The sequence below is a fragment of the Dreissena polymorpha genome, chromosome 1 (genome assembly GCF_020536995.1).
Source record: "Dreissena polymorpha isolate Duluth1 chromosome 1, UMN_Dpol_1.0, whole genome shotgun sequence".
NCBI classification, from domain to species: domain Eukaryota; kingdom Metazoa; phylum Mollusca; class Bivalvia; order Myida; family Dreissenidae; genus Dreissena; species Dreissena polymorpha.
The window spans coordinates 84,931,349-85,003,437 of record NC_068355.1 but is presented as its reverse complement, the minus strand read 5'-3'; the positions used below and the strand labels follow the sequence as shown (position 1 = coordinate 85,003,437).

Sequence of the window (72,089 nt, the reverse complement as noted above, 5' to 3'; positions counted from 1 at the left end):
TAAACGAAACGTTCCCGTTTAAACGGTATCAGGGGTTTTTCTGCCTATTTTGGGAAAAGGAGTCTGACCAAATTGGGAATTTTTTATTGACAAAATTGGTCATTTTGGGAATTTTTGCTTCGATGAAACGGCTCATTTGGGAAAAAAATGTGAATTAATCATGCTTAAAAAATTCAGTTTATTTCGGTTTAACAAATAAATTTGTTTTTATTTGGTTATTTTGTCTTCTTTTTGTAAACAGATGCAATATTGGGCATGTTCAACGTTAATTGAATTACTGCAGTTTTGTTTTTCAGTTACAGTTACACTCTGTGATAAGAACTAAACAGTTAAAACCTTATAGCAAATATTTTGACCAAAACAAACACTGGTTAGTCACACAAGTTATAAGACACTTCATTTTTAAAAAAAAATTTTTGGAAATTGTTTTTTTTTTATAATTTCAGTTTGGGATCGGGTCCGTTTGCTTTGGGAGTGCCTCCGTTGTCCGGAGGCGCAGACAGTGCTGAAAAACCCCTGGGTATCCCTATGTCCGTTTTAAAATCATCACGCATCAGTGCCATCACTTCTTCAAACTGAAAGAAGTACTTATTTCCCGATATTATATTTAGTGCATATCCCATTCGCACATGATGTCATACTAAAACCAACTGTTCTCATCGTTGTCTAACCAATGGGTTACAATTTGTCTACTTACATGCCGTAATATTTTGACACGAATGTGAATTATTTACCAACATTCCTTAAACAAGAGTAAACCAGTTTTCAATTATTTAACGTTCTACTTATAGCACGATGTATATCAAAAGATGCATACTTAAATTTTAGTAAAATGTTCCTACACGAGATTGTTCGCCATATCTCGAGAAATGAATGGCGATGAATAAACGTTGTGAATATTTCCTTGGGCAAACGCGCGTTGAATGTTCAAGAGGATTCGGGGCATTCTCATGCAGCAAAAGCCGGGAATTTCATGATGATGCGCGTTAAATATTCAAGAGGTCTAGTCCGTACATGGTGTATTGTTATGCTTACGGTATTATGAATAAGGGCCATCTGGAGCACAGGATACAAATAGTTTTTAATACGAGTCTTTTTCAGCAACGAGGGCCCTCTCTACACTTTGGGGGATTGGGGCCAGGGCCCTTAGAGGGGGGAATTTTGCGTCGTTTTGGGCGAAAATGGGAATTTTAGAAGATCTTTTCACCAACCATTGAGCACTTAAAATTGCGATATTTTCATATGATTTATATAAATAAACAACTAATCAAAGTTAGTAGCACCATACCAGCAGGCAACATAGGTATAACATTAAATAAAAAAAAGGGAGGGGGGATTTATAGCTGAAATAGGGGAAAAAAGTATACTTTTTTCATGTTGGAAAGCCGCCGATATTCGGCAGTAAAAAATGCCAAACGAGGGCCCTGGCAGCTGTTAAAAAGCTTTGAAACGTCACAACGTAATTAACTAAAACGAATTTTATTGATATAGACTGGCGTTTAAAGGTTAACTGTTTTTGTAAAGGTTTTTGAGCAAAACACGAAACGTGGCCGTTCAAACGTTTAAACGTGACACCCTTAGTTAAGAGTAGTAATGTTTTGAGTAAATAAATAAGTGGCGATAACAAAAAAAGTAAACGATATATATGTTTCTTCAAACTCTTGTCATTTTTAATATGAATATATAAAGCATATTGAAGGCTGGTGACCTAAAATACAAATAAAGCATGTGTTTATTCTTACTCTTGTCATTTTGCATGCGAATAAATGAAGTATATTGACTTTCCCCGGACCCAACCTGCCACCCCCATTTATCCCAGGGTTCCAGATTGTTAAATGTACACATATTGGGATTGGTTTGACTTTTCAACAAGGAATATTGACGAAAATACACAGTTTGAAAAAAGAACCTGTGTTAATGTATTATATAAAAACAAAGTATAAAACGCACTATGTGCCTATTGACAAAAGATTGAGGAACACTGGACAAGACCATTTTCATCGAGAACACTCGAGTTGCCATGCCTGTTTATAATACCTATACGCATATTTTTGTCATTATTTGTTGTTGAAAAGTCAAACCAAACACAATAGGTGTACATTTAACAATCTGGAAACCAAGGGGTAAGCTGGGGTGGGGGGTAGGGTCCTGGGGAAGGTTGGTAGGGGGAATTAATTATACTGCTGCTTTTTCAGTGAATTATGCAATATTCTATCTTAATATCCGCAGTATTTTGATAAATTATTAATATTAATAGGATTTCGGTATATCTACACACCGATTTAAACGCACTTAACGCACATGGTTAAACAAACCCTAGTCATTTTTCATTTTAATAATGTATTTTGACTGCTGGTGACCTACCGGTACTTCTTTAGCCAAAGCCTTTGCTGCTGAAGAAAACAGCATACCTCGTATTTGTTTGTATTTCGTGGTCACGAAGGCTTTTTATGCATTCTTCAAGTGATCCAAAAAGCACGGTCACATCCTTGGCCATTTTGTAGTGGAACAGTTTTCGGTAACTCGCAAGACAGAGAACGATTTGTGGTACACACATAACTCTTGTCATCTACCGTTCTAACTCTTTACAAATAGGGTCTACGCCGTTGTTTACATGGATACGGTGACGGTTAGCAAAGCATGTCAACAAATTGAACAGTGATTAAATAAATAAGTGATCTTACAACCAACCTAAGTACGATAGATCCTAAAATGACCGAATTTAAAGAAGTTAAATATCAACCCAGGCAGGACTGGAATCAGACGTCAACAGGAGTTGGACATCAGTATCGCCCTGGCTACTACTTTCCTAGTTCCCATTTCCACGTAAATAGTTTTATTATCTATTTTAAATTGTAAATGAATTTCTCATTTTTTACTGTATTAAAACATTTCAAATCACAACTAAATTTAGATCTGGTTCATATTTTCATAAAAGATCAGAGCATTCACAAAGAACTGTAAAGCTGTGGTAATGTTCTTGGATTCCCACTCCATTCATAAATTTCTGGCCAAGTTTACTCTTTATGTCTGTTTAGCCTGTAGTTTTCATCAGTTTGTGTATTATTCAGCATATATTGTTTTATTATTCAGCAATCTATAGGTGAACCAGTTCCACCGCCGCTTGCACACCAAGACCAGATAACAATGGATCAGCATTTTGAAACAACCACAGGGAAGGCCCATGATAAAAAATATCCAGGTTTACTGTACTCAAATCCCGTACACAAGAAAGCACCAGGCCACTGGAAAGTTGACTATGTTAAGGATTTGGCAGAGAAGGTAAATCACAACAATAAACCAACCAAACATAAATGTAAGCCTGATCTTGATGATGATTTTGTTGTGTTATTTTTGCCTTTGTACATGTCCATTTTAACTAATAATGTAATAGGTACCAGTTTTAATCTTATTCAAGATTTGGCCTAATTCCAAATTCTATTTTTATGTCACATTGTGTGTAGCGGTTTTCTTGTGTAGATTCAAATTTAAACATTAAAGTTTTGATTCTTTATTTCAGCTATCAAATGGTGGCTGGCGTCGACCTCTAACAATGGGGAACCAGACTTCAGAGACACATGATAAGTTCAACAGTGCTCCTGGGGTGCGACAGAAGTATCATTTTGATGATGCAGCTGGTCTTGGTCTGCCCAAGAACTTTAACCTTCATGATCACCACGTGGAAGGACCTAGCAAGGTTTGCATTGTATATATTGTTTTGTAAACTGTTATCATGAAATTTTTGTAAAGGGTCTGAATAAAATACTGTGGTAGTGGTAAGGCAAGCAATTTAGCAATACCTTTAAATGTGTCAATTTAAATGAAAAAGTTCTTATTTATTGCATTTTCAAAATAAAAATATTACACACTGCTCTCAGATATTTTTGTTTAATAATCCATCATTATTAGATGGAATGCACAGTTATTAACCTGATCAATCAATCTTGTCATTCAATTCGTGGTGTTTTTTCAGTATGGACAAGCTACTACCCAGAATCCAAAGCTGCAGGGGAAACCATTCTTTGTCAGAGACCGAGGTGTTCTGGCACTTCTCGACCCATATCTATCAACAACACACAAGGACCACAGGGCATACAAACCTGAGGAGCTGAAGAAATACCCCAAAAAGGATGCTGCTACATATTGGCAATGTGAAGATTATCCCAAGGCCTGGGGCCATGGTTTAAAAGACAAGTGAGTATTTTATCACTAAAACATTTTGCTCTAGCAACTTATTATAATGTTTTTATGTCTCCCACCACTATAGTGGGGGACATCTTGTTTTTGCCCTGTCTGTTGGTTTGTTTGTCGGTTTCTTTGTTTGTTTGCCCCAACTTTAACATTTTCCATAACTTGTGATATATTGAAGATAGCAACTTCATATTTGGCATGTATGTGTATCTCATGGAGCTGCACATTTTGAGTGGTGAAAGGTCAAGGTCATCCTTCAAGGTCAAAGGTCAAATATATGGGTCAAAATCGCTTTAATGTACACTTTTGCAATATTGAAGTTAGCAACTTGATATTTGGCATGCATGTGTATCTCATGGAGCTGCACATTTTGAGTGGTGAAAGGTCAAGGTCAAGGTCATCCTTCAAGGTCAAAGGTCGCTTGTTCTTGTTAATGTATCAATGTTGATTTTCTGTTGCTATTTATCTATAGTGTACAAGAGATTTGTAAATGATTATATTTCATATCAATGTGTGTCATAAATCTTTTTACATTTCTTATCTTTTTTTATCTTTTATTTTTATGAAATGATCATTATCTTAGAAAAAGTAATTCAGAAACTATCTTAAAACCTGCATTAATTTATAAGAAGATACAAATCAATAATTGAATTTTGTGTAGAAAAAAAGGCTCCAAGTCTTACAAAAGTTTGTTAATGGTGTGTCTGTAAGTGAATAATTTTTATTAATAACAATAAATAGTATGACTTATTATCTTTAGGAATTAAAAATTCGATTTACATTTTCTGTTTAGTCCATTGCCAAAAACATCTGTGCCAAGGGAGCAATTGCCCATGCGTGACACAACATTCTTCAAGACAGCCACCAAAGTTCCCCGGCCTCCAAAAGCTATGGTCCCTGTTCCCCACTCTGGTCTCAAATCTGAATTCACTGAAAACTTCACTCGCCCATCTGATGTGAAGATGAAGGAAGCCATGTACTGCCCTGTTGATACTCCATTTACATTGCCAGGTAAAATTATGACTTATTTTATGTTAACAAATAGTTGTGTCAGACATGTATTTTTTTTCTTTCCAGAATTTACAAAAACTTAAATTTACATCAATGCAATTGACTATGGATAGGTTTTATTGACCTTTTTTAATGCTAACCTGTGTAACTTTCTTGTTTCAGTCCCAGGTACTAAGTCAGTCATGACAGCACCCAAAATGTACAACACAGAATACCAATTCATAGGAAGTGAAAAACCTATCATGGTTTGAGCACCTAATAGAAAATTCTTTTGCTGAATATTGTAACAAAAAAATTGATTATTTAGAAAACTGCTTCTTGTTTATTCATTCAAATACATTTAATTTGCAACTTAATCATGTTTTCAAAAATATTTTTCAAACAATGTTAAATGTTAGTAACTTTTCACATACATATTTTAAGAAAAAATATTAATTTTTAAACTGTTATATATTGAAAACTTAACAATTTTGATGATCTTTTACTTGTTTTATCTGTTGTTGTTTTTCAAACAATAACTATTTTCATGTTTCTAAAAAATGTGTTATTACATTTATACTTACATTTATACTTATCATTGTTATTTAAAAGTGTTTTTAAACACATAACTTTCTGAAGGATTGTTTTCACCATTCAGTCTGTTTTGTATTGCATATTTATAAAATAATATAAACACATCTTTTATGCGTTATGTTTTTATTTTCTTATATATTTTTTCTAAACAAAAATGTACATATGGACAAACAATAATCAGTAAACCCTAGGAAATGTAACACATATAGTCTGTATAGGATGATCAATTTCTTCTTACATAGACATGTATACAATTATTATTTTAGGCAGTATATTGGTTTGTTATAATTTAGAAAAGTATTAAGAAAAAGTTTAAGTTTTTAATATTTGTTTATATGACGGTACTTGAAAAAAGTCATCTTTTAACATGAGTATTTTGTACTGAACAAAAGTGACCTAAAAAGATAATTTAAAATGACATGATTATTATTTAACTTAAAAAACCATCAGCCCTTCAGTACAATTGCGCACTTTTAAGCTGATATTTACTGCTAATTGTTTTTAGTTTTGGTCACAGACACTTTTAGGCTTATAGAGTATAAGTTATATTGATTATATGGGTAGCATTATAAACATGTCTTGTGCTAGAGGCACACTGTGTTTTAATATACTTTTCCCTAGTGTGATATCCGTTAAACCAGTATTTGTATGTGTAATATTTTTGTTTTAATCGTTAGTTTTTGTTGCTGTTTGTTTAAAGAATATGCGATATCTATATATTGGTTGTTTATAACACCTATAATACATTCATAAAGATCGTTTGTCATTGATCTGTATCGTTTTATTTGTCTTTCCATATAACGAATAGAAACATGAGATGTTAGAAATGTCGTAAGGCAGTACTTTGTTTGTCAGTACGCTTGTTGTTGGGAATGACATTAGTTTTATTGGATATATTGTATTCATCTGCAATTTCAGTAATACGAGAAACACTATTTTGCGCACGTATTTGCTGCTTTTGAATAGATGTTATTTCCTCTTGGTTTGAACCTTTTATGTATTGATGACAAACTACCCTACTGCAGTAGCTCAATGTCAATGTGACTTAAGGTTTTTATATGATTGATGCTGAACATTGCTTTATTGATGCTCATATGTTTTGTTGTTGTTTCGTATCTATTTTCATCGGTTTTAAGCAATAAAACATAATTATGATAACACTTATAATATACCCACAGGGAAGATAAGATATTATGTCTGCAACGTCCTTCCGTTGACACAAACGTGCCCTGACGAGGTACTCATTTGTCCACCATTTAAACTTGTATGCAAATTTCTTTGTGATACTTTGTTGTGCATGTGCCGATTTCATTTTGCTACGTTAACATTTCAAACGTTATGCCTTTAGGCCCAGCTTAGAATTTATATTTTATGATTATTCATCTTGCTATGTATTCCGGCTTGGTGTGTATTACTACGCTTCTGTGACGAGCTAAATTTGTATTTCTTACCCACCAACAGGTTTTGACGAAGCGTCGACTGTAAGTTTGATCTCATTGCAAACTTCTCGCAAGATATTATTTGCGTAATACATTTTTTGTCACACAGGGAATGAACAGGGAACACTTTTAACCTTCAACAACTGGTTCAAGATTAACGTAAATAATCCATACATGACCAATATAAAGAAGTGAAACTCCAGCTGCTGGAGCAGTATTGAATTTTCATTAAAACAATTAGTTGGTCCTTTATTTAAGGCAAGTGACCGATTGCCCAAACAGTACAAAACAGCACAATACAGCACAATACGAACCAACATAAACACAAAATATGAATAAAGCTGGGGTCACCGCCTTGGAACGGTCAATGCAAAGCTTTGGGGGTTTAAACCTGGTTATAGAGCGCTCAACCTCATACTTGGCCCAGCAATATTCATAATACATTTAAGTGTAAATAAAATTTAACGTCAAAGCATTGTAACTCAAATTAAACAATAATAAAAGGGAATTAAAACGCATTCAATTTAATTACTATTTAATTACTCAATTGCATTGAAGATACAAGAGTAACAGAATTACAACTTTTTGACGAACGATCAAATAAAACTATTAACAATTGTCAACTACATTCCTTCTTTATAGAAAAGATTTGAGAATATAGAATCATGGAGTTAATGTCTCAGATAATCATCGCGCAAATACAGGAAGAAGCAGCAATAATGGGTGTAAAAATTCCATATTACATAGCTTGGTTGTTTATGTGACTGCTAAAAAAATTAAAAATAATTAAATCAAACAAAAAACGCCTATCAGAGAGAAAATATAAATAAAATGGAACGTTATAAACCCAATGACCTATGCATGTAGATTACAACTGGGAAAGTCGGTCGTATGACGTCACAAAAATCCATAATGACATAATGACGTGAACAAATTTCAAGGGCAGTACTAAATAAAAATATTAATGGGGCTGTGCTACTAATAAAACAAGTTTAGGTGATTTAATAATAAGAAGCAAACGAATAAAAATGGTAATTCCATTAAAGCGACATTATTGGAATCAAACAGTATATAGGTGTTTTGACAACTGAAGACAGAAATGATTTGATGTACGATTTGAGTCCAAATGTAGTTTACATGCAGATTTGTTCATAAGACACAATGACACAATTTTATTCAACAGTGAAAAATGCCTATAATGTAGTATTCATGCAGATTTGTTCATACGACACAATGACACAATTTTATTCAACAGTGAAAAATGCCTATAATATCACTAATGATTTTAAATTTTAAGGGAAGAAAGGTATAGTGAATCGAAAACCATCAAACACGTGTTTTTAAGTATATAAGTATCGTATCCTTTTGATAAAAACAAGTTAATTAAATTGAAAAGTTTAATATGAACATTTGGTTTAACATATGTTAATTTGCGGACACGCTTCAAAACATCTCCGTAAAATGATGGATGGGGGAACCATTATTTAAATGCCATTTTAAAGAAACATTATATTTTGAAATTAAATCACCATACTTAGAGTCAAATCTAGCAAATTTATTTCTTAGGTTATGATACAAAAAGCCTTGTTTTAGCAATTTTTTAGTTAATATTAGATTACGATCATTAAAATCTTTAATACACGAACATGCTCTGGCATAACGTACCAACTGCGAAATGTAAATACCATAAGAAGGTCCTTTAGGGATGTTGCCATCTAGAAACGGAAAATTCACAATTTCAAAGTTAAAATCGTCCCGTTTGTCGTATAAACTAGTTTTGATCAAATTATTATTAATAGTTGAATGTAAGTCTAAATACGCAGCGTCTGTATTGGATATACACGATCTATTTAAGACTAGTTCTTTTGGGTAGATTTTGTGAATATATTGTTCAAATAATGGATTATCTAAATTAAGTATGTCATCAATGTACCTACTAGTTAGGTTAAAACAATTAATCAAATCTACTTGCTTAGTTTTAGATAATTCTAACATAAATTCGCTTTCATAACAATATAAAAAAAGGTCAGCTATAAGTGGCGCACAATTAGTACCTGTAGGAACGCCAATAATTTGTTTAAATATTTTACCATTAAATTCAACAAACAAGTTATCCAAAAGAAAAGTAAGTGCTGCATAAAAGTCAAGACCAGTCCAAATGATGTAATTATCTAATACTTGATTAGTAAAAAAAGCTGTTTTAGTGTTTAAAGCTAGATACAAACACTTCTCTCTAGCAAAAGTTTTTTCAATCAAAGAAACAAGTTTGGATTTTATTAAAGCGTGAGGAAGCGTTGTATATAGTGTCGAAAAATCATAAGTACTTACCTGTGACACCTTATATATATATATATATTTTTTTTTTCTTTCAATTTTATCAATAACTTCTAAGGTGTTTTTTATTGACCAAAATAGGTTAATATAACTATTTTCATAAACTTTATTACAAAATTTAGCTATATGATATCTAATAGCACTCAATGCAGATGTAAGATACACTGATAATTGTTTGGTGGTACAAGACACTGAATTAGCGATAAAACGACTTTTATATGGCGTCTTATGTAATTTAGGTATCCAGTAAAGTGATGGCAATTTTTTACATTTAACTTTATGCATTGGGCAATATGGTCGGTAATAATTTCATTAGGTTGCTTATTGTACTCACAATATGATGTAGTTTGTGAAAGTTCTTGTGAAATAGTTTGAACATAAAACACTCGTCATATTATGATAACATTATTAGCAGCCTTATCAGCAGGAACTAAGACGAATTTAGATTTTAAGTCTTCAAGCAATTTACAGAGATTTTGTTTATTAAATTTAGGTGAATGTGGTAGGGCCAAAGGATGTGTATCATAAAAACATATTTTATTCATGGCCATACTAAATATTTTTGTTTTCCAATCATTGAGTGCAGAAATTTCAGCATTTTCCTTCCTGCACCATTTAGTGCAATACTCATGTAAGGATGTTACGATATTCTTAATGCAGTCATCAAAATCAACAGGAATAGGCAGTCTGTACTTAGGGCCTCTGCGTAACAAATTTCTAAGGTTTTTATTTTGAATGAAATTAAGGTCCCCAGTAATAACATGTCAAACTGGACCATATATATATTTAGAACTAGTACAGTCACAGAATGTAGGACAATTTCTTATTACATTTATATCTGTGGAAATAGAATTATAATTAAAAACGATACTTCTTACAGGTTTACTATATTTGTAGCAAATAAATGGTGATTCAGTATTGCGGAAATAAGGGGGAATCAACCGACGTACATTTTTATCATTGAATATTTTAGGAAGGTCAATTAAATCAAGACCTTTGTTACAAAACTCAATTTTGATACGATTTCTAGTTTTGTTAAGTACATTTTCAATAAAAGGTTTAAGATAGTAGTCAGTGAAAGATTCAATAATACAAGCACATTCATATAGAGGGTCAGATTGAAGTAAAATAAGTTTACATTCCTTATCAATATGCGCCAACGTAGAAACAGAAAGAGAGCAAAGTGCACTTAGTAATTTATGTTTACCCCCATTTTGTAATACTGTGTAGCAATCATTTAAAGAAAGCAGACGTTTAAATTTACGCCTTAAGTTACCATTTTTCCTAATGCCATGTGAACGTTTATTTCTTAGACGTTTACTAAACAGAGAAAATGAATTAATCGATTTATTTTTAGAAATTGTTCCAACATTAAGAATATTATCATTTAATCCAAGTGGGTAAGCTGATTGCAAACGTTTAATCCATTCAAATTCTGACATGCACCTTGCTTTTAATTGGCACTGACTTGAAGTACTATTATTAAAAATAAGTTGCTCTACAGGTTGAATTGAAATATTTTTTACGCTATGACCTGTTTTATTAAAGTGCTGGTAAATGAAGTTATAAAATTTATTGTTATTTTTAATTTAAAAAAAAATGTTCCCTAAAACGTGTTTTAAGTGATCTACCCGTCTGCCCAACGTATTGCGCACCACAACAGGGTACATTTCAAGTAATAACATAAACCACATGCATAGAATTTCATGAGACATCGGATTTAATATTAACTGAAAATTTGCGGTTATTAACCGATGAAAGAATAAAAGAGGACATATTTAAAAACTTGCAACATAAACACTTCCTGGAGTTGCACTTATTTATTGTAGGATACCGATTACACGGAGCTAAATTACGCTGCGAACTAGAACCCAGCCGCATTGTACCTCCAATGAAAGATGTACGAAGTAAACTTAATTTGACTGTAGGTTTAGAAAAAAGTAATTGTCTATAATTTAACGGCAAATGAGTACTACGTGTAATCGGAATTCTCAATGGTGAGAGAACAACTTTCGTTTTTTTTTGTAATCAATCTGTCCATAGGTTATTTATTTGGCGAAACCACCAATCTTATAATCACATTAATACACATTGCCAAGTCAACATACATAAAAGAGTAAGAGGCAGCTTGTCAGATAATGGTCTGTCAAAATTCAGTATAACCTGCAGAACTCTCAATTGATGAACATACACGTTTACTTTATAAGTACAGAGAATGTATAAGAATCTAAGTATAAGAAAGGTCTTAAACAAGGTTTCTTAAAAAATAATAAAAACACAATAAGCCCGATATTGAAGGGATTTCATAAAGTTAATACATTTCCCGTTAGATTTTTTGTGGGAATTTATCGTATATGCATATCAAACCGGTTTTACATAAAAACACGCACGTGACCTTGACATCTTAATCTCGTAAAGTCAAAAAGACAATAGCACCAAAAGAAACATAAATATGGTTTATCAGTTTAGTCATGTAAATTTGTACTTGATATAGTTATTCGATACATGTATACCATTATTTCGCACATAATTACATAAGGTTATATTTAAAAACAAGAAATATCTTTCAAAAAGATATACGGCGTTGATGGTGTAATGTTTTCGACCAGTGAAAGGAGATGGAATGAAACGACCATGTATTTTAATAAAGGTAGTGAGTGATAATAAGATAATATATTTTGATGTATTAACAAATAAAAATGAAGAACAAGAAGAGGTGAAATTGTATGTTTTATTGTCAATAAGTATTGTAATGACTAGGTTTTCATAATGGAAAGAGTAATACATTAGTTTCAATAGGAAAAGAAAACATATGCGCCACTGAAATACTATGAACATAATGTTGGAATGAAATAAAAGATAATGTGTTATAATGTGTACAGTTGTTAGTAGAATGTAAACATAAAAGACTCAATATTGCAAGCATCATAGTGATATGATTTTTTGCAGAAAAACAGAACTTTATATAAAAAATGAACACAACAAAGTACAAAGAAACATATTTACACTAATAAACGCAAATATGGATTATAATAAATCAAAGACAAATATATTTCCAACACCTATATATTTCCTTAGTATCGCGGGCTACCGCCCCCAAACCCCCGCTTTGTCGATAGTGGTAAACAACTGAGTACCGGTAAAGTGCAATCTAGCCTGTTTTTGTAGTGTTTAGTGTGGCCGCTACGGCATGTAAACAATAGATTCTTTTAATTGTAGAGACATGTGATTAATGCTATACTGCTTCGTAAACTAAGGAAAAACGTTTCGATGTAATGTTTAGAGGATGTTTTGTATCATGACAGTTTTTAATTTATTGTAATATACATGTAATTTACAATATATTCATATTTCAGTTCAAGAACAAATTATATGCATCCAATGTTTTAGTCTGGGAACCAGACTACCAATGTTTACGGTGATTTTTGTATTATTAGCCAATGCACTATTCAGGTCTATTCATTTCGGACCTATCGTGCATGAAGGTTATCTAAGGTCAAAAGTGACGTTAAACCGCTATGCCGAATAAGTTAAATTATCTTTAAAACCATGGCTTTGCTTGCCTTATTGTTTGCCTGTCAAATGAAGTACCATAATGCTAATACCTTCTGATTCGATAAATATGCCGTTAGGGACATCTGCGTTGATGAAGATTGGCACGATTAAATCGCATGTACTGCATTAATTTTGTCATCTACTGATTCAATGCTCGGGAAACCTTCTTGTATGCGTGGGTTGTAAAGTTTACGCACGATTAAATCGCATGAACTGCATTTGTCATCTACTGATTCAATGCTCGGGAAACCTTCTTGTATGCGTGGGTTGTAAAGTTTTCACAACTTGATGCCGAGTCGAAATGTAGAAATCAAATACTAATATTTACACAGCTTGATGCTGAGTCGAAATGTAGAAATCAAATACTAATATTTACACAGCTTGATGCTGAGTCGAAATGTAGAAATCAAATACTAGTATTTAGCATTTTTACGATGCAATTCTGTAGGTTTTTTTGTTCTGTTTATCGGCGCTTATCATTTGTACAGTATTGGGTTTAATAGTATCAGACACGAAATTACAACCGTAACCGTTTGTGATATACATGCTTAAGGTCCTACTTCGCTGACGACAGCAAAACATGATTTCCGTATATTGATGAATTGTATATAGTCCAATGAAATATCCGAGTACTCTAATACAACTCGGATTCCTTCTCTGTGCAGGCAGCAAATAGTGTTTCAAATGGAAAGCTTAACGATCAAACAACTTATCGAACTCGGTCTAGAAAACATACTTTTTGGTTGTAAGCTTTCTATACTTTATGAACGCGAGGCCTTTGCATTTCTAAAAAACGTATTGTTTCTCAACACTTATGTCAACTGCCGGTAAAACGGAATTGTATGGAAAGCCCTTCGGACTGCGGTCTTACTCAAAGACTACTTGACGTTATGATTTACAAATAGCACGGCTTGACATAACTTTTTAACCAAAAGTATTGTTTCTATAATTTTACATGTACGTGTAGTTATAAAACTTATGTTTCGCTCAAATGCAAATGTTTGTTTCAATACATCTTCAGATTGTATTGCGTTTCAATCTGGAATTTTAAGTAATCTTTTATGTCACATGTAGCACTTTAAAACTAAGTTCACGCAAAGGTTACTTAAACATGTTTCGTTTAAAACATAAGCACAAACAAACGTCAAGCATTTTCAGCTGAACCAGCGCGACAGAAACCTTATAGTAGGATGTGGTGCTTGGTTCATGGCAAGGAACCAATTCACCAAAAGTGTGACATAAAACAAATGCAATCGACGCAACACACAAATACGCACGCACACACACACACACACACACACACGCACGCACGCACGCACGCACGCACGCACGCACGCACGCACGCACGCACGCACGCACGCACGCACGCACGCACGCACGCACGCACGCACGCACGCACGCACGCACGCACGCACGCACGCACGCACGCACGCACGCACGCACGCACGCACGCACGCACGCACGCACGCACGCACGCACGCACGCACGCACGCACGCACGCACACACACACACACACACACACACACACACACACACACACACACACACACACACACACACACACACACACACACACACAAACGCACGCACGCACGCACGCACGCACGCACGCACGCACGCACGCACCACGCACGCACGCACGCACGCACACACACACACACATACACACACACAATGCATAAAATTAGGGTTGGAAAAGGCTTGGAATCTTAAAATCGGTAACTATAAAGCATTCGGAGTTTGAAGGCTGAAAATTATTCACAAACTATTTACGTTTCATTTAAAGAGTGTTCTCTTATTATTACACAAAATACCATTTACGCATGCAACCTCCGTTGACGAACGTTTGCTACTGTGAAAGTTAACGTTTGTTTTAAATGCCCATAAATAAAAACAAAATGCGTAGCACGAACTTCGAGTCACAGGATGATAAATGTAGTTAAGGGAAATGAATGCTGCCAACTTTCATCAATGCAAATGACCACGACAAACATTTATTGGAACCAGCCGACAGAATCGAATAACACGATTAACATTACATTTGCCAAGTTAATGGGACCAGTAGATGAAAGTTACTGTATGTCATAATAGATTCATATTATTTCGTGTCTTCATTTTTTTATAATTTAACAAAACATTAACGTTGTACCATAAAACTATTTTAACTCGTTTTGCACGTTAAAGCTTATAACGTAATTTGTATTTGTTTCTTCGTTATTAAAACATGCAGCAGTATTTTGACTGGAGTTGTCTTTTAGTCTGTCTTTATGTCTTTAACATATCGCCATTTAGAGATAATCATGAAATATCAATGTAGTCATTTAATATGGCTGGTCATGGTTCGTGCTTTATCTTACTTATTTTTTCCAGATATGCCCAATGCTTTAAAACGAGCATCTTGAGATAGACATGCATTATTATATTTGAAAATATAATGTTCATGCTCCTTTGAGATTTTCTATTTTGTCAAGTTGCGCATACAGCATAGGAAATTGTATCTGATATGAAAGTTTTTAAAATGTACAGTGTATATTAAGATTACGATCAGAGATAGTTCAACCCGCATAAATCAAAATCATAACAAATTTAATTATACAAAACGAATGTGAATTGCCAAAAGTTATGATCCATAAAATGCTCAAATTGTGATGTTACGCCATAATAGTATTAGCAAAACATGGACACTATAACGTTGCATTCCAGTTCCGAAATGTTTCATTGCATGAGTTGAGGGTGTCCTGTTGATGTTTCATTGCATGAGTTCAGGGTGTCACGTTGGAATACGATGCCACAGAATAAGAGAGTGTTTCACAACAAACCGTAACTCCTTAATGTTATTTTTCAATTATAAAAAAACTTCTTATGCTAAAAAATATCGGAAATATTATTGAAAACATGCGTGTCTTATGATGAAATGGTTTTCTCCAGTCGCTGGGGAACAAACGGATATTAACGAAAACGAACACATAAACGAAATTCGCTTCGCAAGCGACGGATTTTCCAATGTGACATACAGAATTCCTTATCATTTGAGGCAGATTAGCTTAATGTACAAAATAAATAAATCAAACACTCTTATTGTTATTGTATATTTCCTAATATGCGTTAAAACTAATGACGCTCTGAATGAATTAGTCTTTTCCATATCTCAATTCCATAAGAAACAAACACACATGGATCAAAATAAAAAAAAAAACAAAAAAAATACCATCACAAAAATGGCCAAAAGCAAAAACAATAGCAGTATGCTAATGTTTACGACTTTGACTTTTTACTGTTCAAGAAAATTATAATGCTAAATATATGTTAAGTCGCAGCCAGAAAATGTCAATCCATACAATATATATTCTGCCAATCTTCATTAATGCCCATGTCCCGGAGGAACATTCATTGGAAGCAGACGTCCACACGGATTACCAAATCGGTATTTCAGTTGAAACGCGCCAGAGAATTATGCAAGATAAGAGCTGTTTAAATAAACCTTTTCTCCATGTACATTGTTTTCTTTGCCTAGATGTGCTGGAAGTTTTTGTGTATTTGGTAAGTTGGTGTGTGCTTTGTCTATTGCATGTGTCATAATGTTGGTCATTTGGGTCCTTGTCTTAAATAAAGGGACACATGCTAAATTATTATAGGATCTCTCTCTGGCTCCTGCAGCTGAAGTTACACTTCATATGAGAGTAATACATGATTGAGCTAACAACTTTCCATGCGTGTATTGCTATTGTTTTTTTATTGAATTTCTTATTTGTTGTGCCAGATCTGCCTGAAAAATAATGGGATTTTATTCAAAGTTCAAATCTCGTGTGCGTAAAATAGTTTTCATTGTTGTTTGATTCTCGTCTCAATATAAACTACTAAGTCAATATACCGGTACTTAATACGGTACCGGTACTAGTAATATATTTTTTTTCAAATGATGGGCGCCGAGGTTTATATGATTTAAAAAATAAAAAAATCATATCATGAACAAAACCGTACCAACAATGTACTTGAATTAACACAATCTTATCATTACACTACTGTAATATCAGTTGCAAAGTATTATTGGTATAGAATATACACCACTATTTTCTGAGCATTGATCCACAGCAAAATAATTCATAAATTGATAAAGTGGTTTGAAGTAAAACCAAATTAGGAAAATAATGAAAAAATCCATGCGTCCGTTGAATTCATCATTGGATTACAGCCAATTATATGAAACAACATAATTCAGGAAATGAATTGCTATAATGTTATGTAAAGCATCTGAAGAGCGAACACGTCTACAACGTTTATGTCACTATAAAATACAAATGGTCTGACGAACAAAGTGGCATTCCTATAAAAATTGATTGGCGAATTTGTTCTCATATTGTATAATATAAAGTGTGATCGAAGCCACACTCTTTATGCCTGACGATTCCCAAACGCAATTTGTTCACCCGTACCTGACGGTAATATGCTGATCGTCGTAATGAATAGTACGTGGCATTTAAGAGCCATACTAGGATAAATAGTCAGTTAATGGTGTAATCGAAGTAATAATAGTAGGCCATAGTTTGTTTCTGCAATCTTAAATTAAAAAGATGCATCTTCATTTCCGACTGTAATTGACAATTAACTGTGCCCTGCAATATTATTAAAAAAAAGAACGGTTAGGTTTTGGCATATGTATTTCAAATTCAACTATTTAAGTCGGATTTAGGCACACATCTGCGTCCATATTGCAATTCATGACTTATCAAGAACTAGTACAAAATAGTTTAATAAATATATTATCGTCAATATGTGCCGTAGAAATAAAAGAGTGGTTCAAAAAGAACAAAACAGCTTAAATTTACGTTTGATATTAACATGCTATATTGTTATGCAATCACATATGGCTGCAGCGACATCACAATATCAATGAACTACAGAATTAATTGTTGACTTATATTATATTTTCTATGTATAATGTGTCCGATGAATATTAGACATTAACTAGCTTCGTCAGCACACACTGATATATTAGTATTCTGTGTATACATCAAAATGCTGAAATATTTGCTGGCTAGGGAATTGCACACTTTATGCTATTTGCATGTGTCTGAGAACACTTATGAATAACACAAAAGCCTTGATTTGCATATGTCATTGTAAAATGCGGTATTCTAAAATTCCTGCACACATTTATGCTTATATCAGATAATTAAGTACCGGTACATTGACTTAGAAGTTTATATTGAGACGAGAATCAAACAACAATGAAAACTATTTTACGCCCACACGATTTAAACTTTGAATAAAATACCCATTATTAAAGAAGAAGATCAATGAAAAAATCCGTAACGATAAAAACAATACACACATGGAAAGTTGTAAGCACAACCATGTATAACTCTCATACGAAGTGTAACTTCAGCATGTGTACTTTAGCATGTGTCCCTTTATTTAAGGCAAAGACCCAAATGACCAACATTATGACACATGAAATAGACATAGCACACACAAACTTAACAAACGCACAAAAACTTCAGAAGATCTAGGAAACAATGTACATGGAGAAAACATTGATTTAAACAGCTCTTATCGTGCGATTCTCTGCCGCGTTTCAAATTAAATACCGATCTAGTAATCCGTGTGGACGTCTGGTTCCAATAAATGTTCCTCCGGGACATGTTTATTAATGAAGATTGGCAGAATACATATGGTATGGATTGGCATTATCTGGCTGCGACAAGTCTGTTTGTATTTGTATTGTTTGTGCAAAAGTAAACATATATTTTGCATTATAATTTTCTTGAACAGTAAAAAGTCAAAGTCCTAAACAAAAGCATGCTGCCATTGTCTTTGCTTTTCGCCATTTTTGTGTTGTTAATTTTTTTTTGTTTTTGTTATTTTAATCCATGTGTGTTTGTTCATTTTGGAAGTGAGATGTGAACAAGACTAATTGATTCGGAGCGTCATTAGTTTTAATGCATACTAGTATTAGGAACTATACAATAACAATAAGTGTGTTTAATTTATTTACATTTGTATGTTGTACCTTAAGCTAATCTGACTCAAATGATTAGGTATTCCTATTTTAAAATACAATATACAGGATAGGAATTCTGAATGTCACATTGGAAAATCCGTCGGTTGCTAAGCGGATTTCGTTTATGTGTTATGTATCGATAATATCTGTTTTTCCCAGCGACTGGAGAAAACCATTTCATTGTAAGACACGCACTTACTTCTGTTAACGTCATATCAAATATATTTTAAGCGTCTCCCAACAACATGTGATTTGTTTTTCTTTTGAGTTTATATATAAATTCGAAATAAATCGTTGTTTTCAATAAGATTTTTTTAATCATAAGGAGGGTTTTTAAACTAAACAAATACAACATTGTTGAGTCCCGGTGTGTTGTGACACACTCTTTGATTCTGTGGTATCGTGACACCCTCGACTCATGCAATAAAACATTTCGGAACTGGACTGCCACGTAATACTGTCAATGTATTGCTATTACTATTATAGCGTGACATCACAATTTTAGCTTTTTATGTATCATACATTTTGCCATTCACATGCGTTCTGTAAAATTAAATTTGATATGATTTTGATTTATGCGAGTTGAAATATACACTGTAAATTTGTTAAACTTTCATATCAGATACAATTTAATTTCAAATGTTGTATGAACAACTTGACTAAATAGAAAATCTCAAAGGAATATGAACATTATGTTTTCAAATATAATAATGCATGTTTATCTTAAGATGCTCGTTTATAAAGTAGTTGGCAGATCTGAAAAAAACAACTAAGTAAGATAATGTACGAACCATGATGAGTCATATTATATGACAATAATGGTATCTCATGTTTTTCTCTAAATGGCGATATGTTAACGACATAAAGACAGAGACTTAAAGACAACTCCAGACAAAATACTACTGCTTGTTTTTATTACGAAGAAACAAAGAGATATATACACATGGCGTTATAAGCTTGTTCATGCAAAAGGATTTAAAATAGTTTTATGGTACAACTACAACGTCAATGTGCTGTTAAAAAAATAATAATAAGGACAAGCAATAATTCGAAGCTATAATGACATACAGTAACTCTCTTCTACTGTTCCCATTAACTTGGCAAATGAAATGTTAATCGTGTAATTCGATTCTGTCGGCTGGTTCCAATAAATGTTTGTCGTGGTCATTTGCATTGATGAAAATTGGCAGCATTCATTTTCCTAAACTACATTAATATTTCTGTGACTCGAAGCTCGTGCAACGTATTTCGTTTTTATTTATGGGCATTCCAAAAATAACGTTAACTTACACAGTAGCAAACATTCGTCCACGGAGATTGCATGCGTATATGGTATTTTGTGTGATAATACGAGAACACTCTTTAAAAGACACTTAAATGTTTTGTGAAAAATGGTCAGCCTTTAAACTGATTTTAACTCCGAATGCTTTATATTGACCGATTCTAAGATTCCGACCCCTATTTTATGCATTTTTTTGTACGTATTTGTGTATTGCGTCGATTGCATTTGTTTTATGTCACACTGTTGGGCATTTAATTCTTTGTCATGAACCAAGCAACACATCCCCCGATAAGGTGTCTGTCCCGCTGGTTCAGCTGAAAATGCATTATATTTGTGTGTGCTTTTGTTTTAAACGAAACATGTTTTATTTTATATAACTTTTTTTCTGCACTTCGTTTTAAAGTGCTCCATGTGACATAAAATATTAAAAGTTAAAATTAAAGGTGAAACGCAACACAATCTGAAAATGTATTGAAACAAACGTTTGCATTTGAGCGAAACATAAGTTATATAACTACACGTACATGAGCAATTATAGAAACACTACTATTGGTTAAAAAGTTATGTCAAGCCGTGCTATTTGTAAATCATAACCTAAAACAGTCTTGGAGTATGACCGCAGTCCGAAAGGTTATCCATACATTTCCATTTTAGTTGAAATGCATTAAAAACTCCAAGTCTTCGCGTTCAGAAAGTATAACTAAGGCCACAACAAATTGATTAAATGTTCGATGAAAATAAAATCTACTCAGAATGTGACGGGGAATGTTATATTAGTTTTGGGAAATCAAACTCTAGAGGAATATGTGTCATGTTTAGAAAAAACCTACCAATCGCAGTAAATAAAATTGAAAATGATTCTTCAGGTAACTACATTTTACTGGACCTAATAAAGACACGCCCATCTTTTTTACAGATCTCTTTAAAAAGTTAACAGAATTTCAAAATGATGAATTCATTATATGCGGAGACTTTAACTGTGTATTAGATGTAAACTTGGACTATCAAAATTATTCATCGATTAATAATAATGAAAATGCAAGGAAACCATGACAAGATATTATTAGAGATAACAATATAATTGATACTTTTAGATATATAAACGGCACTACCCAACAATATACATGGAGAGTATTAACACCGTTACAGCAGGCTAGACTTGATTTTTTCCTTACCTCAAATTGTCTGTGATCTAAAATAAGAAAATCTACGATTGATTCATGTTATAAATCGGATCACTCCATTATTGACCTAGAAATAAGTTTTGAAGATGTAGCACATGGAAAAGGGCTTTGGAAATTCAACAATACATTGTTAAAGGATATAGACTATTTAAACTGCATTAATACTTTGATTGAAAATGTTAAACAGCAATATTGTATTCCCATTTACAACTTTGAAAACATTGAACATATTGACAATAATAATATACAATTTGTCATCAACGACTAGTTATTCATAGAAACATTACTGATGGAAATCAGAGGAAAAACTATTTCATTCTCGTCATATAAAAGTAAACTAAACAAAAACCGCGAATCTAATTTTATACAAGAAATTGACAGACTGCAAAAATGACTCAATGCAACAAATAAAGACCAACTAATAGAACTACGACACGACTTAGAAAATATAAGGGAAAATAAACTAAAAGGGTATTTTATTCGTTCTAGAGCTAAATGGATAGAAGATGGGGAAAAACCGTCAAAATACTTTTTCTCTCTGGAATCAAGCTATATTGTAAACAAGTGATACCTTTTATGGAACTTGAAAATGGTGTTAAATTGCAGGATCAAAATGAAATGTTAAATGAAGCTGTCTCATTCTATAAAACATTGTACAAAAAGAAAGACAACGAAAATAATTATGACATAAACGCTGATTTATCTAGTGTTGATGTACCAAAGTTAAATAAAGTTCAATCTGACTCATTAGAAGGAATGCTTAACATTGAGGAAGTATCCATAACTCTTAGGAACATGAAATCTGACAAAAGTCCAGGCTCTGATGGATTCACTGCTGAATTCTTTAAAGTATTTTGGAAAAAGTTACGTATTTTTGTTGTAAGAAGTCTTAATTATGCTTTTATTACAAACTCCTTATCCATAACACAAAACATGGAATTATAACTTGCAAACCAAAAGAAAACAAGCCCAAGTGTCATCTGAAAAATTTAAGACCATTAACTTTATTTAATGTTGTTTACAAACTAGCATCAGGATCCATAGCAAATAGACTAAAAACTGTACTTGATATTTTAATATCTCAAACTGGCTTTATTAATTTTTTTTTTTTGGACTCAAATCGTACATCAAATCATTTCTGTCTTCTGTTGTCAAACACCTATATACTGTTTGATTCCAATAATGTCGCTTTAATGGAATTACCATTTTTATTCATTTGCTTCTTAATATTAAATCACCTAAACTTGTTTTATTAGTAGCACAGCCCCATTAATATTTTTATTTAGTACTGACCTTGGAATTTGTTCACGTCATTATGTCATTATGGATTTTTGTGACGTCATACGACCGACTTTCCCAGTTGTAATCTACATGCATAGGTCATTGGGTTTATAACGTTCCATTTTATTTATATTTCTCTCTGATAGGCGTTTCTTGTTTGATTCAATTATTTTTAATTTGTTTAGCAGTCACATAAACAACCAAGCTATGTAATATGGAATTTTTACACCCATTATTGCTGCTTCTTCCTGTATTTGCGCGATGATTATCTGAGATAATAACTCTATGATTCTATATTCTCAAATCTTTTCTATAAAGAAGGAATGTAGTTGACAATTGTTAATAGTTTTATTTGATCGTTCGTCAAAAAGTTGTAATTCTGTTACTCTTGTATCTTCAATGCAATTGAGTAATTAAATAGTAATTAAATTGAATGCGTTTTAATTCCCTTTTATTATTGTTTAATTTGAGTTACAATGCTATGACGTTAAATTTTATTTACACTTAAATGTATTATGAATGTTGCTGGGCCAAGTGTGAGGTTGAGCGCTCTATAACCAGGTTTGGGCCCCCAATGCTTTGCATTGACCGTTCCAAGGCGGTGACCCCAGCTTTGTTCATATTTTGTGTTTATGTTGGTTTGTATTGTGCTGTTTTGTACTGTTTGGGCAATCGGTCACTTGCCTTAAATAAAGGACCAACTAATTGTTTTTAATGAAAATTCAATACTGCTCCAGCAGCTGGAGTTTCACTTCTTTATATTGTAAATAGCATGAAACAAACATTTGACATATACAAAACTACAATAAAAACAGAAGAAGAATCGAAAAACTGGTCATTAGTCAAAACTTTTTCAGACATCCCCTGCAACTACCTTATTAATCATAAAACCTAATATATGTATAGTTCATCCCATCTGCATTTAGTTAAATCTGCACTTTAAATTTAATACACATAATGCAACTCAGCAATTAAGTAATTCATCTTCCTTATGTGCATATTATTTTATAAATACAATGTAGAAAAAAATATACACACATACATGTGTTATTCTACTTGTATGACATGTTGCTTTACTTTTATAAGTAAACCAATGTTGTTACTTTTACTTTTATAAGTAAACCAATATTGTTGTTTTTTCTTTGTTTTTTTGTTGCTAAAAATGAAAGACACATATATGTTAAACAGGAATGGGATATGATCGAAACTATGTTAATATCCATTAATGTGAATCTTTAATCTATGAAGTATATACAGTATTTTCCTTTTCTTTCCATTTTCCGAATTTGAATTTGAAACATGTGTTGTATGTAAATTTTGGATTACTACTACCGTGGCTATACACACCCTTCATGTACCTGTTTATTATTTGATATGTATGTTGCACGATTTTACATGAATTGTATATGAATGTATGTATTGCTATATGGTAAAAATAAAATGTATGCCAAAAAAAATAAAACAATGATTTTGTTTTATTTAGCCTACGTATTTTACGACATAGAGTGTTATAACGCTTTGCGTTATTAGATTGGTTTATGGTAAAAACAAATGGCTGCGTTCGTCTGTTTTGTCATGTCGGCAAAAGACAGAAATGGAAATGTTAATTTCCCCCCCGGGGCAATTAGTCATTGCATCACAGATGATTTGAGTTATTTTATGATTTCAACCGCATCTACATCAGGATGTGAAATGTCGCCGGTATGCGTTCGATTGGTAAAAATCTGCAATAAACTTGTTGGTATTGATTAAGTATTGATTAAGTTAAAATATTCAAAACATAACATGCAAAGGAGTGTCGCCGATGAACTGGACAAAAAAAATGTCGAGTATAATATAAATTGTACAAGCCACCTATCTACTAGTTCAAACTGTTGATGGCTAAGTGCAAGGTGTACATTATGCCCCGAAAACATGAATTAAACGTAAGTAAGAAAGTGAAGAAACTTTCTGGACTTTAACAATTTTACTGGCATTTGATTGACTTTTTTATATTAAAATACAAAACTTTACCTACCCATTTCTTATCCTTCTTTGATTAGAAAGTTATTTATTTTTTTTACTTTACAAAACTTAAACTTCTCATTTCGAATTTTAACAGTGCTAAAATAACAAAAGTAATGCATCGAGTATTGTATAATACCATAAGCTATGATATTTAGAACTAATACAAATTGTAAAAAAGCTGTTTCCCAAAAAGTAACTTTTTTCTTTTAAAAGTCTCGCCAAAATTTCAAAAAAATCTGTCAACTTTTTTTTAATAAACTCAATTGGTTCATTGAGTTTATCATACAGCTGTTTAATGCCCTAGCACTTTATAATATACATTTTAGAAAGCAGTTAAACATGCACTTATTAACAATTGGTATAATGTTATCTATTATCATAACAATAATGATTCAATATACCTAATTTCAAGGTTTATCGCACGTTATCCCAAATCAAAAAGGCACAGGCTGCAAAATATGACGCGAAGAAAAATCACTGCTTATGCTTGATATTTATTGTAGTATTTATTGTGTCATGTTATTAAACCATCATTGACAGAAAACTGAGCTTCTTATATAACTTTGATAATGAAAACTACATGTACCATGTTAAATTTAAGTAATCACTACCTGGTGTGAGTAAGAAGAACAGCTATTAGAGACTTTTTTTATTTATTTTACAAACATTTGATAAGGGCTTAAACTCAATTATTACTTCTAAATGAATTTGTACTGGTATTTTGCATATAGCTTTCATTTTATTTGGCAAAATATATCAATTTACATAGACAATATATGTTGTTTTTTTTCGCTTTTCGCTCGCCTGTGATTTAACAAAAAAAATAGAATAAAAATAAATGTATTTTTATTTCGCTCGCTCGCTCCATTTTTGGGAAGCAAAAATCCTCAGAACAAATCATCAATTTGTTGTGACCTTACAACCAACAGCAATGTTTTCTGCACCGAGTTCGATGAGTTGTTTGATCGTTTAGCTTGCCACTAGAAATGATTTCAGCAAAGGTTCATTTTTTAACATAATTGAGAACGGAAAATAGTGTAGAAAGTTGCATTCATGAATATTGTATTAATTATATCGCAAATGACTTGTACACAAATAACTCCTATCACAATGTGTATTAACGATTTGTGATTGTTTGAAATAAGTCATTGTAAACATCGCAAATGAGTTTCAGGCTACATAAAAATTACTGTAAAAGACCCACATCTAAATTGATTTCTCAAACAACGCCACGAAACTAATCGAGGTTTAAAATCGTTTATCTTCTTCTAAATCACATGGTTCCACATCCTTCCTTTGTGTATCTAGTGTAAACTGAGTCATGAAAAAAGATGGAATACACATATTCAAATATTATAAATGTTATTTCGTGGCATGACTTCTATCTTCACATTTCATCAATACAAGGAATTCGTTTTTTTTCTTATTAAAGTTTATCATGGATGAAAGAGAAAATAATTGTTTTCATAAATGGTATTATTACTATTATTATTGTAAAATGATTATATATATAATCTTCACTTGATTATACAAAAAAGAGACAGCGGTATTCACCACACATAAGAAAACTTAAACTCATTTTTGTTCAGTGCATACATTTTCTAGAAACATAACACACCAAAGAGACGCTGCAATAACTGTGATGATGAATGATTACCAGGCTAATCTGGGACGACACTTTACGCACATGCATTATTCCAGTTTTCTCAGAACAAGACACATATATTCAACTTTTTATACGTTGTTCTCTATAGACCGTTCACAAATGTTAGTCGAAAATTAGGCTTCAATACATCACTTTATCTCTTAATAGAAGGTTATTCCAGGAATATAAAACAACACGTCTTTAATTTTATGAGTTGTATTTGTGAAAATATGCACACAACTACATTTGGGAATGAATAATTGACATTTATGACCAAAGCTCGTGATACGTATTTATTGTGTATTTAGATGATGTATGGGAACAAAATAGCAATTGGTGTACAATAAATTTATTCCTAAGACATACATGCACAGACATTGCAAAACGTTTATGTGATATTACATCGGAAATTTCTCAGTAAAGGGAATCTTTTTTTGTTCAGTATTAGCAGAGGTAGAATTCATTTGTATACGAGTTACATGCAAGTTTCACAATGCCACACACTATCGTTCAGAGAATAATGTTTCATTTTTATTTTCATATAACTTTGCAAATACACTCAGGATTAAGTATAGACATAAAACTTATCAATATATATGCATTAACAATGTTACAATAGTGTCCTTAATGTTATCATTCTTATGGAATAACTTTCATGAATATGTCATCCCAACTATGCAAAGGCATTAAATTGTGTTTTTATTTTTATTTTTGATTAATAGAAGTTCTGGCGAGATTTCTCGCCCTTATTGAAACAATATTAAAACAATATGCCATCAACGATAACTGATAGTATTTTCCGCATTCCACTGTGCTTCAAAAATATAGTATGGATTTATATGCGTTTTATAATAATTTCATTCAGAACTATCTGGTTTATTTAATGTGTGATATGGCAGATAAATTAATCCCATGATTACATTGCCTTTGATATTATATATAATGAGTTGACAATCTCATTTATGAAAGAAAACAGATGGAGCACAGGGAAGTATTTATTATAATTCAAAACAATTTGAAATAGTGGAGCCTTTTCAAATAACGACTTGTGTTTAGCGTAGCGGTGCAAATACGATACAATAATAGGAACATGGAATAAGCAGTGCAAATTCATATCCCTCGAACAAATTGGTGAAATAATATTTGATAGTAAATACTGTTTTCATAGAGGACAAATACGCACGTGTCTAACATGGGATATGGCTTTGTCAAGCTTTTATTTAAGATAGGAACTATTGAAAACACTCTTGCACTAAGCATGTCGACTGAATGTACTTGTTCCATATTAAAAAATCGAGACGAATGTTATACATGTTTCTGGACAAAGGAATACACTTAAACATGTTCCCGTGATGGTCTCGTCAAACTATTATCTTCGAGTAAGCTAAAACTTGAAACGCCAAGGCTCTAGCAAAATTGCATTTATTCGGAAACCTTCGGTACATGCTGATGTTTACACTTTTTTTTCAAAGATTTCTTTTATAAAGGTTGCCATGAATTTATTTATTACCGATCTGTTCTGATAATTGTTGAATGATTTAAAAGTAAAATTAATATGCTGTTGTATTTTTCTTCAACATTATTTTTACTAATTTAAAGAAGCATTGTTGACAAAACACTTCGTGGGAGGGGTTTTATTTAGGCGACTTACTTTAAATCTGTAAGACAAGAATTCATCCAATAAAAACGTCACCTTATTCTGGACTTGAAAGTTTCATTAATCGTAACCAACATCATACCAGTCTTTATATTATGTTTGTAAACAGCAGTTTCGCTTTTTTATTTTATGCTTTTCGGTGGTTTATAAAGAAATATCAGTGAATTAAAACTGACAATTTCACTGTTTCAAACAGTGCAAATTAACAGTGAAAATTATCGATAATTTTCATTGTTTACTGTGAAATGACGTCATTTTTTACGAAATGACGTCATTATCCTAGCGAAATTCTTTAGTTAATCTCTTTAACAATTTATATAAACTGTGAAAATAAAGCATAAAATAAAAAGAAAATTTGTTGGATTCGTTGGAATTTCGATTATAATCCACCGAATTCAACAAATAGCCTCTATATATCTGGAATTTCAGACTCTGTGGAACATAAGGTAAAATATGTTTTTATTTCAGATAAATATCCTTACATTTATTACTGGTTGTAAATACTTGTTGATTGGTAGTTTGTGGAATGGTTTACATTTAAATGGTAAAACATAATTAAAACAAACCACTCATACCAAAAAACACAAAAAACGTCGTCTGGACTTTAATATACGCTAACGAACAAAACACCCGTTTATAAGGTTGCCGAAACGCATCAGATAGATAAAACATGAGATTAGCCGTTTGATATTTTATTACATCCAACACAACATCATTTATTCTCACAGCAATATAATCAAGATAAGAGCAATATTTATTATATACAATTATTAAATGCAAGTACAACACCATGTATAGGTAACGAGTGGAGTTATAAAGGATGTTAATTGTATAACACATATTACAAATCATAATTTCCTTCATACAGACAACGAAATCAAAAGGTATGACTGCAAATTAAAGTGTTTGTATAAAAAAAAACACACGCATTCCGTAGTCTGTGCGGTGAGCAATTAAAAAATACGGTAAAAATCGGAACAACACAAAACAAACCATGCATATTTCTGTATATATCCATAAAAAATCATTAAAAATATAAACATCTCAAACGTTTGATATATTTTTTTTATTTCATGATATAGTTTTGGGAATTAATTATTTCTATATCAATATGCTACCGATTCATATGTGTAAACGATGTATATAGACCGTGCTCTGTAAAAATGGGGTTAAATGCATGTGCGTAAAGTGTCGTTCCAGATTAGCCCGTGAAGTCCGCGCAGGCTAATCAGGTACGACACTTTCTGCTTTTATGATATTTTTTCATTTCAAGAAAGTCTCTTCTTAGCAAAATCGCTTTTAGGCGGAAAGTTTCGTCTCTGATTAGACTCTGCGGACTGCACAAGCTCATCTGGGACGACACTTTACGCAAATGCATTAAACCCTTTTTTTAACAGAGCTCGGTCCATATAAAAAACGGTGGAAAGCAATGAAAAGGTTACAATTTGAATATCCTTGCATTTTGTTAAATGTAAAGTTATAATATTATTCTAGAATCTTTCTCAACTCCGACTAATAACAAATTAGTCGTGTTTTGAGAAAACTGGGCTTAATGCATGTGGTAAAGTGTCGCCCCAGACTAGCCTGTGCAATCCACACAGGCTAATCAGGGACGACACTTTCCGCCTAAATTGGATTTTTGCTTAGAAGAGACTTCATTGAAACGAAAAATGTCATAAAAGCGGAAATTGTCGTCCCTGATTAGCCTGTGCGGATTGCACAGGCTAATCTGGGATGACACTTTACGCACATGCATTATGCCCAGTTTTCTCAGAACGCGACTCAAATGTAAGATTAGGCGATAATGAACAGATTGTCCAAAAGCTGACTATTGACGTCAGTCATAATCAATATCCTTCAACAAAGAAATTGGCGCCTCTCTTATTTGTGATAATAAAATAATCGTCAAGTGCTGACTTGTATACGAATTCAATTTTTTAACAGTACATCTACATGATGGTTGCAGTTGATTTAAATAATAAACTTAAGCTCGAATTGAAGTCACACTAGCTCTTGAATAAATAAAGAGAAAGGCAGACGAAAAAACTAGTTGCGATCTCTGTGATAATAATATTACAATAATTATTTGATTTATGCTGTGTGAATGCAGCAGAACGTATCCCCGTCCCTATCTTGAATGTTGTTTTATTTCCGTCTTCTGACGCCGTGAGCAGTAGAGCTAATGTTTCTGATATGTGGTTGAAACATCTAGTTTGTGTGAAAATGTTTGGTAGTAACAAAGCTATCTTGATAGTTATATATTATATTTTATAGATGGACTATACTTCTGTGTATACTAATCACGTTTAAACCAATCCCCTAATCGTTTTAATAACTGTCTGTTAATTGAATGACTTCTGATTGAAATCATTTGTGTCGCGTTCAGAGAAAACTGGACATAATGCCTGTGCGTAAAGTGTCATCCGCACAGGCTAATCAGGGAAGACACATTCCGCCTAAACAAGATTTTCGGTAAGAAGGGACTTTCTTTACACGAAAAATACCATAAAAGCGGAAAGTGTCGTCCCTAATTAGCCTGTGCGGAATGCACAGGCTAATCTGGGGCGACACTTAATGCACCTGCATTAAGCCAAGTTTTCTCAGAACGCGACACATTTGTGTAAGATGGGATTCATGCGTCATGTTCTGGCATTCATGTTCTTATGTTTTATCTGAACATGTGCATTGATTAACATTGTTTTACACGCTTAATATGTTTGTGAATACATGTGGGTAATTGTACGGTTCAACTAACTCTTAAACCGATGAAATCGTCAATACTTTTCATTGACCATATAAAGGCGGTAATCCCAGTTTTAGAAAACCACCAGGACATGGTAAGAGATACAAATTCGCTGTTACATTAGAGATACAATCGTTCACATGTCTTTTAAGTGCCTAAGTTCATTTAAGTGGGTTAAAGTAAAGCTGAAATAAAAAAGTAATAGCGAAGTAACCGCAATCGTCTACAGAAAATCTCTAATTAGCAAACATCAAGCTTAAGCGGAAAATGTCGTCCCTGATTAGACTGTGTGGACTGCACAGGCTAATCTGGGACGACACTTACGCACATGCATTCAACTAGTGTTTCACAGAGCATGGGTCAAATATATGTACTTTTGAAATAAGCTTCGCAGTTGGCACGTGGGAAACTTATATATTTGTTAATTTAATATCGCACCTCTGAATATCCCCATACTTCTACTTAGTGTATTCTCAGTTACCGTTGTTACAATACAAAATCGTGTTGTTTAAAAGAAATGTTCGCAAGCCAACCCGCAGATAGTGATTTACAGGATAAATTTAACAATGAACGTAGAATGTGCGTTTATGGCACTGTAATGCATTCAATATAAATATTGCTCAAGTGATGCGTCCCAAAAATAATATATTTGTAATTTGCTACGGAAAAGCATCATGTAAAAGGGATATAATTAAGTTTACGACCAGTTTCGTATGTATTGTTATTAACTTTCCGCCGCAAAACGGTAGGGGCAGGTATAATAGGATTTAATGAGTTTCATTGCAACAATTTTAAGCCATTTAGACGATGTTTAAAATGCTTGAGTGAGTCATGCCGACTTATGGTCATACTCGATGGTAAAACATTTGCGAATGTTTCGTAGCAGGTCCGATTATCCTTAAGGATTCTCATCAAACTCAAATCCAAGATGTTTTGTTATCGAGACGAAGGCAGGAAACTGATTCAAAATTAAGGTCACCACTTAAAGTCAAAAACATGTCGAGGCCGTAAATTAATGTTTCCTGGACTTCCCTGCAGATATTTCATTTAAATATAAAACACTATGTTTTACAGAAAACAATTGAGTTAATTGAAGTAACATTTTATTTCTCATATATATACCACGAGTACACGTAAGAAATTATTCTACAAGTACATCTTCTTGTTGCCGAATCCGTTGATTTCTGAAAAGTACGTGTCTAGATTACTTTTAAGAACAGAACAGAACAGAACATAGGTTTAGTTACGACTTGTACAATAAGTACATAATCATTACATAAATACATATATTACAAACATAATATAAAGTCACAGTGGAATAAAGAAGCACATTCAATTAAACAATTACATAACTATAAGAGGATGAACTGATTTTTAATTATAAGTAATAGCAGTTCTATGAGACAGTGCTAATTTAATATAAAGAGCTAGGTTTTTCAGAACATTCTTACAATTAGTATTTAATAATTCAATGAATTTAATAACACTTGGATTAACATAATAGTATCGTTTGATATAGTTTTGTCTAATATCATTATATCTAGGACATATAAGTATAAAATGGCATTCGTCTTTAAGATTATTCTCTTCGTAGGCGAAGCAATTTACCATCAACGATAATAGATAGTGTTTCCCATTATGCTGAAAAAATATCTATAGATAAATGCTTTAACAGGCTGATCTGGCACGTTTGCTAAAACATGTATTTAAGAAATATCTAATAAATATTAAAAGCTCTATACACTCGCAATTTACGTGATTTATTAGACGTGATTGTCCGTAAACATTTATAGATTTTACAAAATGCCTTTTGTGTACGAACGCAGCAATGGTACTATGGTAAGTATATTCATGATTGTTCATAGGTTTGAGATTGTGCAACCTTTAAATTGATCGATGACGTTCTCAAATAATAATTTACGGGATTACATATGTTGTTGACTATGTAAAAAAATCCATTCATTTTACGAAATAATGCGACATCATTCTGACAGAATCTTTGGTTTTGAAAATAAATCAGTATATTAGAACACGCTTGTATTGGGCTTAATGATCATGTTTCTGTTACAAAGATTGCAGTGTTTTCTTCACATCATGGCTACCGCAGTATTTCACCCATGAAAGCTCAAAATAGTTCGAATATAAGGGAACTGCTATTTAATTAACCTGTATGCGATATTATTTAATTATCTTTATGAGAATTTAACTTTGAAATTGGATACCCAAGTGTAGACCAAAGGTACACTTGAAAACCTATATACATGTATGCAAATTTTGTGTGAACATCTCATCTCTTTATAGATGCACGTGGGTGTGCTAATGTTTACCATATCATTAGCATAAAATGCCGTGGGAAGTATTGCTATTGTGCCTTACTTAAATCTTTAACACTTCACTTGCCAATAAGCACGGCAATTGATCTAGGACCAGAAAGCTTAACTAATCTTTACCAACATCTGAAGTCATAATATTACCAATGGTAACGTGAGGTCCAATATTGATCGTTTCGTTTATTGGCAAAAACGGCAAAAGCATTGCCTTGGGCAATTTACAAAAAATATAAAGATTATGGCCAAGACACACAGACAAATATCATATATATACACACAGTCATACATACATAAATACATAAACCCACATATTATATGACTATTTTAAACATCAAAATATATACATCAAATAGGTATATTCAGAGTTCACACAGCAAGCAATGCATCACGTAAAATCGAAGCATTATAACAATATTTAGCAACGCTTCTGATTTTTCGTTTAGATCTAGATGACATGAAATTAATAAACATATTCATAGACGGCCAGGAAGTATTTACTAGGTATTTTTTCCTAATGTTAGTAAAAGCTGTACAACATAGCAAGAAATGGTATTCGGATTCAATAGTGTTTTAATGAACATAATCTACACACTCTATTATTGCGATCTACATTTCTGTATCTTCCCGATTCGATTTCAAGATTATGAGAGCTCAGACGAAGTCTTGTAAATTCTTGATTTTTCGTGTGATACATAGTCTAAATAGTCCTCATATTCGAAAGTACTTTTAAATTTACAGTAGTAAGATAACTTAGGCATATTTGAAATGGAGTCTAACCATGTTTGTTGGAACTGGTCACGGATCCGTTGTTTCACTGAGGCAAAATTAATGCTGATATTAGAATTTTCAAAAAGATCACCATTCCCCAGACAATCAAAGTAGGATTTGCATGCTTTAAACCAGCAAAAGGTATTAATATTTATTTGATTTGCGAACACTCTATACATAATTGAGTCTGTCTTATTCATTATTTTTTATATAAAATTTAAGAGCTCTTTCTTTACACAACACTGCTAGTGGATATTTGCCGGTTTCACTTAATACAGCCATATTTGGTGTTGATTGTTTTACAGCAAGAATTATTTTCAAAAATTTTAAATGTAAGGCATCAATTTCCTTAAAGTTATATATTCCCCAATGCTTCTGAGCCGTACAGCAGAATAGGTAGGATCATACAATCAAATAGATATAATTTGGTCTTAACATCCATTTTAACATTATAAAATAAGCACAAAAGACTATGATAAGCTTCTAGGGCTTAGCAGCTGGAGTTCTACTTCTTTATATTGATCAGAGAGAGCTTTGACAGCATATCGCATATTACCTGTATAATACAATTTTACACCTAAGTAGCAAAAACTGTCAACAATTTCAATGATTTGTTCATTTATAGTCCACTGGTAATTATGATGACTTTTACGCGTTTCAAAGATACATACTTTAGTTTTGTTAACATTAATTTTTAATCCACATGATGTGGAGTATTGCGATATACAATCAAGTTGTGCTTGAAGACTTATCGGATTAGTGGTAAACAGTGCGATGATGTCAATAATCTGTTAATAACAGAAGATACAATTAAAACTGTTCAATATCTTTGTCTGATAGATTTACCATATCAATATAATCAGTGATATCATTAATAAAAAGTAAAAATAAAAGAGGTGAGAGTGGCTTACCTTGTTTTAAGCCTATTGATATGTCAAAAAACTCTGAAAAGTTCATGGTCGAGCTTGATCGGACACATGCTTTTATGTTTGAATAGATTGACTTAATAATGTTTATAATCTTACAGCTCAGGCCTGATTGCACCAGTTTTACCCATAATATATCGTGGTTTACAGTATCGAAAGCCTTATTGTAATCTATAAAAGCACAGAACAATTTGTTTCTGGATGCTAAAACTTTTTGGATAATTAAATGCAAGATAAAAATGCAGTCAGTTGTGCTATGGTTGTCCCTGAAGCCAAATTGTGAGTCATTAAGTTTTTTGTTATCTTCACACCATTTATTAAATCGATTTCTGAGCAGCATAGAAAACAATTTAGCAGTAATATTGATTAAAGTTATACCCCGATAACTCGAAGGATTTTTAGTATCGCCCTTTTTGTGAATAGGGACAATTACACCCTTGGCCCATGCGTCAGGATAGGTACCGTTAGTAAAAATGTAGTTAAATATGACCACAAGATAAGGTGCAATAAAATGTTTTGCGCCTATAATAAAGTCGCAAACATTTCCATCAAGGTCGCAACTTTTATTTGTTTTGAGTGATAGTATTGTTTTTTCCACTTCATCTACTGTAAAATCCATATCCAGTTCATCGATATTTACATCAAAATCATGCACATTTTCTGTATTCAGACTCGAAATGTCAATCGAATTAGAAATATTTTCAAAATGGTCTAAGAAATCTTGTAAAGACACATCCGATAAACCCTCACTCTTATTTTTAGTAAATTTTCTTATATATTGCCAGAATTTTTTTGGAATTTTGTTGACACATATTAGATAATTTATGTTTTTCTTTATTATAATAATTATATTTAGCATAACGTTTTTGTTTAGCATATTATTGTTTAGCTTCTTTGTTGTAAGAAATAGATTATATTGTTTTCCTGAGGATTGTTTTTAAAGATCCGTTTCGCATGCAAGAATGAATTTTTGTATGATTTACATGCATCATTAAACCATGGATATTTTTTTTTTTAGCTTGTTTAGTACTTTTATACACTTTGCCGTGGATTGTAAATGAAATATCAAAAATTAACTTCGACAATGATTCAATACAAGCATTAATATCAGTTTGACCAGAAAGTACTTTGTTTTGAATGGAATCAAATTCACATCTGTTATTTTCTAAAATGTTGGTAAACGCACCAGGATTATGAGGTCCCCAACTGATCTTTTCAATATTTATATCATTGTTTATATTAGAAATATGGACATCTAAATTAAGTTCAAATTCAATGGGGCAGTGATTAGAAAATTAAGTTAAATCGTGAACGACAAATGAGCTGATTTTACTAAATAGTCTCGCATTTGATAGTGTGATATGATAATCAAACTCTTCGTGCTTTTGTTTGCTGAAAGTATTGCTAGTCCATTAATTTTTTATTAGTCACGCATGTTGCTGTTTATAACGCTGTTTTACTTGTTGATATAAACATAGCTGTAACGAATAATTAAATCAAGTTGCATAAAATAATATATTTTGTCAATTGTCTTGATAAAATTGAAAGTTTGCCACACAAAATATTGATAAAAACGGTATGGGTTTTATCGTTGCCCTGGATCTTGCCGTTAAATCTTTTAGGCTTCATTATCTTAAAAAGTATTTTTTTAATAACGATGCAAAGATGACAGCACTTTTCCCTGTTAATAACTTATATTTTTATATAACAAAGCAACAGAAATACATCAAATTTATTTATTACTACACTTCCATGCGCGCACAATAAAACATACAACAAAACAAGAAACTCTATTCAAGTACAACAACAACAAATATATAGGTTTTGATTGAAAGTAATGAGCGTTTTTTTATCTGTTTAGCAATTATATTAAAAACGAATCTCGCGACACAGACCAAATATATGTAGGATAAATACAATACCACGTCTTCCGATCACTAAATGGTTATAGTAAAAATGAACAAACATGAACAAAACTTAAAATCATTTACATTAATACAGACACGTGTGGCATTTACACATGTATGTGCATTAATTATACACTTTCCGATATACATTTTTACCAACTGACATAATAACAAAATAAAACATACACCGAATTCGGTAACAATAATTTGTCTTCCGATGTAGTTTCTGGAAATAAGGTATTAATAAATTATATTGATACATTTGTATTGATTTGTCACATACGCAAATGAAACTCTCGCTTCATATATAATTTAGTAATAGTCTTCTATAACTCTGATCTAAAACGCCACTATATCTTTAATATGCTGACTCTGAAGCTGCACTTTCATTTCGATGACCATGTACATCAGCAGTGACATGCCTAACATTCCTGCTAAAATATACACTTTGGTCTGGACGCACAGAAAAAACGAGTACCCAAAAGAAACAGCACACCCGGTCGCGTAAAACATTCTGTAAGAAGCAAAAGCTGCTTCTTGTTTGTCGACGAACAATACGCCAAACAATGCTGAAATATATTAAGTAACACATATAAATTTTACACAAGTAGCAAGTAAATTTGAAAAGCGGTTTTCCATGAGATTTTCATATACCGTATGCACATATTTTAACTTAAGGGATTAAGTTCTTTATCAATATCCAATTAAGACCTTGCGTGCTTTCGTAAACAGAAATAAAACCGTCTGTGCAATATTCAGAAATTTCGAATCCTAATTGACATTTATAAAATGCCTAACTTACTGTATGTCTGCGTTTGCCAAATCGCGTCGCAGAGGCCAAGACAGGCGGCCACCACAAAGAAGTTTGGCACATCGCCGGGGTGAGGTTTCCATATCCATAGCACGATCAGAAGGCCGACATTGAAAGTTGCTCCAGCAGTGATAAAGGCGAACCTCTTAATGTGGTTGGCAATACAGCCTAGATATTCAAGAAAATTAAAAAAAGGTACATCTATAATGGGGAATGCTTCAGAATAATCTCCATACAACATAGGAAGTGGTATTAAAATTGCAAAAATAATATGAAACAGCTACGTTATTCGATCAATTTTGTACATTACTTTCAGTTGTATAGTGTAATAAAGAAACACGCAAATTAATGTTTTAATGAATACAATATATATTGATTCAACAAACTTAAAACAAAAACAAACAAACAATTGAGGCAAAGACGTGTTAATTTGTGTATCTTTCCATCAATGGATACCAAAACCGACCTATCACTATTGATGCCAGCGCGCTAACACCCCCGAAGCACATCAGAATCGGTCCGAGGCTATTTATTCCCATTGTACATGTCACATATGCCTAAACAGAACACATTTGATCTATAATGTATGTGATTAATACGTAAATTTATACCAATGGATCACAAACTCGGACATACTACAATTATGATTAAAAATAACAATTATTCAAGTAATTCAAACTTATAATTTCAGAATTAAATCCAATTAAGTGTGGATACTTGATTGTAATCGCATATTAAAGGCCATTAACCACATTAACCAGGAAAAGTAAAAAAGCAATGTTATTTACAAAACGTAGTATCATTTTTCTCGCACAACTGTAGATTTAAGTTCCCACGTTTTTAAAGATCAATTGCAGATGAAATACAACCATAATTTATGTAAATAAATACTTAACGATCAACTCAAACAAATACTGAATGATAAACTTAAAATTTAATGTTACCTTTGTAAAATCCCCAAAGATGAACCCCTGCTCGAGGCCAACAAAAAACACCAATGGGATGAGAAGTTGACATCGTGAATCCTTCAGCATATTTACTGTGGACATGAACAACTCCTTCGTTGTTATCTTGAGGTCGTTGTTAATTCTCTTTGACCCCACGTTTTTATCTAAGAAGACTAGTAATAAAACTGCTCCAAGTAAACCGCATCCCAAATAAATACACAGCAACATGTATTTTATTGTTTCCGGAATTTCCAGATCTCTACTTAACGGGTTTTGGTTAATGTCATACATTTCATTTGACACTGTGTTAAAGTCGCAAACTGTAAATCCACACGTTCTGTATAAAGTCTCATTATATGCGCTAGGAATGACGATCGAGTAGTTGCCCACTTTGACATACTCGTTTTGATCCTCCACGTGAAGTGTTTGGTTGTTAGATAACACCAACGTGGTTATAAGATTTCCCCAAATGTAACTGCTTCTATAAAAAGCGCAGAAGATGCCCATGTATTTATTTACAACACTCTCTTGGTCCATTATGATGGCATGATTGGCGTAGGTCAATGCAACAGTAGTAACATATGTCATCTGCGCAGCCATAAGGGGCCCGCCAAGAAGACCGAGCAAAAGACCTAATGGTATAAGCAAATACTGCCGAGGATAAAAGTTACCTGCAAAGTATCCGGTAAACAAAATGAAAGCTGCGATCATAGTCCACTTTGTTGAAATAGTATTAATGATCAAAGGGGCTAACATACATGATATAACAGTGGTGACGTAAATGCAACTGATGGAAACCACACCGACACCTCCTTCCGGGTTCATAATACTTTGCAAACTCAACATTGACACAAACGCGGTATGTATGAGCATGAAGGACAATCCGAGCACGATTACATTTTTCAAAGCTTTTCTTTCTGTCATTTGGCGAATGGAACGATTGTTACTGGAGTCCTGTGGAAGAGCGTAATAGTTGACGAGATTATACGAGTGGATAGTGCTGCGTCGTCTATTCTTGTTAATACTTAGCGCATCAAGACTCGGAATTGATGTGTTGACATGGTAACTTGCGCTGACCCTCGGTGATCCAGGATAGTAGGACAAGCTGACCCGTGGCGTCCCGGGGCAGCGGGTGTCGATGTGGTTGGGTGTGATATATAATCGGTCACGCGTTAATGTGCTTGAGTCCGATCTTTCGTCTTGAGAAATGTGCGGATGTGACATCTTGCAGAGGTAGCAGCAGTTTAATTTTAAATAATGCTTTCCGCCTCAAATACGAGCTTGGATTGTATTGGTTTATACAAGTCGTGACGTAAATATTTTATTTTATAAGCAATTGATACGCGCTTAACAACTAAAGAACCCAATTAACCAATTTTAAACATTGTATCACTTCAGCTTAGCTCAGGTTCAGAATAATTGATATGAACAGCTGACTTTCTATACAGCCATCAACGGAAGTTTAATTCCTCAGATTTCCGTAAACTGGACTCTCGTTTCTTTCCTTGTCTATGGTATTTGCAAAATAAGACTATAAATTAATCTACGTTTTATTATCCCCTGACTCTTCTTGAATCAATACCGATAAAACATCCATCTCGCGAAGTCTTCTCAGTGTAGAGAACGCCTGAAAAGAGATGGAGAAAGGTTTTTTATGAGTATTATTTGGCGACTTCTATTTTGCGTATCAATATAATGAGAGGTCGTGATTTGCCGAAGAAGACAAACAAATTAAATGTCATTGCAACGTTCTTATTCAAAATATATGGATTTGAAATAGTTTGAGACATGACGCCGAGTACACGCACCTTTGAAAATGCATTATTATCATACTCGAAAGTGTAAACTAATTATGCTAAACACGAAACAACTATAACACAAGTCCGAACGGTAAGTAAATAAAAAGCAAATAACAATATATTCAAACAATAGACATGAATACATTATAAATACATATACTCACGAACGCTTAAATATCAAAATAAGAAAGATGTTTAACCAATGTTCATTAATATGCAATAAAAAACAAAAACTTTGAAAATCAGATGAAGTTGACAATATTACAAATGTATAAATGTGAGTTAACTTGTTAAATAGGAATCAATTTATCTTTTATCATATCGAAAAATTTAAGATTTGGCGCAAAAGAACAATTCTTTATTTGCTTAACTTATTTATGCCTAGCGTCTAGAAAAAAAGGCCCAGGCAAACAGGCGAGACCCAGATGAGACGCCGCATGATGCGGCGTCTCATCATGGTCTGCGCTGTTTGCTTAAAGGAATTTCTGTAAGAAATATTCTAAATATAGAAATAAATATACTAGACATCCTTAATTTTTTAAATAAATTGTTTCAATTTAGTAGGATGGGAGAGTCCACTAGGCATAAATGGGTTAAAAACATCATCAATCATTATCAACCTTCATTAGGACGAGATTGTTCGACTCTAAATGCAGCTTTATTTCTGGGAATGAACTAATCGCCAAGTGATGAAATGAATTCTAATCAACAAAGCCGCCTTATCTTTGCAACGGATGTGAACAATAAACACAGCAATATATTGAAGTTACAACATTCCTAGAATACAAAACAGACGGCGAAACGAGAAATCTGTTATATCTCAGGCATTATAACAAAAACGCGTTTAGATTGTTGATAAAAACACAACACAGTGACCCAAATTTAATAGTAAAACACTTATATTAATTATTATATTTGCAATATTTAATATTTAAGGCGTCGCTTTGATTACTGCATGCCCGTTTATTTAGTGAGAATTCTAAGAATGTTCAGAATCCATTAAATTTGTGTGATTAGTATATTGTTATAAAATATAAAACATATTGTAAATTTATTAATTGAAACATCATCCGCGACTTCAAGTACAAACTCCTATTATGAGTTATATTTGCGTTTATTTTCTTTGTATTCATAGTATTAATAACAAATCCACTACCGGCCATTTAAAAGCCTATACACCCTGAAAATCAACGAATATTTCGCACAATATTTCCAAACATAAAGTTAACACATAAAATGTTCCTTATAGCAATAGGGAAAATACCAACGCTAAATTCGGTCTGGTAACATAGACTAAACAAGATGCAAAATGCAATTTTCAAAATATTCAACAATTTTTCATGTACCAAGTTAGTGTTTGTGTGTCGCATGAATAGATATCTTTGCGGAAATGAAACATGGAATATATTGTGTCACACACACACAAAACGAGCATTTTGTATCTTCTTAAATCTATGTTACCAAACAAAATCTAGCGCTGAAAGTTTGGCAATTGCTAAAGGCAAACTGATTTTGTATGAGTTAACTTCATTTTTCAACATTATATACGAAATATTCGTTGATTTTTAGGGTTTATAGGCTCCGAGAGTATATGTCTTTTTAAAACTATTGGTCAACTTTATTTTACGAAATATTTTGCGAGATATTCGTTGATTTTGACGATGCTGCGAAGCGGCTCGTCTAAGTTATCATACTATGAAAAATTCTTCACAATGGCGACCTATGTAAAAGACCGAGCCAGTCCAATTGAGATAGCTCGATTTTTCTAATCGGCATACCTCGCTGATTATCATTGATAAATGTATAGGAAGCTCAGCTATAAATAGGACAGCATATTCTGGGGAAAAGATTCAATAATAGTTTGAAAACGTTAATTTTAAATCAGTTATATTCAATTCATTGTATGTTTATAGATCAATGAAACAACTATGCATTTTCTGTATTGTATTTGACATTTGTCGTGATTCAGTAAATAAATTGCGAATTAAAACGTGTATAATTAACTTTCAACGCGATCATGAGTGTAAAGAAAACGAATTATTTCGAACCTGTCTTTTGTAAACGTTGGAGCGACTATGGTATATAAACAGCATAATAGCCGTATGACATCTGTGAAACTCGCTCTTATGCGTGCTTTCTCATTTTGCATATTAATAAACTTTTCAAACAGAAATTACAGAGCCACATCAGTGCACATACTATGTTTGATAATTCATTCGTTTGTTGGATATTGCTTGCTGTTTTAAACACATATTAGGTCATATCGCGGATATTTAGTTAACCTTACCATGTGTTCATGGGCGAACTCACGTATTAAAGTGCTCTTACGACTATGTGCTCATACCTACTTTCGGGAATCATCATGAAATTATTGCCGTACTTAACGAACAAATATGCCTAAGCTTATGGAATTGGAGAAAACACAATAATCAAAAGAGAAAAATTATATGTTCATGCACATGGGCATGTGAAATCACGTCCGTACACATAGCATCATTAACTTAGGAAAGGAAACAACGAAATATAAAGTTTGGTATGATATACATGTGAAATTAAAGAGCATGGTGTAATTAAAGAGCATGTCAAGTTTTGAATTTATATGCTGAAACGTAATGTTATAACCCACAAGCGTTTTACTGTAATAGAACGTTTTTTTTAAAGATGAGAGGTATAGAAAATACACGTCGAATATTTTTTAAAAAGATATTTCTTGTTATATTTGATCGAGAATGTAACCCGCCTCCCAGTTTCGCTGAATGGATCAAGTTCCCCACGGCTACTACTTCCCCGTACCCCCATTTTTTTTTCGTACCCTACATTTTTCGTTCCCAATTTGTTTCGTACCCAATTTTTTTTCGTACCCATTTTTTTGGCATAAGTTTTGTACCCAAAATTTTCGTAACCCTTTTTTCTTACCCAAACTGTTCGTACCCACATACACAATTGTGGTGCTGAAGATAAACTTAAATAGATGCTTTTATATCAATCCTCTTCAAAAGCATCGCCACACCAGTACTATCAGTACTTTGATTAGTATTTATGTTACATTAAAGGGATACTGATACTTACGAATTGACATAAACAGAAACAGATGTATCAATGTGTACTAACTCCGGTTTCTACATGATTTCAATAGGTGCTGTTCTTGCACAAACAAACTATTCATAAGTAAAGAATATGTGGGAAAAATAATTATATTATTGGCACATTCTATCCATGTCAATAGGCATATTCACAATTCCATTATTTCTTGATGTACTATTTATTGTTAAATCTGTGATGTTTTATATGTAAAATGCTCTATCAATATATCAATAAAACAATAACTATAAAAGTCATTTCGTACATAAATATAATTTTGAAAAAACAAACAAGCGATCAACATGAATGAGTTCAGCAAACGCAGGAAACGCAAAAGCGTAAAACAAATCACACGATACCAAAGCTACACATTAAGCAACCCAAACACTATTTTCCTGAAATTGTTAACGTTACAAGAATTCTATTTCATTTTGGAGTTACTTTCACACAAATTTGCTGTTGATTATTGAACAAAACATCCAAACGTATTTATTTGTATACAAGAGCTGAATAACGTAAACCATATCAAATGTATCTACTTTTAATTTCGCAATTTAACTGAAGCATTTATTTAGCCACAATTTTGTTGTTACCCAAATATTTATTTGGGAAGCCAATCATATTAATTAAACAAATATTCGCTAAGGCCATTGTTAGTTACCAAATGTTGGGCATATATTACATATTTGCATTTTAATTAATTGTGTTGCACATGTTTATTGAGATTTAAACATATGAGCTCGGAAGTTAGCAAAGCACAGTATGAACACAAAACGACCGAGATATAACGGAAAGACGAAAACTACATTTTACCGGAAATGTTTCAATCTTAAACACTATCCTGACCATAAATACCAGCTCTTACTAAAAATGGTAATCAATAATGGTTTAAACAAAATTAGTACCCATGGACATCAATAAGCATGTGAGAATATATAAAATAAACATGAAATGTGCTCAAATGTATTACCCACTAATATGCACGCAATTTGTCTGCGAGACAGTTGAGAGATATATATGTTAAAATAAAATAAAGCACTACATGCGATAAAGCATTACTAATTATAAGTATGTGTAGAAGTATACAACTTGCTACGAGCAATATATATATATATATATATATATATATATATATATATATATATATATATATATATATATATATATATATATATATATATATATATATATATATATATATATATATATATATATATATATATATATATATATATATATATCTCAGAAAGTACAGTATGTGACTATTGTCAGAAAAATTACAACTTCACATTCACATGTAAATTATTTAATTAGCATTCTTACAAGTGCCATACAATTATGCTAATATTGTTTGTGTACAAATGCGTACATATTGCTTTTACATCTATGTACAATTCCTAGCAAACAACACTATTAGGCGGGAAACCTCTAGCATTAAATCCAATAAGGTTCAAGCATACTTTAAATAAATCCCCCACCCAATTAGATTTAATTTAAAAGAGATGTTTCATGCTGGTATATACTACATTCAACGATCCGATAAGCCTTTCCTGCTTCCAGCAGACATTAAAAATATATAAATCATGTTACCGAAGAAATGGTCCTACTTAACCTTACGATAGATACAACATCTTGACTCGCAGTCATTTAATTATACTCGGGATATTAAATTTGCTTGAATTTAGTTCAAAAGTTGTTTATAAATAAGCGTCGACCCATTTCAACAGACATTTATGCGATTTCTCCGTTAGAAAAAATCTAATTATACATATTATAATTAATTTGAGGGAATCAAAACTTGCTTGTTAATGCACATTGCGCTGTGTTCGTCTTGCTTGTTATTGCACATTGCGTTGTGTTCGTCTTACTTGTTATTGCACATTGCGCCGTGTTCGTCTTGCTTGTTATGGCACATTGCGCTGTGTTTGTCTTGCATGTTATTGCACATTGCGCTTTGTTAAAAATATTGCTTGTTATTGCACATTGCGCTGTGTTCGTCTTGCTTGTTATTGCACATTGCGCTGTGTTCGTCTTGCTTGTTTTGGCACATTGCGCCGTGTTCGTTTTGCTTGTTATGGCACATTGCGCTGTGTCTGTCTTGCTTGTTATTGCACATTGCGCTGTGTTCGTCTTGCTTGTTATGGCACATTGCGCTGTGTTTGTCTTGCTTGTTATTGCACATTGCGCTGTGTTCGTCTTGCTTGTTATGGCACATTGCGCTCTGTGAATCTTGCTTGTTATGGCACATTGCGATTTTTGTCTTGATTGTTTTGGCACAGTACGCTGTGTTCGTCTGGAATAACGTAAGTTTTCTTGCCAAGGAAGGCCACAAGTTATTACTTCTTAAACGGAAATTCTTTCAATAAACGGCAAATATTCGTAAAATCTGATAAGCAAACACAATTTACCATTATTAACGTCCTGCAAGCAATTTAGTTGTGGTCCTAAATGACAAGCTGGTGATTAGCAAATATCGCATATTTTGATTTCAAACACAATGTATTATTAGGAGCGCTTGTAAGAATAAAAAATCTTACTTATTTTTTTTATTGTTGTTAGGCCAGAGCAACCGGAGGAAACCCACGTGTTTACGGGCACGGGAAGCGAAATCGGGACGCCGAGATGACAAGCTCGTTTACCAATCATTGAGATTAAAAGACAGCATTTCAATTCCATGTGAATGTTTTTAATTATCTTGACAACAGCCATGTGGATGTTCTTAAATGACCATCTCTCTGTCGTCATGTCCCCGATTGAACTGGACTTGTTAAAGACATGCACCATTAAACGTTTAAACGCCATTTATTAAACTGCAAGAACGTTGTCTATCTGCTATAGAGGATTGGAAAAAAAACATTTTTCAAGGCAAAATCGCAAAAAAGCAAACTCTATTTCATCCGGTATGATTAATTGATAAATGCATATGCTATTCGCACTCGATACTGACTGATGTACAATTCAAATATGACGTTTATGTGCTAAGCCCGTACTTATTTATTGACACGATTCTTAAAAAAAGAATCAAGAACCATGAATAATTGTCGACATGTCATTCCATAATGCATAACTTGAGCATCGGTTGCTTTTACTAAACCTCTTTCAAGTTCCTGAAACTTGAAGTAAACACAAGCAAATTTGTTGAATTGATATCATCTGCATAAAGCTTGCACAGCGAAACTCGGTACACAACTTCTTACAGAATCCTTCTTTTATACACTTTATAAATGTAAAATGTAACTTACAAAAGCAGTTCTAAAAAAAATTAAAGCTCCTCATTAAATAAATCAGAATAAATTATACTTTTTTGAGTAACAAAATGATGCTATTAAAAGGGCATGGTATTGAACGATGATGGTGTGTAAAGGCAAATGTTTTGCTACATTCAGCTCTACATGCATATTCTCGCCACTAAGTTTATAATTTCAATTACCAAAAATGCGTATGAAAAGATATTATTCTTATGGAAAAAACGGTGATAATTCTGATAAAAAAGTGCGACGAAATTGGTGTGACCGTAAACTTAGGGACATTGGTCTTGCATGTGCACAACTTCCGGATAACGATTTACAATAACATCAGAGCATTTTCAAATTCCGTTATGAATGGAAAAATCTTAACAAAACAAAGCATATTCAATCAAACTGTGTTTACTTTTGACCTAATGGTGTGACTTTGACGTTTACCCTAGAGACTTGAGTCTTACCTGTCATACTCAGACAGATAGAGGAGAAAACTTACTTTTAAAGATTATTACACAATACTTCGATGCATAGAAGGGTAATTTATTAATTATGAAAATACAATCAAATCTGCTATGTTTGACCTCAAAGTGTTCCGTACGGACGGACGGCTGGATAGACGGACGGACAACTTCATTACTATATTCCTCCGCTGGGGATTATACGTTTATAAATGTGTTAACTATATGTTTATTTTTAGTAGACTATAATTAACACTGAGACAAAGGTATGGCCATTAAATAGAATTTTACAAAGCGTTCCTATTTTTTTAATTCATAAAAATGATGAGAAATTTCGATTGAGATACATGAGCTTTTATAAGAGAGGAATTTAATGATAATGCGGACTAATTAATGCCTTTGGTTATAAGATACAAACACAGTGCTGCCCGGTCTTACAGGTACTTGTTTGTCTAGTAAAAGTATAGTGACATAGGAGAATTATGATTCACACAGTGCTGTCCGATCTTACAGGTACTTGTTTGTCTAGTAAAAGTATAGTGACATAGGAGAATTACGATGTGTTTAATAGCACTTTGCGCTCTTTAAAGTAGAACAATAATTGATTAAAATATATAATAAAAAATGAAAATAATATTTACGTAGGTTACGAATGATGCCTTTACACAACAAACATTATAAATCTTCATCAAGCTATGAAATAGCTGACAAAAAACACAATATGCCATGTTAATAAAACATTAGTTGTAGTAATAAAACTCTACGTGCGCCACTTGTTTGTGAACGTATTTCGCAAAACAAACACCAAATTGTACTTGGAAACGAAATCAACAGCTGCAATAAGTTGCGAGACAACAAGTTTAACAAACCTGTTCAGCTCAGCTCCGATATTGTTTAGACGAATGTACCGCTAATCTTGCCAGAGATCACATGTAATTTATTTTGCACGTAGCTGGATTCCGGAGATGCCAGCTATTTATCATCGAAAACGTTAACATTAAAACCGTTACGACAGGTGTAGTTACTTTGTCAAGAACCTACTTACACTTAACGGACGGATGTTATCTGTCAAATTTGTCAACGATATACAAGTATAGTGATGTGTACAAGCAGACATTTGATGTGTGCAGTTCCATTTAATGCGTTATATAATCTAACGTGTATGAGCTTAAAAACAATCAATTATAAGGGAACTCCACAGACAAACACTTTGCTTATCGTGTGTGTCATTTATTATTAAAAAAATGAGAACACACAACAACGAGATCAATAATGAATTTATAAACTTCATTTTTTTGATGGCTTTATCGCAAATCGATGCACATAAACAGAAACAAAACATAATGTTTTGTATTCTTGAAATATGTGTATGCAAAGCAAAGTAAATTAAAAATAATCTCACCGCGTCGTCTAATTCCACCCCTTTATCGTCTAGTTTTGTACGTATTCAACATAAATATGTTCGGTAAATATGAAAAGATAAATTCGGCAAGTTTGCGTTACTTGTTGCATTTACTGGTTCCGTGTGATTGTAGAATAAAAGAGACTAGAACAAATCTCAACAAATTTACAAGCGGATTAATCTACATGTATACTTTGTAGAAGAAGCACATTTTGAGAAGCAATTATAATGGGTTGTGGTTGTTCGTCAAACTCTTGCATGTTAAATAGATATAAACATGGTGCAGATTCGTTTCACTTGTACATGAGTTTTTTTATTAGCTTAACTATTACACTCGATATTTTGTATAATTCAAACGATAAAACCAATAATATAATTTCGCTACACATTCAGTGACATACACCACGTAAAATGTTGAGTGTGCACTAAACATTAAAAGTTAAAAGTGTAACAATATGGCAGCTTGTGAAAGAAAAGTAATAGATCTAACTAAATGTGCGTTTAAGTTAAAATAACATTGATCATTCTAATAATTTAGGAGATTTCAAGATTGTGTGTGAGTTTACTGTACTACGACAATCATTAACCATGGCAACACAGAGACTGAAGTGTTTATTCATATTTATTTATTTATTATTATTATTTTGGAAGGGGTGGATAACACATTTTAACGATGTGTTATTAAAGCATATCTGGTAAGAAATGTAAAAATGTCCCCATATTTCTAATCTCTAATTATTTTTAATGAGTTAACGGCTGGAAAAAGTATAAAGTAAAAACGGATTAAACCTTTATTAATACAAGTGTATAAAAGGTAGATTCTGTAAGAAGTTGTGAACCGAGTTTTGCTGTGCTAGCTGTATGGCGGAGGATATCAATATCATTTTTTTCTGAATATTTATTAGTTTTTCATCAAATATCCATGCGCAAAATATTTATGGTTTTTTTAACATTATTTTACGATCGTACTAAAACATACGCCATTGCCTACCGTAATTCTGATAATGAGTGTACAAATAAACCACTGATCCAAGTTGTTCTGAACATGAAATACTGGCATCAGAAAAATCCCAAACTAATTCCATTTAAAACTACAAAGAAAATGGTATTCCTGCGAAAAAAACGTATGAAGCTAGTTAACTGAAGATATCATTTCTGTAAACTGCGTCATCGTATTTATTTGTGCACGCACATTTAATTGAAATGACGCAAGCGGATGAAAAACATATTTGTTATTTAATTATTTCCTCAGTGACATATGAAGTATGCTATTAACGCTTGTTTGGATTTCGCTCGGAATAAATTTACGCACATTATTTGGCTATGTCAAGATACACAATTATTATGGTATTATGTAAACCCACTGAAACTTTATTTCCGGCAATCGTTGGCAAGAAAGACATGTGTCGTTTTGGTAACAATAACTTCATGCACACGGTCAAATATGTCAACGAAATATGTATAACATACCTTAAAACAAAAAAGTGTGCAACAAAATATCAGAAAACTATTTATCAGACGGAAAAAGGTTTAAAGTACATTTGCATGAAGCACGTGGTTAAATTGTGTTCAAAATTCGTTTAAAAGTACTATTAAAATAGCAAATAATGTAGTATTGAAACAGTTAACGTGATGATTTCATGTATTATGGACATGTACAGATCACATTAAATTAACAGACAGAGACAGACAGACAGACATAGTTTATTCAGACTTATACAATAGTACATCGTCTTAATACTAAAAATACACATCATATTCTGTCACGTGAATGCGAATAATAACATAACATTATATAACATAAAATCAACACAAATAAACATAATATATGGTAAGAACACATAAGTTCTAACGAGGGGTGGTGAAAGCTATTCAACAGTATTGTTTAGGATTGTATTTCTTACAACTAGAGCTTCTTTTATATATTTGCATACATTGGAAGTTATTAATCTATCAAAAGAAACTAATAATTTGTGAAATTTATACACAGATGGATTAATATAGTATGTATTCCTTATTTTTTTTTTCTTAAATCGATGTAACATCGGCATATACATATAAAATGATATTCGTCTTCTAAATCAGTGTCATTACAACATAAACAATATCGTTCATTGCGTGGAATATTGTGTTGGGCATATCTGCCAGTTTGAATTCTCAACGGGTGTGCAGAGACTCTTATTCTTACAAAAATAAACGCAGACGTCTAGGAAGTAAGTCCAATAAATCCATAAGCTTGTTTGTAAACAATTTGCATAATAATATTTTCACTGGTTAAAATTTTAAACCAATATTTTATAATTTTTACAAACCTGTTTACATACAATGGATATCTACCTAATTCTCCATAAACAGCAACATTACATGTATTTATTTTAACCTGAAGTAATCGTTTGCAAAATTTTAAATGTATGCGTTCAATGTCATCTGACTTGTTAAAACCCCATACTTCTGCGGAATAATTTAATATGGAACCCACAAAAGAGTCAAACAACTGACATAATATTTTTGGTTTAATATCGAAGTCATGACATTTTATCAACAATGTATTAATGGCTTTAAATTAACATTAATTTGTCAAATGAAGATACGCCTAATAACAATTCAAATTTATCGCAATTTGTGTTGCATAGTTTATTTCAATTTATAAAGAAAACATTTAAGTCATATGTTGAATCCGCATGACACGCAATTGAAGACCGAATCTATATTTAAACTTGTAACTAATAGCATTAAATGCTAATTAGTTTAAATGATGAAAACAAATAGAATCAAATTACCATTTGATGAAATATATATGAATGACATCAATTAACTTTTAATTATTATCAGGCTAGGTCTAGGCTCTATATCAAAAATTTGTACAATATATTAATCATTCGTTATAATGATACAATTTTAAACGAATTTAAACTCTTTCAGTTTAACAATACCGTCCTCTGTTTTTGACTAAACATAAATACTTACAAGTTGCAAGAGTAATCGCGAACAAAAGCACTGCCTCAGGAGCACACTATTTCGACGCAGTTAACAATGCTACATTGCACTCAATTATCCACAAATTCTCCAGCAGAAATTCAACTGGAAATACCTCTGTTTTCCCCAGTATATAGCTTGTTCTCAAGCGATGATGATCGCTGCAGACGATCGATTCGTAGATTTGAAGGCTTTGGTGGTTTTGAATAACTCAGCGGTGTATTCCAAACATATTGGAGTTTGTAGTCGTACAAATTTATCACTACGCGCAGATGCTTTTTTGAAAAGTAAACACTGCGTTTTGTGTATATATAATCCCTTTGCAGTTCACCACTGTGTAAGTCATCCGTTCACGAAGAAATGTGTTCATTAATCGTTGTTATGTGCAATTTATGTTTATAGTCTGTGCTAGCTATGCAACTCTGACCATATCCCTTTGTTGTACAAATATTATTAGTAGTTTATATTCCATACATAACAATAGAAGTCGTTCCATAGAAGTGTTGCGTAAAATGTCAAATAAAAAACGTACGTAATCTAAAACGAATTCGTTTTGAAATTCACGTTGATACATACATATATGACTGATGCAGAATAATACCGGACACATTTATATGATACCAACTAAAACAAGAAGAAGAACCGAAACAAATGACTTTTTTTTATATAAATGGTTTTAGTTTCAACATTCAGTAAACGGTTTACTATCACTTCATTCCACGAAATAACTTAATTAATTGAGCACAATAGATGTTCTATCTCAGCAACAAGAACGTCGATTTGCAGTGGGAACCAATACCGCTAATAGTTTAGCAACTTTACATATGGAAACGATAGTAAAATGCAATCATTGTTCAATATGTAATTACATCTTTCTAAGCTATGATTTTTTAAAGACAGTAATCAGAATGGTTCTTATGAAGGCGTTGTTATAAAGAGCGACTGTTAGTTAAAAAAAGAGTATTGTATGTTTCGCATACTGACGATAAAAAAATGGCAAATGGCAATTGTCAAAAGAAATGGGCTTTATATATGTAACGGTTATAGTATGTTTCTGCAAGGAGCGTATATCTAGTATATCTAGAGCCCTTGGTTGTTGATACTATACATATCGTTATTCTTTTTTTTGAATTTCTACGATTTAGAAAGTCAAAAGTTCTTATCTCGACCATGAACATAGCAATACAACATAGCTTTGTAGTAGACACAATGCCTTGAATCTTTTTTATCGGACGTATAGAGTGTATTTGTGTAGAACAACTAATTTATCAATACTATTTATAACGATCCTATGATTGCTCAAATAATTGCATTACGGATTTGATAGTTAACGCTATCTGTAATCGATCTCGTCTTGTTAAATGTCACCAAACTACGAGCACTGTACCAGTAAGGGAACCTGTATAACCCGTTTTGGTTGCACCCTGCATATTTTTGTAACATTTAACCCATTTATGCATAGTGGACTCTCCCATCCTTCTAAATTGGATCAATTTATTCCCAAAATTAGGCGGCGTCTCATCTGGGTCTACGCTGTTTGCAAAGGCATTTTTTCTATACGCTAGGCATAAATGGGTTATTTTGTGTGTGGATAATTTCAAGATCTAGGTGCAATGTTCTTAAATCCAATTTGTTGTAAAACACAGTCTTGCTTACAGAAAAACGTGATGCACTTTTCAGCTAATGTCACTCGCCGTTTATTGCATACAATACATCCTTTATGCGTGTAATTTATCTAGATAACACAGTCATGGTACGCCAACTGGAAAAATGATGTTATAAAGAACTAAAGTAGAATGGATGAATAATTGATATATATATATCACCACATTCATATTTCATCACCACCAACTGCTTTGATCCTTGGTAATGTTTTCTTTATTCTTTATTCATTATAAGATAAGTTTTTCCTTAATGATACATTCCCTTATGATTTCCTTTCGTTCTTATATGAACATTTTGACGTGAACTAGTAGGTATGATAGTATATTTAAGTGCCAAACATTAATTTTGAAATTGTAATACTAACAAGACAACACCCGGCCCTTTAAGCCACCAAACATATGCCAAACAAAAATCCATGAAATACAGGAAAGCCACCAGTGTTAGTATAATTCTTTTGCTATTCATAACTTTTCTTTCTACTTGTCTGATAAATATATGTAATATATAAATACTATGCCTTTGCAGTATAAAACAGAAACAAAAAAATGCGGCTAGTTTGTGTGAACAGATTGACATTAATCCATTTATGCCTAGTTGACTCTCCCATCTAAATTGGATCAATTTATTTCCAAAATTAGGGATGTCTAGTGTATTTATTTATATATTTAGAATATTTCTTACATAAATTCCTATAAGCAAACAGCGCAGACCCTGATGAGACGCCGCATCATGCGGCGTCTCATCTGGGTCTACGCTGTTTGCCAAGGCCTTTTTTCTAGACGCTAGGCATAAATGGGTTAAGTGTTTTAATTTTTGCGTGCATTCATAGTGGCAAACTGTAAATCATAACGTAGAATTATAAGGTCACTGTATAGACTAAACTCAAATAAAAAATGTGTGTTCGTTTTCAACTTACTTGTCTCGCAGAATTCACGCAGTCTTTCATTCAATGGCTCGCCGACAAACCGACCTGTTTTTACACACCGAGGAAGAAAGTCACACATGAATATTGACAGTACTGACCGTTATTTTTTGTCTGAGTTGCAAAAAATTCTTCTCAACAGATTTGTCATTCAGGCTAATCAGGGACGACACTTTTCGCATAAATTGGATTTTTGCTAAGAAGAGACTTTATTAAAACGAAAAATGTCATAAAAGCGGAAAGTGTCGTCCCTGATTAGCCTGTGCGGACTGCACAGGCTAATCTGGGACGACACTTTACGCACATGCATAATGCCCAGTTTTCTCAGAACACGTCTCAATTATTCCAGATTAAACGCCTGTTAGGGTATCGTATCGATCTCAACCCACGTAATACTTTCTACAATCCAAATATCGATCAACACCATTTAGACACATTCTGAATTCAGCCTGTATTTCCGGCTATGGTGGTGACTGAGGTAAAGGTGTGAAACCCTAGTATGTGTAGGATTGCCGTTTGCTGCTAATTGTCTTTTCACTTTTTACAACCCTCGATCGATGCGCAATGGTACATTATTAGTGTGACACACGAGCGAAACAGCTATCGAGCGATTTGAATACCAATGCGGAAAAAAAAGTTTCTTTTGTAGATAATTGGGCTTTCCCCTAATACCTTTGCATTAAGTCTCTCTTCTCGTGAAAAATTACCCCAAAAGTACCAATAATGATCAATCTTCTCCAATGATTAAATGGTTGAAAGCTGAACTATTTTTTAGGTTTATGCATTAAGATTGTCTACAGATAATCGTTATTATTTACGAAAGTAATACACATTATAAAAATAGTTAACAGATCCTCTTCGGTCTTCAGGACTATGTTTTCTGAGTTGAGGAACATATAAACTTCATGTTTCCTAAAGCAAACCCAAGGTTAAGGCCATTTATTATCTGGTCGTCCGCAAATGAGCAAAATATGTCGCAGATATATTGCAGTCCTGTTTGATACCATTTAAATACTTTTTAGATACTGTCTGATGAAAGTGTGCTTGTGTAGATATGTTTTATTGATTGGTAAAATTTACCGTCTTTGATTAAGCATATGATTGTAAACAATCTTAAAACAAATACGAGTATATCGGTACTATAGATGGGATATAAAGGCTTCTCCAGAAACTTGGTTAAGAGATCAATGCTTGTTCATTATCAGCTTGTATTTTATTTAATGCAATGGCCAAATTACCTATACCATACATGCCAAACCACATACAAGCAACGCAATAATAAACACACGTGACGACAACGCATTCGGACGGTCAATGACATGCATCAAGAATTTAAAATGGTTTAAATGCTAGCCGGACTTCATACGTATCAAGCGGTCATAACAAAGCATACACTTACACATATTTGAACCATTTTTTGAATAAATTAAAACTAATTACAATAAAAGTCAATTTCGGTCTTTGTTTTCAAAAATACAAAATATAAAGGAATTCACTGGCTTCACCGTTAGTATCTTTGAATATGTCGAATCGCAATATTTTGGACGATTACCATAATTATACTATTTCTCTATCAATAAAAAGTTGTATACTTTCATATATAACATCTGTTTCCTTTGTAATTCAATATTAACTATCAACAAAATGTAATAATTGGTATTTTGACCAAAGCAGCTACTCGAAGTATCAAAACGCTTGCTTCTACATTGCAGTAAATATAATTGAAAATATAATGTAAAGCTATATTTGAGTGGGAGATTGCTCGTAAATAAGATGCGCCCATTCATTTGCGTTTGCATTCATATTATAGATAATAGAAAAGAAGCTTAAGGAGAGGATACAAATTAATTAATTAAATTAGTTTTTAGATTCCTAACATTTTTATCTCCATGAATAAAACGTCCTAAACCTGTGTATATGTAACGGTTTAGTAATCTACCATGTAATATTATATGCTTTGTAAACAAGTTGTCCTTATGGATCTTTTGACGTAATGGAATTTTTGTAAATAAACTGCCGATCTCACGCATTCTGCGTCACGAAGAAAATACTTATATGCAGTTTCTAAACGTCTACTATCTACGAATAATTTTTGATTTTAAAATAACAGCATTTACTCTTATCTTCTTCTCTTTCAATGAACGACATACACATATTCCTATGCGAAAACTAATGATTAATGTCAGAATAAAATATACGACAAATCAATCAAGAAAATCATGCAAAAAACATAACGCAGACAATGTCACAGTAGGTGTGTCAACGAATACGAAATACGTCGCTCAAAAGATCTCATGTCAAACGAGATTTTAACCAACCAGTATTGACGGTGAATAATGGAAGGGGACTTTGATGGCTAATGTTAATGATGGCTAATGCGTATTGTTGCGTAAGACGATAGTGTTTCAGCAACACCATATATACTTATAAGTATACTTGGTTGTACTTGTATGACGAACTAACTTGTATTTGAAAGCCTACACAATTTACTAGCAAAGTAATTTTGGCATATAAAAGCATGTTATGTATCGTTATTCGTAACAGAAACCATGTTGAGTGTCAAATTCAAATCTCGTTTTAAAAATCGCAAAATAATAAATAATATGGAACCGTATATAAGATGTATACTCTCTTGAATACATTTGGCACATAAAAAGAAACAACCGGTATACGAAATATTGTCACAACAAAATAACACTGTACTTCGATATTGAATAATGCATGCCAAATTGTTACTGAGAATAAATAACAGTATTTCAGAAAATTACTATGGATTAATTGATTGAACATTACAGACTGTTTAAACCCACAATAAAGGTTAGGAGTGTTCCTCTTGTTTAATCAATACACGTTTGTTTAAGTACGGCTAATTGGTGAAAACCGCCGTCATTCTTATTTGCACTAACAATAGATCAAGGTTTACTGAGTCACGTGTTATTGATAAAAATGTTATACCTCGGTGCTTAAAAGAATGACTGTAACACAAGAGGTCGCATCATTGAAGGCACCTTGAGATGTTTCTTCCATGTGTATTATCATTCAGAAAGTGTAACATATAAGCTTAGTATGGCAAAATAATGATATAAATTAATAATAATAATTATAAACCAATGAATAACGTTGTACAAACATCTAGCTGAAATTGGAAGAAACTTTAACAACTCAAGTAATAAGGGATTTTAACTTTTGACATGTATTCAAATCCATACATTTAAATGTCAATAAATTAACTTTTCTTTCGTGAGAAACAATATATATTATACAAGGCACACTATGTTGTTGTTGACAGCAACATTTTTCGTGTATGGACCTGCAAGAATGATTGGTAAACCATAATAAGTAATTTTTTATTTCTCCATGCAAACCATTTATTTACTAAGTTTAAATTGACATTTGATTAAAAGATTAAGGGCATTACTATTTTGTTAATAGTTAGATGCTGGGCAATTTGAAAAGTTGAACAAGGATTGGGATTTGCATCTTGAATGTCGACCAACCCTGATAATAACTGTGTATTCTAAATATATCAAAACATCGTAGGTTGAGAGTTTTGCGTTGAAAGTTTTACGTTTGTTAAAACTTTAAGTACTGCTTCCCACATCAGTTTTGGTTTGCTTTATAGGCACGGAAAAAGGCGTAAACGGTGTTGTTGGAGTATCAGCTACATCCCCCAAAGGCGGTTGTCATTAAAAATCTGACCTTTACCTTTATGCCATGGAAACACAATACGAAGCCACAAGACTTCTCTACGGGAAATCGTGTGAGAAGAGTTATTGAAAACTTCAATGATGAATAACGAAAATACCATTGTAGTAATTGCAATCGGATAACTAAAATGTATATTCTAAATACAGGGGATACATGCATATATATATATATATATATATTGTTCTTATTATTAAAACAATAGAAAGCATCCGTGTGTCTTTCCGCATATTTAAGTACACTTTATCAAGTTCTGATTTAATTAGCTCTTGTTTTATTGAAATTTTCTGGTAAATGTTAGGCAAACAACGAAAAACTCTATCGACCAGGGTTTCTTATCTTTTTGAATATTATATCACTAGCACTATGGCCTCACTATAAGCTTCTTTTTACACAGTGACTTTTAACTGAAAAATGGAAAGGTTTTAAATTGAAATTGTACGCCGGTCACAGCATTGTACTTAGTCTGTACTTAGAATTCCATATACCTTAAATCAGGTAAGAGATCGTCAAATTATTAAGTAGTGTAACAATGAAATATACAATTCGATGGCGATTTTTACAAAATGTTAAAGCGAATGAATTAAAAATTCGCGTATGTTATTTAAATTGTTCATTATGGATTGAAATGTGTCATTGCCAACAAATGTATGTAATACACTAATTTAAATGCGCTGTTCCAAGTTGCGAAGTAATGACATGAATCGTAAATCGACAGTTTTTTTTTTATAAACGCATTACATTTAGACCATACCACGATTGTCCGACAAAATAAAGTGCATTATTTTTCAACGGAAAATCAAAACATCTAATTATTTTTTATTCTTTTATCGATTGCATATTGCGATCAAATATTGTTATCACAAACTGCATTCTTGATCTGTGAACTTGTTCAAATCTCTAGGAATACGGGACCAAAAGATTTATACTAGACACTTGATGTTATAACTCTTATAACATAAGTGGGTTTAGCGTGGGAGAAGCAAAAGGGAGTTTCTGGGGATGCTGTGAATGTATAGTTGTTTTTGATCCTGTGTGTATATCTTGCACAAACACCAATGGTATTGGTTATTGTGGAAACAAAAACGAAATCTAGGTTAAGTTGAAATATCCCATAGGCCTTGTATGTACGTTCTTAGTTAATTGTTCTAGTATGGTCAATTCCAGTATATGACGTTATCTTTAATGTGGACAATCATAAGTTGTATGGTATAATAATAGGATGCTTCTTATACACATAAACAACTGCGTCAGGCCCAGTAAATTAATATAACATATTCGTTTGAGTTAAGAACGAGGTTAAACACATTATTTTTATATCCAAATTGAAATATGTTCGTATAGTTCACGAAATCTACAATAACTTATTTAGGATTTACACGTTATATGGTCAATGGCGAAACGGTATGAAGTTGTTTCTTCCTTTGGTAGACAGCAAATTCATACGTACATTGTTCAATATGTTTTAAACACAAAGTAGTTACTGTCAATTTGTATTGATGTAATTTCTGAATGTTTAAACTTAATCATTGACTTTGCCTTGGAAGCCTATTGTAGTTGTACTTGCATACATAATTGGTGTCCGAATTTGGTAATAATGCTTGTAGGAGACTTCGGAGCGTATATAAACGTAGTTCATACCAATACGGCAAGAATCAAACGAGAAATCTGAGTCCACAAAAGCCATTTCAAATAAAATCAAGTAGTAATGATATGACAATGCAGTGCTATAGACAATTCATGTAGGTGGTTATTCCCAATTATTGAAACTGTTTTATTATTGGATAAGTCCCTTTTTTCGTGTTCGATATTGGACAAAGAACGACAGTGGACTACTCTATCAAGATTATTGTTTGCATACGGAGCTGATATTGAAGACACTTTACTCTTCCCGTGTGTTTTTGCCATAACGTGTTCTCTGTTATGTTTTCCTTAAACTCTTTTAACATTAAAATATAACGAATGCTCGACTTGCGGATTAAAAATCAATAAAAAACATGTGACAAGTACCTCATTCGAAAGTGTCCGTTTCGAATAGATATGGTTAAGGCGTTTTCATACGATAGTCGTTACTGGCTATTAATTGACGATTGAAAAATAATGTACGTACGATTTGACATACAAATATGTAGGGGATTGAATTTGACTGAAATATACACACGTGCCATTTATTTTTCGCCCTTGTAGGTGTTTACCTATTTTGTCTGCCTGTTTTAGTTGTTTTAGTTGTGTTCTTAGGTTCCCATCTTTAAAGCGTTTAAACAAATCGAAACTATTTCAAGTATATTGTATACTTAATGAGTTATAGAAGCATATGTGTATAAACGCTAGCTAGCATTATTTTTTTCTGTTAATATTTGAAAAAGTATGTACGAAAGTGGTAAGAACGAAAACTTATGTATCTAAAATCATATAACTGTTGGGCGGGTATCCATAAAAAAATCATGCTTAATAATTTTGTGTATAATTGCTACAACGATTATTATAATTATAGTTATTTTCAAGTCTACACATTTTTATGAACGACACTAGTTCATAAATCTTATAAGAAGTTGATGCGATTATCATATGAGACGTGAATAGCAGAAATAATTCAATTGCGTCTTCATTTTGATAATACATATCACATTTCTTTAGTGGCATGATCTTAAAATGCCATGTTAGGTAAATTGTTATCTCTGGTAAATACCAATTCCATCGTATTGATATATTTCATACTCACATTACAAGTTGGAAAGGTTAGGTAGAGTTTATAAGCGGTTATACTAGAGAATTGTATTAATTCTTATTCAAAATAAAATTAGTCAAGCATTAACGTCTATTTACCAGGAAAATCTAATAGAATTTTCTTGTGATGTCAGAAATTGTATGTGGGAGCATGGAACGACAACTCATCAACGAAGAAGTCGAAGTAGAGATTGTGTTCATAATAGTTTGCGGTCTAGGTACCGGAAAACATTAACGATGTGATCCGATCGATTGATTCGTCTGCCACGCGCTTGTGAGTAAAATTCATTGAAAAAAAGATAAAAGCTAGAATGTGGTCGCCAAAGATTGCATGAGAATCATAATATTTATATGAATAATTTTATCTGGATAACACCGACTATACTTATACGCTACAGAACCTATACAGAATAATATCACGTTCACTTACATTTTAAGGAATTTTGGCATTGGCTCCGACTTACTCGCCGATTAGGAACCTGCGCTATGTGATTGGCGACCGATCCTACACAACCGCTGATCGCCGCCCAGCTTTGGTTGAAAAACCACGACGAGCTGGCCTTCCGGCAAGGCTCTCCGTATCGAAGAAACGGAAGCCGTGTCCGACTGACGCCAGAAGGCCTTCGTAAGCCACCGCTGAGACGAGGCCCTACGGCCGTGTGCGTTGGCTCGGTCCGCTGTTGTCCCAGCCGAGACAACTGGTCCCCATTGGTCCTGAGCGAGACAGTCCGGCGATCAGGCCTCGCGAGCTCGGTAGCCCGACTAGGCCAGCGAGACAACAACATAAGCGAGTCCCTGCTACTTTTTTGTCCAAAAAGTAATTTCATAATTTGGTAACATGCATTCGGATAAGTTGCATTATGCTTACTGCCTGTTTCTAACTGCCGTTATTAATGACGCTTAAAAGCAAAACCGATAATGACTAGTTTCAAAGAACAGTTTCATCACGTTTGTCAGAATTAAAAAGTACACATCACTGACAATAAAATTATTTGTTATACAATCATGACTCAGGATTAATGGACACAGAAATATCGGATATTCACCAAGTATTTTGCAACAATCATAAAGTATAAACGAATGGACAACAATCATGTTGGAATTGTCATGAAACATATAAGGGTAAACATAAGTCATAATGTAAATATTCACCAAAAATAATGTTATTTGTAACTTAACATCATTCATTACTTGTAAATTACCTTTTCAGGGACAGTTTAAGTTCTAAACGCTTATACAGAACGTTAAACCAATTGTGTACTGCGCATTACATATTGATCTAATGTATGTGTAAATTAGAATTTTAATGAAATATTGGTCCAATTAGGCGTACTTGAACTTGGATGTGTATTCAATATACAATGGGAACACTTATAACCAGAGTCACATATTTACATGGTCTGTCTTAATATAAAAAAAGTAGTTGTAAGAGATACTGGTATGATATTTTTTTTATAAAAACTCATAAGCTTTTATGAATATCACGATAGAGTTTTATTTGACTATTATTTTAACAATTGGTGTAATTATACGTATAGGTACATGTCTCTGTGCGGAGACCTTTTCACGACATGAATGTTTAGAAACAAAAAAAATGAACTGATAACTTGTCTTGTATTAGAGACAAGCCTTTGTTTCAAAACGGTGATGTTCTTATAAGCGAATGCAACTTAAGCGTTTAGTTGCGTGTTCATCTAAGCAGAAATTCGGCATCATCTAGAATGTATCCTCCTGGTTTATTTAGTTAAGTACGTACACCATTCTTCATAATTATTTTCATACCAATAGTAACGTATTCACAGTTTGTAATAAAAAAAGTAATCAGGGCACTTTTGAGGGTTATACTAATTTAAATATTGCTAACATATCATTGCATTGTCGGAAAATTAAAATGTTAAATATATAAAACATATAAAAATACATAAAAGCCGAAGATAACGCAATTGCATTTGTTCTTAGCCGATGGCGAGGCAAGGTATAAATGTCAGAATAAAATGTAGATTTTGCGAAAACAAATACGAAAGTACAGTATTAATTTTGTCACAATATTGTCTTAGCAATGCGCCTTAGCTCATATCGTCTGCTTAATTCCTCGTCATTATTTATCATTAATTCTCCTTGGTAAGCCTTGTTTGACACAAAATCCCTTAGGCTGCGTTATTCAACCCACTCCTACATGTTCTATGCATTATCGGTTTTCATGATATTTCTGAGATGTATGCTAGAAAAGGTATCATTATTTGATCGTTTGAATCTCATAGAACGCTTTCAGGATATAAATTATTTGTATCATCCGTTGGTCTGTTATTGAAGGCAATTTACTTCTTGTCTAAAAGGTACAAGATAAAACATTAAATGCAACATTTAATTCACGTTTTCAAAATAAAATATGAGTTCAATGCCTTGAAACAAAACATTAGGGTTAGCGTCGGTTGAAAGTTGTTCCGCATGTTATATTTATCTCAGAATGTAATACAATACACTCACGTGTACATAAAACATTTACCTCGTTGGATTTTAATTCAAATCGAGACTTATTGGATGGACCCACAAGAATGACGGAAAACGACACACATAATTCGTGCGTCCTTGTTCTTGTTTCTACAAACTCCTGAAGGAAACATTTCTCATTTTGCACCTACACTCTTAAATCTTAAAATAATAAATTCCATACAACTGGGTACAATAAGTAATAACTACAAAAGCAGTACATTAATTTCTACATATCGCCATTTTGCCGTGATTGAAATTTAAGCAAAGAAACTAACATTCGAAGGAATGGTAATCGAACTTAAAAACTAACACGAAAACCAAGATACAAATGACTTAAACCGAGTCGAACCATTATTCGGATATCTATTTATCTTTGGAGCTTGTAGCTTGTCATATAAAAATATATACTAATCACTGAGTTGTAAGTGTGACTTCAATACATACATTTTTTATTAACGTTATTAGACATATCGGTAACCATTAAACCATTCTAATAAATGATAGTACATTATATATTTCATGTCAAAATATTTGTTGACAAATTGTGTATAAAATTCTTTCAATGTTATTTTATTATAAATTATTATAAATAGAAACTTGAGTCAACAGTCTTGAAATCAATGACGCCCATGGCGTTCCATAAATTCACGTTTGATTCAATAGTGATTTGCGTGTCAATGCATTGTTTTCTCTTTGTACTCATTTATCTAATACTGTCATTGCAAAATGCACTCTTGATCACTCTTCTTTGGTTTTCTTTCTGTACAAAAACAATTGCAATCTCATTATTCACAGCATATGAGGTACGTGTGCGTGCGCGCGTGCGTGTGTGCGAGCGTGTGTTGTGTATGTTGTGTGGAGCAGAGTGAAGGAGGAAAATTACGTAATAATAAGTGAGTATTGTACTTTATTGCGTTTTTTATTTCATTTTTTTGGTTAAATAAATATGTAAAATAGTTGATGATAATGAAAACAATGCTTTAAAATAAATCTGGTAAAGTTGAATACTTTAATCTGTACGCACAAGTTAAATGTAGTTTTTTTCCACTTATATTGAGTGATGTCTGTGAAAAAAAGACATACGCATACTTCGTAGGCACACGAAAACAAAAAACGCAGAAATAACAAGAGATGTCATAATGTGCATGGCTTTTGTGTTTGGTTTGTTGCTTATTTAAAGTAAAACGCAGTTTTCACGATTAACTTTAAAATGTTTGTAGCATATGAGGATTCATCAGTGTTCAAACGTTACTTTATGTTTTGGAATGTCATAAATTATATCAACATTGGTGAATTAAAAGTGTCTATGAAATTTTTGTCGTTCTAAGCAAACGACTTTTTCTAGAAGATCGTAAATCAAGTCATGGAGATATACCAGACATCAATTATTCTCGACAATAATACACTGTCTGGAAGGAGGCTGCAGATGACAATAATACACTGTCTGGAAGGAGGCTGCAGATGACAATAATACACTGTCTGGAAGGAGGCTGCAGATGACAATACACTGTCTGGAAGGAGGCTGCAGATGACAATAATACACTGTCTGGAAGGAGGCTGCAGATGACAATACACTGTCTGGAAGGAGGCTGCAGATGACAATACACTGTCTGGAAGGAGGCTGCAGATGACAAATGGGGGTCTAATAGTTGGTAAGGATTTGGAATATTATTTTATTATTATACAGCTTATAATCTCGTGGCTTTATTTCACACACATTTTCACATGCGCATTATTAAACAATATTTGTGTGTGTTTAGGAAAAGAATATCAAAGCAAACGTCGACGGATAATGTTTAACTTACAAAATAAAAGTATAGTGCAGTGCGCTTCTAACCGGAATACGACACATCATGGAGTACAACATTAATAAATTATATAATATACTAAATTCAAATGTATATCGGCTTACTTACTGAAAAGTGGAAATGTAGATTCGACCGATCCAGACCTATTCTTATTTCATGCCTGCGCAAACATTCTAAAAACCGAAACATATGTGTAACTGTAAACATGCCACCAAATTCAATTGTGTGAGTGACCTTTACTCAGAATAATACTCATCAATGTGCTGTATATAACAATACAAATAGCATATCCACTCACATAGTTGACTGCATAAATTGATCAGTCAAATAGATGCTTATTGCCCAGGAGAACCTAATGGGTGAATATCTGATGGATTTCAGGAGTACTGGAAAATCTGAAACTCGTGATGACTTCACAAGGATTTGATTAATCTATTCATTAGTTTGCTTAATCGTTTTGAGATAAAGTATACTCAACGTCGATGATATGGATCGCATGGGGTAATGAACGGTACATAAAATGCACTATCGATATCAAAAAGTTTTAAAAACATAGTAATGCATCGTCACTTGTCTTAAAAGAAGACAATAAGAAACACCATGGCCCATAACGTTTAAACATGCAGGTTACACATGCGGTAAATAGTCTTACTTTGTAATATAAAGATTTCAATCTTTGAAGTCAATTTCACTATGACAAAGCTAGTTCCCGATAAACCACTACGCAAGTTGAAAAGATACCTTTAAAACTCATTTAAACAGAATATATGCTGTGCAACTTAAAATATTACTCCAGAAATAAAACACTGGTTTTTTAGCGAATGTTGGCCGCCAATTTGAGCATAAAACACTAGAATCATGCAGAGCAAATAAGGGAAATGTTTCATTATTGCTTGATTTGTGTTTTTAGCGTAATTTTACAATTGTTTGGTTATATAATTATGTAGTTTATAAACCTACTTGCACCTAATATGTAACTATAACAAAATAAGGATTCAGTATAATAATTAATAGATTTTGAATTAACCTCCTCAAGTGCGTTGTGATAATTAAACAATTTAAGGTGACCCACAGGCCTCATTGTGAAAGAAAGATGACTAGCATTAACCAATTTATGCCTAGTGGACTCTCCCATCCTTCTTAATTGGATCAATTTATTTCTGAAATAAGGGATGCCTAGTATATTTATTTCTATATTTAGAATATTTCTTACAGAAATTCCTGTAAGCAAACAGCGCAGACCCTGATGAGACGCCGCATCATGCGGCGTCTCATCTGGGTCTACGCTGTTTGCCAATGCCTTTTTTCTAGACGCTAAGCATAAATGGGTTAAATAACATGCAACCGTTACTAACTCGTAATGTGCCTGGATCTTATAATATTTATACATCTTCAGTCATTGTGCATTACTTAAAAAACACAAGAAAACGTAATGCATAAAACAGTAAAAACTCTATTTACGACCACTTCGGTATTACGACCAACTCGCTGAGACGACCACCATTTTTCAGTCCCGATTTTTTTCCTTCTATATTTCAATGGTCGTTACACTAACTAATCCGACCAACCCGCTAATCCGCTATTACGACCACTTTAATCAGTACCAATGAACGAAATTGCTCTAAATTGACACCCGCCAAACGACCAGTTATTTTCACACTTAGTATTCAAATATTTTATGTTGGGAATAAAAACATATTTATGAAAAAATAGTTTAATTAGGATACGTATTTTTTCACAATAAAATTTGCAAATTGTACAATTGTATTGTTTTTCTTCATCCAGACAAAACATAATATACCGACGATTTCACAACTATTTGGCTTAAAGTGATATTATGGGCATCTAACAGTTTATAGGTGTCTATCGCAACCGTTGTTTATTTTTGGTGTTTTCGCTTTATATACACTTATATTTGTTAATGCAGCATCAACATACTAAGACAATATCCCGGAAAGAGAAAAATAATGCATTTGGATATCAACCGTACTTTCATTTTAACAACTGACGACAGAAATGATTCGATTCACGATGTGAATCTAAATGAAGTTTTAGTGCAGATTCGTTCATACGACACAAAGACACTATTTTGTTTTACGGATCATTTCGGCATAGAGACTCACCGGTCATATAAAATATCGAATATAATTTATATTTTTTATAACCTACTGGTAGCAAGATGAGTTGCAGATAATTGGTCAGTAACCACATTTTAACTAACTCGTTTGACCAGTTAATTCTTTTAAGCTCAATTCAACAGTGAAAAATGCCCATAATATCACTTTAACTAACGGTGTGAATTTCCAACCATATTGCCTGGAAATGCCTAATGGATTGGACGCCTGCCTACACCATTGGTGTCTTAGTGATGTCATACTATTCAGATGAGAAATCGAAGCTTCTCGTATGGAATTAAAAAAAAAGCAACTCAATGCATGAAATGGCTTTATTTTCTAACTGTAATGATTAATATTAAGTTATTCGCGTAGCGAACGGCTAATGTTGTTTCTCAAAATTTCAAGTCGGTTCGGCCTATCTACGGAAAGCCTACTACATGCTACACATGCCGTATCCGCGCGAGAAAGAGTTGTATAATTTATGCAACAGGTTTGAGTTCTCTCAACAGGTTTTTCCAACTATATTCACTCACAAATGCAAACATTATATGAATATCGTGTTAAATATAATAGTTTCGAACGGGTCTTATATAGAAAAGAATCAATAAACAATGATTATATTATACGTGTCGCGGAAGAGATTGTTTATGAATGATTAAAATAGTCCACTTTCTGCTGCGTGTACATGACGTAATACTTCTGCTCAACCCGTTTATAATCTGAGGCTATTAATAGGTTACGTATGCGCAATTAATTTCCTTCTATATTACATATAAAATAGTAAAAGTTCGATATCAGTTTTTACCCTGATCAAGCGAATAGTCACTATATGATCATACATCAGTGGAAAGATTAATGCATTACCTTTTGAAAAAAAATGCATGTCATAAATTCTATACGCCGAAACTCAAAATATTAACATGAGAATAGGCACACCGGTTTTGACACCTGTAGAGGCGGCCATTTTGGGTTCAAATAGTATGCCCTACTTTCAAAGTCGGAAACCATCAACACAAAAAGTAGAGCACAAAAATGGCTTTTTTTTCTTATTGCTTACAAATATTCCTTCAATTTGATACCAAAACGTACCATTTGCAATGTATTTTACAAATCCTATGCAGCATGCACTGAACAATGTGTGCTTAGTATCAAGGTAACCCTGCAAACAGGAGTTCCGGTTTGGGGTTATGCAACCTTAATAGATGCGACTGCAGATAAACAAGGGAGAGTCCAATTGCACGGGTGATAACAACGCAATAGTTTAAGGATACGCTTGATATTCTGAAGCTATTAATAGATTCGGGAAAACAACACAATAGTATAAGGTTACGCTTGTTTATATTCTCAATTTATAAAACGTTGAACATGAGTTCAACAATAACTTCAGGGATAAGATAGACAACAACAAAAATGCTTCATAATCGCTTAAACCGAATACAACAAACAATAAAATATAACACGAATGATCTGTTTCGTAACCTCGTTCATGCTTCTACAGGGGGATTTCTGGGAAACGTTTGTTTGTTCTCAACAGATAGCGGCGATCTTTTGTATTTACGGATGCTAACAGCGCAATAGTAGAAGGTTAAGCTTGTTTATATTTACAGTTCTCAATTTATAAAACGTCGGTCATGAGTTCACCAATTACTTCAGGTATACCATAGACAACCTCAAAAATGCTTTATAATCGCTAAAACCGAAAACGACTTAATAGAACAAGAAATATCTTTTAAAAATGTAGTCGGCATAAACGCTGACTTTGAATAAAGTTTGCAATTTACTTTTCTAAATAAATAAATAAAATGAAAACAAAAGTTTAACTATTGTGTTTTTTTCACTTGCAAGTCGCATATTCACCGCATGAAATGTGTGCTGTCAGTGTCAAACCACACATTAGTGTAAGTAGATAAAGAATATACTACGGGGGTGTACATCATATGTGTCCTTACATGCCTTATTATGAGTATATTTCTTCACTATCGAAATATATCGTATGTTAATATTTGATTTAAACGCAGTTTTCTTTCGACACATTTAAATCTCAGTTTCATAGTCGCTTCATTCCCAAATGGTTTTTATGCGTTTCGGCCAGCGTTTGTTACACCCAACATATGCATTTGCTTAGTCAGGTCAGAGGCGATGCTGTTCGCTATAAAATCACTCAATATGTTATGGTCCCATTATGTATCTCCTGATCAGACTGAGAGATGCGCAGGCGTGGTGGGCTATATATATGATGGGCGCATATGGAATAAGACTCACTTTTGCATGACGAGGGTCATTAAAAATCTCATTGCGAATTTTAAATGACACATTTTAGCACAATGCTTTTCGATACAAAATTGAATTCAAAATAGCAAACTTGTAAATAAGGGTAGCCTATCCAGGCGTTCAGGAACGATTTCCAGACGTGCTGAAGGAGTACGGCAAACATTGTGATTGGATAATTAAATGATTTTCCTCTTTTCGTGACACTATACTGTTTTGGTAATGATTGTTTTCATATCTTTAAAGCAAAACTGAAATTCTGCGAGATAGATTTTAACGCGTAATTGTAACTGGGTCTCAATTTGTGTCGTTTGAACATTCAGAGAGTAGTCCTGAATTCCTTACACTGAACATTGCTACATTCTTTGCGCTAAGCACATACACATTGATATAGCCAAAGTTCAGAGGTTTTATCTCGAATCAGCATATGAAATATTCGGAAATATTCATGATTGTCTGCTGGTGTTATGTAAAAGTCATTAAGATGAAAAGCTGAGTAAAACAGCTATGCTGAAAAAGCGCATTAGTACTCTATACATATGTTTAGGTAAGAGTTTTTGACACCGTGTGAACTGCTAGGTTTACAAGTAATGCATAAACAACAATGTACGGGTCAACAGGACTGTCTTTATAACTTCCTCATTCGTTAGCAAAAAGTATTGCTCGCAGATTTATTTTTTATTTATTTTCATCAATGATATCCTTGTACATTTTGAATTTGTGTACGGTTTCAAAAATCAAAAGTTTTGTTACGTGAATTTTCATCATGAAATTATATTCTTAGTGAGATAGGTTTTCGATATTCCAACAATATTAATTTAATATGATGGTGATTGCAAATTGTCTTTATATTCAGTTCTCACTACCATTTTCATCATACTTTCTATGCTTTCAGAACGTCCAAAAAAGGCCATGTTGTTTTTATTTTGTCTAAGTTATCTCTATGAAATAAATAGGATGATAAAAAGTGCACATAAAAGCTCGACCCGTGCGTTATGACACACTCTACATAAATGTGAATGGCGTGTGTTCCTTTCAAACTTTTGAAAAATGAATTGCGTCTTCAATTATGAAATAGCGAACAACTTCAGTGCCTCAGCGCTTTGATTAATTAAACGAATAGTGTTTGCTTCTATACACTGACACTGCTAAATCATATCATCAAGCCTTATGGTTGAACTCGTACTTCTGACTTTTTATATTCATCTAAAATATCCAATCTTTTGAAAACGGTTGATGTTCAAAAACAGATAAATATCACTCGTTTTCTATGTGTATGTGCACTCCATCCGCAACTATGAATTTTAGTCTCGTTTTACGAGTGTCAGTAATGAAAGGGTGCGTCAACAATCCATACGGAATAAACGCGCACTTAGCGCAAAACAACAGGACGTCATTTTAAACGGCTCATTTTCTTAATAAAACAAGCATTATTTTTAAAGACACGAGCAGCAACTTAAAGTAACAAGTTCATTAACATTTATAAAGATTCTCTTTAGGTAAAGAAAACTTAAGCGTGACTTTTTTTTAAACGTTTTAAACGGATATCAGTCTTTTCTCAATGCACTCTTTACAAATAGCGTCTCGTTTGGTTATGCTTTCTTACCATCACTGGCAACGTGCGGTTCATAACTGTACGTATCATACTAACGATGACAGTAAATCTGTTTGACTCGAAAGTTAGTTACTTTTGGTTTAAAAACGTGTACACGTTGGGTAAACAAGCAATAATTAAAACATCACATGAATAATGAATTCCATATTTAACACAACGTACATTATGTATTAACTTGTATCAAGAATGTGCAATGTTTCAATCAGTATCTGCAGCTATACATTGTACATTCTCAATAAAATAGAAAATTCTGTCTCAATCCTGAAGCACGTTTTCAATTATTTAAAATTAATATATTAATATTATTACACGGAAGGAACACACCAATTTGTGTTTTTCAAGGCATATTTTTGGCGATTAATCATTTACTTTCCGTGAAAATGAGCCTTAACTGTACAATAATTTTTTCTCTTTCTTTCTTTAGCTTTTGACAGGAAATAATAACACGTATAAACTATTTCCAACTTAAAGTTGTTTATGTCCTATTTACTCGACCGACCCTTTTGTTTGATGTTCATTCATAACAACTTTTTAGGATACTCCTGGTGTAATTTTTATTCATTTTTTTTCTAATAAGATAATCACAAAATAAACTTCAATGTAAAACATTTTTTTGCAAAAATATACAAACATGTATGTTACCGAATTACCCTCGTCACCTAGGACAAACTGGCAATTAGTAGTCTCAAAAACGCACCAAAATTCGTTATAGTAATGGAGTTGTTCGACGACCCACTCTAAATGGACGTAATTTACGCAAGTCTCCACATATCCGCCTCGAAGGGTTGAGTGGCGAAATGAAGCCATGTAATGGCTTCGTGTAATGGACATTAATAACATTCTCACCGACGTTAAATATGACAAAGCGAATACATATAATGCCTTAAATATGAAAATTCAGTCACAATGTTCTTGTTATGTTTCACGAATATGAAGGTTGAATTACATTTCCAAGACTTCCTATGACTACCAAAAATTAATTTTTATAATAATAATAATAATAATAATAATAATAATAATAATAATAATAATAATAATAATAATAATAGTAGTAGTAGTAGCAGAAGTAGTAGTAGTAGTAGTAGTAGTAGTAGTAGTAGTAGTAGTAGTAGTAGTAGTAGTAGTAGTAGTAGTAGTAGTAGTAGTAGTAGTAGTAGTAGCAGTAGTAGAAGTAGTAGAAGTAGTAGTAGTAGTAGTAGTAGTAGTAGTAGTAGAAGT

General features: G+C 32.8%; 2 protein-coding genes across 2 annotated transcripts; one reads left to right on the top strand and one right to left on the bottom strand.

The window, feature by feature from the left end:
• Window positions 1-2,607: 2,607 nt before the first annotated feature.
• Window positions 2,608-5,770, top strand: LOC127838633 (uncharacterized). Its single transcript, XM_052366488.1, has 6 exons — window positions 2,608-2,826; window positions 3,094-3,282; window positions 3,521-3,697; window positions 3,974-4,194; window positions 4,985-5,202; window positions 5,365-5,770. Exons 1-6 carry the CDS (start codon window positions 2,713-2,715, stop codon window positions 5,451-5,453), a joined length of 1,008 nt encoding a protein of 335 aa, XP_052222448.1. The 5' UTR covers window positions 2,608-2,712; the 3' UTR covers window positions 5,454-5,770.
• A 30,876-nt stretch (window positions 5,771-36,646) lies between these two features.
• Window positions 36,647-51,722, bottom strand: LOC127838599 (protein unc-93 homolog A-like). Its single transcript, XM_052366430.1, has 5 exons — window positions 51,543-51,722; window positions 38,591-40,220; window positions 38,113-38,203; window positions 37,638-37,814; window positions 36,647-37,404 (listed from the first exon to the last, which is right to left on the bottom strand). Exons 2-5 carry the CDS (start codon window positions 39,815-39,817, stop codon window positions 37,175-37,177), a joined length of 1,725 nt encoding a protein of 574 aa, XP_052222390.1. The 5' UTR covers window positions 39,818-40,220; window positions 51,543-51,722; the 3' UTR covers window positions 36,647-37,174.
• Between the last annotated feature and the right edge of the window lie 20,367 nt (window positions 51,723-72,089).

Bases quoted from the DNA above. Each gene is read 5' to 3' on its own strand.
- LOC127838633 (XM_052366488.1), top strand. From the start codon at position 2,713: ATGACCGAATTTAAAGAAGTTAAATATCAACCCAGGCAGGACTGGAAT. The intron at 4,195-4,984 runs GTGAGTATTTTA...TTTTCTGTTTAG, and splicing joins GGCCATGGTTTAAAAGACAA to TCCATTGCCAAAAACATCTG. The intron at 5,203-5,364 runs GTAAAATTATGA...TTCTTGTTTCAG, and splicing joins TACTCCATTTACATTGCCAG to TCCCAGGTACTAAGTCAGTC.
- LOC127838599 (XM_052366430.1), bottom strand. From the start codon at position 39,817: ATGTCACATCCGCACATTTCTCAAGACGAAAGATCGGACTCAAGCACA. The intron at 38,204-38,590 runs GTAACATTAAAT...TGTTCTGTTTAG, and splicing joins TCTTTGGGGATTTTACAAAG to GCATATGTGACATGTACAAT. The intron at 37,405-37,637 runs GTAAGTTAGGCA...AATATATTTCAG, and splicing joins TTGGCAAACGCAGACATACA to CATTGTTTGGCGTATTGTTC.